At 38.6% G+C, this 72,089-nt stretch overlaps 1 protein-coding gene across 1 annotated transcript; it reads right to left on the reverse strand.

Annotated features, from left to right (window-relative positions):
* Positions 1 to 25,535: 25,535 nt before the first annotated feature.
* Positions 25,536 to 26,445, reverse strand: LOC145162880 (hydrophobic protein RCI2B-like). The gene is made up of 2 exons (XM_079081873.1): positions 26,240 to 26,445; positions 25,536 to 25,916 (listed from the first exon to the last, which is right to left on the reverse strand). The coding sequence occupies exons 1-2, from the start codon at positions 26,318 to 26,320 to the stop codon at positions 25,833 to 25,835; spliced, it is 165 nt and encodes a 54-aa protein (XP_078937999.1). The 5' UTR covers positions 26,321 to 26,445; the 3' UTR covers positions 25,536 to 25,832.
* Positions 26,446 to 72,089: the final 45,644 nt, after the last annotated feature.

Here is a 72,089-nt window from a genome sequence, read left to right on the forward strand (position 1 = left end):
TCAATATTTGCTGGATCAACCATTATCCCTTCTTGGTTGACCACGTGACCCAAGAATTGGACTTCTCGAATCCAGAAATCACATTTGGAGAACTTAGCATACAGCTTCTGCTTCTTCAAGACTTCTAACACTTCTCGCAAGTGTCTTCCATGCTCCTCTTGGCTTTTCGAGTAAATCAGAATGTCGTCTATGAACACTATCACAGATTTATCGAGGAACGGATTACAAACCCTGTTCATTAAATCCATGAATGCTGCGGGAGCATTGGTTAGTCCAAACGACATAACCAAAAACTCGTAGTGTCCATATCGCGTTCTGAATGCAGTCTTCTCTATATCCTGCTCTCTTACTTTCAGCTGATGATATCCCGACCTCAGGTCGACCTTTGAAAAGTAACTTGAACTTTGTAGTTGATCGAACAGGTCATCAATCCTCGGCAATGGATATCTATTCTTTATCGTTGCCTTATTCAGCTCTCTGTAATCGATGCACATTCTCACACTTCCATCTTTCTTCTTCACGAATAACACTGGAGCTCCCCAGGGCGATGAACTAGGTCTTATGAAATCTTTGTCCAATAACTCCTGAAGTTGCATCATTAGCTCCTTAATCTCCGTCGGTGCTAGCCGGTAAGGTGCTTTTGCTGTTGGCGTGGTTCCTGGTAACAAGTCAATATGTAATTCTACTTGTCGCTCAGGCGGTAATCCGGGAAGATCTTCGGGAAATACTTCCGGATAATCACACACCACCAGAATGCTCTGCACCTCCTTTTTCTCCTTCTTAGCATCGATCACGAATGCCAAATATGATGTACATCCTTTGGCCAAACACTTTCTGGCTTTCATTAGCGAAATGATTCCAGAATTTACTCTGTGTTTGTCCCCATACACCATAAATGACTCTTTCCCTGGCGGGTTTACTTTTACTATCTTCTTCTTGCATAAAACCTCGGCGTCATTGGCGCTAAGCCAATCCATTCCAAGCACGACGTCGAAACCGTTAAGTTCGATAGGCAATAATTCCTCGTGGAACTTATTCCCATTCAGGTCGATTAAGATGTTTTTCATACGATGGCTAACAGGGATAAACTTGCCACTAGCAACTTCGACTAATAAAGCATTATCTAGTCTATCAACAGGCAAAGCTAGTTTTCTACCAAATTCATGTGATATAAAGGAGTAGTTGGCTCCTGAATCAAATAAAATTTGGGCAGGCAAATTGTTACCGAGAAAGGTACCTGAAGCGACATCAGCTTCTTCCTTGGCAGCTTCTAGTGTCATCTGGAAGTCTCTCGCCTTCGGCTTTGGTGGAATGTTGGGCTTTATTGCCTCCTTCTTTTTCGGACAATCCCTCGAGATGTGCCCCTCCTCACCACACCCATAACAGACCTTCTTGGTAAGGGTGCATTCGTTGGCATAGTGCCCTGGCTTTCAACATTTGAAGCATGTGGTTTCCCCGCCACATTTCCCTTGATACTTCTTCTTGCATTTGTCGCACCATTTCGCTTCGCCTCCTCCACCTCCTCTCGAACTAGACTTCGAGAATTTACCCTTTTTATTGGACCCCGAGGGACCGTCAAACTTCCTCTTCTCACCAACCTCTGACCTTTCCAGACCCTTCTCCCTGATCTGGGTCTCAACATTTCTAGCAGCCCAGATGGCGGCTTTCAATGTGGCCGCTTGCTTAACCATTGGACCATAGTCCGCTGGTAGTCCGAGGGCAAACTTGTTGACCTTAGAAAGTTCTGTTGGTACTAGGTATGGGATAAGCTTCATCTTCTCCGTGAAACTTGCAGCGTATTTAGTAACGCTCAATTTTCCCTTCTTCAAATTCTGAAACTCATTATTGATTTCCAGAAGGTCCTGCTCGGAGCAGTATTGCAGTTTCAGTTGTTCCACAAAGTCTTCCCAAGACATTTTGCTCGCTTCTCCCTTGGGCATAGAGTCAGCTAACAGCTTCCACCAACTCAATACGCCAGATTTTAACAAAGAGATCGTAAGAGCGGTCTTCTGCTTGTTGCTGCATTCGCAACTTTCAAACATTGTCTCCATTTCGGAGATCCAGTCCATAACTTGCACCGGCGTCGGGCTTCCAGATAGACATGGTGGTTTAGATGCAATAAAATCCTTGTATTTACATCCTCTTCCATTATTTCCTTCATCACGATTGTTTTGCCTAACAATCGGTGGGTTGGCTTGACCAACAGTCTCATTGAAGTTTCCTCCTTCCGACGGACCTCCATACACTTTGGGCTCTTCAACTTGAATTGAAAGTTCTTCATGATTTTGTTGAAGCAGGCGTCTAGTTTCTTCCATCTGACGATCCAACATCGTCTGAATCATCAATTGTACACCAGCCATTGTCACCGGCTCAGGTGCAGCAGCTACAACAGGTATTTGCTCGATTACAGATGGTCGATTCCTGTTTTCGTTCGCGTTTCCAACTCCGCTTCTTGTTCTTGCCATTCTTGATCTATACACCGAATAAGGTGAATTTAGATCCTCAATCACGATAGAAATCAAATCGTCCTTATCACTCCGAAACGTTTATATGCTAGTTCTAATACCGTCGTTATACGCTTAGAATCCTAAACACATAAGGTTTCCAGATCTGGTTGGCAACAAACCATAGATCCGAACAATTAATATCACATATGGCAAACATATAACATTTAGCACATAAAAGCATTTTAGGCAACTCTCCTAAAATAAACTAGTGCTCGTGTCTAAAATATGACATACACACACCTCACGATCATCACTTAGCATTCTAAATTTAAGTCAAGAGACCCTAAAAATTCCTAGTTCGCTTAAACTAATGCTCTGATACCAACTGTGACATCCCCAAAATCACGGCCAGAAAAGACCGGTTTCATTTATGCTTTTAAAATAATTTCAGAGTAAATCCATTGATTTAAAAGAGTTGCGGAAATTTGTCCCCAAAACAAAACATGATACAATAAAGTTTATCAAAACATTTCTTAAAGAAATGTATTTTCATTATATATCAAAACTCGGGATGTCATGTTCCGATACCGACCAAAAGCATAAACAATACAATATAGACCTTACAACAGTTACATATAACTACTGGTCTATAATACAAAAATATCTTGACAATGTCATCCAACTTATGCTCTCGCGCCACTACCTGTAATACAAAGAAACTGAGTGGGTCAGGCTTGGGAGCCTGGTGAGCATATAGGGTTTTCAACCCACAATAAATAAATATATTTAGTTCATCAACCAACAATAACCCGATTACCAATTCCCGTTATCCTCACTTTATGTCCTTAAAACAATAACTATTACAAGGGACCTAATCTAGGATTTTCATATGGACGGATATTACTGCAAAGGGGTTTCCTTAACAATAGATGTCCTAAAGGCAACCATGAGGGGGATAGAGTACACCGGTGAACACATCGTTCACAACACCTACAGGTTATGAGCATGCTAGCGTTCCACTGAACTGTCTAGAAAGAGTCCGTGGTCGTCATCCATACTCCGCTAGATGACTAGATCAACAACAAAATCGAGGCCTCTCATCATTTTATTTTATCACACACCAACTGTCTACCCATGTTCTACCCAACATATTAGTAGATAAAATATTTACATTTATATACAGCTTAAAACCTGTACAAAACATCCATTTAACTATTGTTTTAATTCAAGTGTGCATGCTTGGAGCATGGGACAACTATTGTTTTAATTCAAGTGTGCATGCTTGGACCATAGAAAACATAGTGTGCATGCTTGGAGCATGGGACAACTATTGTTTTAATTCAAGTGTTAAGTTGATAAATCGAAACATTATACAATAAATAATGTGTAATCAATATGGCGATTAAATAAAAGGTGTTTTATTTATATTCATAAGTTCTGAGACCATATTCGATTCAATTATTCTTGTGTTTCACTTTGCATGTTTTGACTTCCCGAATAACTAGGTTATTCAAACTATCCACAGTCGATCATACTTTGGAAGTAGGTATTGAAGCGAGACTGTGACATCCCCAAAATCACGGCCAGAAAAGACCGGTTTCATTTATGCTTTTAAAATAATTTCAGAGTAAATCCATTGATTTAAAAGAGTTGCGGAAATTTGTCCCCAAAACAAAACATGATAAAATAAAGTTTATCAAAACATTTCTTAAAGAAATGTATTTTCATTATATATCAAAACTCGGGATGTCACGTTCCGATATCGACCAAAAGCATAAACAATACAATATAGACCTTACAACAGTTACATATAACTATTGGTCTATAATACAAAAATATCTTGACAATGTCATCCAACTTATGCTCTCGCGCCACTACCTGTAATACAAAGAAACTGAGTGGGTCAGGCTTAGGAGCCTGGTGAGCATATAGGGTTTTCAACCCACAATAAATAAATATATTTAGTTCATCAACCAACAATAACCCGATTACCCATTCCCGTTATCCTCACTTTATGTCCCTAAAACAACAACTATTACAAGGGACCTAATCTTGGATTTTCATCGGGACGGACATTACTGCAAAGGGGTTTCCTTAACAATAGATGTCCTAAAGGCAACCATGAGGGGGATAGAGTACACAAGTGAACACATCGTTCACAACACCTACAGGTTATGAGCCTGCTAGCGTTCCACTGAACTGTCTAGAAAGAGTCTGTGGTCGTCATCCATACTCCGCTAGATGACTAGATCAACAACAACATCGATGCCTCTCATCATTTTATTTTATCATACACCAACTGTCTACCCATGTTCTACCCAACATATTAGTAGATAAAATATTTACATTTATATACAGCTTAAAACCTGTACAAAACATCCATTCAACAACTAGTTCAAATAAACAAATAATATACAAACACATAGCACGTATTTTACAAGAATACTTCATATCTATGTGTTAGAAGAAAACGAATATACACTCACTTGATCAGACGATAACCGGACAACACCTCGTCTCTTAAAATAATCTTTTCCGATAAAACCGGGATGTTTTTTTCTTGAAAACCGGGCTTCTCGCGGGCAGAGTTTCGGCTCGGAAACTTTACTTCTCGGGATCTTCGGGGCTTCAGAACTTGCCTCGGGTCTCGGGAATAATACCGGGGCTTCGGGATAGTTCTTGCACGAAAAACGATGCAAAACGGGAGAGAGAGAAGAGAAAAGGAGCAAAAAGGCCGGCTGCCCTCGCATGCCTTTTATAGAGGCTGAGTCCTCGCATTACGCTGGGCGTAATGCTTCGGTACGCGGGGCGTAGCTCGAATTCGTCATCGCTTGCGTCATCGGAGCACTCGAGTCTGAGGCGGTTCATGCACCGGGGTACGCTGGGCGTACTCAAAGCTTACGCGGGGCGTACCCTTCGGATAAGCTTTGGTATGCGTGCCACGAACTTCAAAAATTCATAACTTTCGCATACGAGGTCCGTTTTCGACGTTCTTTATATCCACGCGTAGGTGAGATTATGCTCTACAACTTTCACTTAGACTCCGTCGGCAAATTTTGAATTTATTTTTATTATATTATTTTTAGTAGGCCGGGACAGGAAAACTCCGATATAAAATCATAACTTCTTCATCCGACGTCCGTTTTCGTCTGTCTTTTTACCGTTGGAATACTAATGATGAGATCTTCAATTCTCATTTAGAAAGTTTCGGCTAGAAACCACTCGATCTCAAATTTGAGTATTCGGGTTGCATACTGCTAAGCTGAAACTTAAAAAAATCATAACTTCCTCATACGAAGTCAGATTTGGGCATTCTTTTTATGCACGCTCTCGGTTTAACGTATTCTACAACTGTCGTTTAGATTAATAAGGCTAGATATTGCACTATCTTAAATTCGTATTTTACGTCCTTCAGCGTCGTGCCGGTTCTGTCGTGAAACTTCGACAGGTCATAACTTCTTCGTTATAACTCGGATTTCGGCATTCTTTATATATTCGGAAACCTCGTCACGACTACTACAACATTATCCATAGATATTGGCTTTATCTAAAATTTCATTTTGACGCTTATTTTTATTCTTAATTTAATTAAGACACATAATTAAGCACAAAACATATAATACTCAATTAATACACTTATATTATTTCAAAATGAGTTACAAGGGTTAACGTAGAATTTTACAACAACATTAATGCCTAGCCCAGAAACACAGGCGTTACATAGACTGTCATGAATGAGTTTGTAGATTGCTTCAGTGTTCATGAGTACTCCTGGAATAAGATTCGCGTATTGGATTAAACCCACGCTCATCTGAATCACTTCATGGATTTTATCACGAGTGATTGTGAGATGATAATATCTTATATTCTTGAAACGGAGACATATGAGTTGTAGTTGCAAGTCGGTTGCACATTGACATATGTAAACACAACAGTAACTTGGGGTTATAAAACATATTATTGTGTGTAATTTGATGAGTAAGTACAAGAAAGCATTTGAGTCGAAGTTTATCCATTCCTTTTACCCTTAGAGGGATAAAAGCGATATATGTGGGTCCCTCGATGATTTAGTGATGACAACCCTAACCGCTTGGCCAAGCTTGGACTGATTTGATATGTTCAATTAGTCGGTCGTCATAAATCGGAAATCGGGAAACAACAGATGGATAGAGAGAATGATTATAATCCATGTCTCATGTCCATACAATATCTAGAATGGAGGAATATATGATCCCTTATCTAATGGACACGTCATTGACTAGGTCAGAGTTCGACAACGGCTTTTAAGAGCTACGATTGCTAGTCGGGTTATGGAGTCGTACTTGCAATAATAGTTTAGACTTATCCAAGTGGGAGACTGTTGGATTAGGTGTCTAAGCCCATACCTATAATTGGTATGTACTTGACCCGAGAGTAGCATGGTCCATTTGGGTTGCATATCACCAGAACAATTGATAGGTTGGACTTTTGAGAAGAGGTTATTTATGATTTATTAATATATTATAAGTTCTAATATATTAATATGAAATCATATTATTTAATTATTATTGATCAAGAATTAATTTGGAATTAATTTAGTGATCAAAAGAGACTAATTAAATATACGGGGACTGATTAAGTAAATCAATGATTCTTATAGTATGGGCCAATGGTTACTTAGGATGGGCTAAACCAATATGGAAGTCCATGGATAGTCCATGGAGGTTTAACCCATGGATCCTAAGTAATAGGAAAGGTCATAGGCATTAGGGTTTGCATGGATGTAACCCTAATCTTGCCACACTATATAAGAAGCCCCTTAGCATCCAAAATGGTACACTAGTGTTCTTAGAGATCATTGAGCCGATTTTGGTGTAAGAAGATTCTCTCATAAGTCATCCTTTGTCCAAGGTGTGTTGTGAACCATTTGAGGTGTCACACTTGGGGCACTGTAAGTCCCCAATATGCTTGTGTATCAATCAGAACCGTTTGATGGTGCGGAATCCCAATCAAACGGATGATGCCAGATCTAATGAAGAAGAAGGAGAAGAAGAAGATGATGAATCTTGTATGATTTGATTAGAATGTAGATCCAAATACAAGATTCACACACAACTTACACACACTTATGCTCCTTTCTCTCTCTCCTAGCCATATGCTCTCACATTCACACTCCTCACCCTTTACATCTATTTATATGATGGACATGGGCCGTGAACAGGTTCACGGTCGTGAACCAGTTCACGGCCGTAAACACCACCTGGGCCCTGAACAGTTTTCAATCCTAGACAGAAAATTACAATTTCCTAGAAAAGCAAAGTATAAACCATAATTTAGACCCAACACTCTCCCCCTTGATTTATAGCTTTCTTTTCTAATTGACCCAACAAACTCCCCCTAAAAAGTAGCTGGCTTTTCTTGTCAATCTTCATTGGGAGCTTGGCTTCAGCATTAATCTTCAAATTCTTCACAGCTTCAAGATGAACATGATGAATCTTCAATAAATGACTTCATCTTGAGCACTTGGGCTTTTCTTCAGAATTTGGCAGTGAACACACGTTGGGTGAGGAGGCTTCTTGAAAAGATTCTTGAAAGCTAGCGCTTTCAGCATGAGAATCTTCAGAGAGAATAGAGAACGAAACTTCTAGATCACTTCAGCAGGTACAAAATAGCAGCAAATTGATTGAGGAGGCTTCAATGCAATCTGTCACATAATCTTCAATTACAGCTTGACCTTGCTTCTGCGGTTGAAGGATTGAATGTTGAAAGAATAGTCTTCATTTCTTGCTCCTTCGAATGAGAATTCTTCGATGATCACGGACGAAGCCTTGGCTCAGAAAATCTCGATACAGTCTCCATGAGTCTCATCTACATCTGAATTCACTTTTCAAGACAAAGCAAAAACTAAAAGAAAACTTAGCACACAATATTTTTGGATTTTTCATATTTTCTGGAAAAATAAAAACAGAAATAAAAATATTTTTGGATTTTTTTTGATTTTTCTGAAAAAGAAAAAAAACAGAAATAACACTATTTTTGGATTTTTTTTTAATTTTTCTGATTTTTGTTTGATTTTTGATTTTTTTTAGTTCTCCCCTAACTTTGTGCATTGAGGAAAACTATGAACAAATTTAATAAAAACAAAAATATTTGGGATCAAAGTTGTGAGACAATCTTAACTTTGTTTATCAGTACCTTCACCTTCATGAATAAATCTGGTCAATTGCCGGTATTGTAGTCCACTTAAACACGAAGGATATCGACAAAATTTTCCAGATATACCATTTAGCTGACGACGACCATGGGTACTGTTTTCCACTTATGTTAAGCAGTGAGATCTACAGACAACCTCTTAAATGGTTCAATTTTAGTTGCACTAGAACGTGTTCCCCACTTCCCGATATACCCTGATTATCAAGAACTTCCAAAGAACTCTTTAGTTTAGGTGAATAGACAATTATTAAGGAGGAAGTCAGATTTAGAAATAGGTGCACATGTTGTGTCCCAGGTCGGATCTCTTTCAATCACACAGAGGGGACAACATATGACTAACAGAGATAGAGGAATTGAGACGTAGAATGTTGCATACGCTGTGTCCCAGGTCGGATCTTCCGATCACGCAGAGGGGATAACATGTGGCTAACAGATAGAAAGAATTTCATAGATAAGGAGGTGCGTAGAATTAGAGTTGCATATGTTGCATTCCAGGTCGGATCTCTTCCAATCACGCAGAGGAAGCAACATATGACTGACAGATAGAAAGCAAGAAAATAATTTCCTACAGACCTACTTTATCAGAAACCCCCAGTTGCCCTATCAGAACCAGAATTAAGGACATAAGTCCGTACATCAAGGAAAAGTTGAATTACAGTTCTAGATGCGTGTTAATTTGGTGTATCCCGTGGGTTCCGGTGTTTATCTCACTGCTCAATCTACCAAAGGCGTCGTATGGTCAGTCCAAACAATTCTATCTAAATCTACACTGTCAAATCCTTCGTGCCTACCAGCACATTGGACATAGAGTCTAGACAATTCAGATTCAGTCCCTTACACATATTTTAGACTGCCCGTTATCACTTTATCTTTATATCACTTCCCAAAACAACCTACTAAAGAAAAAACGATAAGAAAGAAAAAAAATTATCTTCAAAACGAATCAGTTTAAGATAAACTCAAGAGTATCGAGAAGAAAACTCAAACCGTAAGTCGTCGATTGAATTTGCATCCAGAAGGTCTGAGAACAGCACGCATAATCTCAGAATAGATCCGAAAATTCTTCACATCGTTAAGCACAAAACCCATGTGTGATCCTCTCATTTCTTCCTTTCCTGCAAAGGACACATACTCTCAAACAAAGTTCTGAGTGTTGTACAGTTGAGAGATGCATCCTATCATGTGCCTGGAACAGCCACTATCAACAAACCGAAGTCTGATGATATTCCTCCATAGCTGCTCCAGCACAAAGTGCAGGATTCGTTGGTCTGTGGAACCCAGTTTATTTTGAAACTGGGTTGACCTTTATCATCAACGCAAGGTACCCTCTCCCATGACATATCCTGTTTATCACAAACATAAGATGAAAAAAATATTAGACGCATTAGATGATTTGGGAGATTGAACCTTTTGTACCCATCTGTAGTCGGGTTTAACCCATTTCTTTTTCGAGCAGATGGGTGCCTCGGCACTTGGTTTTGAACTTGAGGTCTGCTGTCGAGATGACTTTGACCTAGCCGATTTTGGTTTCGTTGGAGCATTTTTTGAAGAGTAAATTACACGAATGGTCCCTATGGTTTGGGGTAATTTGCACGTTTGGTCCCTAACTTATTTTTTTTAACTCGGAAGGTCCCTATTGTTTGTTATTGCTACACGCTTGGTCCCTATTGTTTGTTTTTGTTACGCGTTTGGTCCTTATCTTACGTAAAAAGACAATTATTTAAATAGGGAAAAAAGGGTAGGGTAGGGTAGGTAAGGTGAGGGGGTGGGGTTGGGGGTGTGTTTATTTAAATAAATTAAAAAATCAAGGGAAAAATAGACTTTTTATGTAAGACAGGGAGCAAGCGTGTAACAAAAACAAACAGTAGGGACCTTCCGAGTTATAAAAATAAGTTAGGGATCAAACGCGCAAGTGACCTTAAACCATAGGGACCATTCGTGTAATTTACCCTTTCTTGAAATTGGCTTCTGGGCCGGCATTCCCTTCTTGCCCTTGGGATTAGATTTCGTGGCCTTGGGAGTTGAACTCTTGCCTTTCGTGGCATTCCAGTCGCCATTGTCTGAACGTGACCTTGAGGGGTTTCTTTTGGAAAATCTCCCTCTTGGCACGTTCTGCCACCCTTGTGCATAGTAGGGAACGTATGCGTGATTTGGACAATTTCTGGCAATGTGTCCAGGTGTTCCACAGTGAAAGCAAGTCTTTTTCTTCACTGGGAAGTTATTTCTTCCTACCCCTGGTGGCGTATCCTTGCCTTGTTCCTGGTTGTTCCCACATGCACACTTGCAGCAGGCTGGCTGTTTCACTTGATTTGGTGGCCTGTATTTCTCAACGGCAGGTTGATCAGAAGTAAATGAGTTAGAAGCAACAGATTCAGAGTTCAAGGAGTCTTTTGTTTGATAATCATCAGAATTTGCAGAACTAGAAATAGTTCTGTTCTCCTTGTCCTCATCCTCTACTACTTTACCTGCATAAGAAGTAGAAGCATTAGAATCATTAAGCTCAACACTTTCTGGCACAACCACGACAGAATTATCAAAGATATTATCAAATATATCGAACAAATTTGAGTCATCAGACTTTGATACAATTTTATTATCAGACACACTCTCTTCAACTGCTTGCTTGCAATGACTTAGCGGTTGATCTGCATAAGAAGTAGAAACATTAGTACTTGCAACCTGAGGACCACATCCCGACACAAATACAGCAGGTTTGCCATATTTGAGATGTGCCTCTCTGTCCATTTCCTCTTTTGTCAAAGGGTTATACTGATAGGTGTGATTAAAAGGAGGAGGCACTTTATCATACCCTAAACCCTTTTGTTGGTTATTTTTAAATCTCAAACTATTTTCCATCATTGACGCAACTACTTCACTTGACACATCAAATTTTCTGAAATTAAAATCTGCATTTTCAAACTTATTTTTCAATATGTCAAGTTCAGCAGTTAACTTAGCAAGTTGTTATGTCACAAATCTATAGTTTGCACATTTATTGCTATACTCTTCCTGAAGTTTCCTAAAATCTTTTGTTTTGGCTTCTAGTTGTGCTTTTAGAGGTTTCTGTCATTTCCTGAGTTGATATCCTTCGTATTTTAGGCCCTCGTTCTCTCTACGTAATAATTCGATATGCTCAAGTAAATTTGTAACATTATCAATGCATGTTTGAGAACAAGAAATTTCATTGACTTTGGTGTTTGAAGAACTCATTGTTTTAAAAATATACCCTTTGACTATAAACCGAGAAAGTCAACCTTAAAAGTCAAATTAAAAAAAATCAAACTTAAAAGTCAAACCGAAAAACTAAATTTAAAAATTTGAAGGTTAAACGAGAAAGTCAAAGGTCAAACTTGAAAGTCAAAGTTAAATTTTTTTTTTATGGTCAAAGGTCAAAAATAAAATTCAAAAATTAAAAATCAAAACTTTTGATTGAAAATGAAATTTGAAAGTTTGAAAAATTGATTTTTGGGCAAAAAGTGCTAAAAATGCGAAATTGGGAAGAAATAGCGAAACCTTAAGATTTTAAAAGGTGAAGTTGATTAACGAGTTCCTTTCTAGATCAAATGGAAGAGGCGTTGGTTGATGACACAAGGGACCCGGGTTCGATACCTGGCAACCCCTAAAATGTTTACTCTTTTTTTAAGTAAACAAGCTGCTGCGAAGACTATATGATTTAAATTTCGAAGGCTTGTAACGTGTTCCTTGCTAGATCAAGAGGTAAGGCGGCGAAGCAATGGGGCAAGAGACCTTCGAAGGCTTGTAACGAGTTCCTTTCCTTTTTTAAGTGTACACTGTTGATGATCAAAGACTCGTTGGGCCGTGAACTTCGAGCCGTAAAATGATTACGGCCGTATACGGGCAAAAATCGCTATTTTTTTCGTACACGGGTCTATGGCCGTACACCCTTCAAAGGCCGCAAACCAGCTTCAGATACGAAAAAAATAGCGATTTTTGCTCCTTTTTGCTCCAAAACTCGTTTTTATCAAAAAAATGCAAAGAACAAACCCCCCTATTTTTCAGAGATCTATCCAAAAACGCAGAAATCCTTTAAAAATAAGATCAAATAAGCTCCAGATCTGCAAAAACTGATTGATACAATCCAAGCTCTGATACCACTTGTAAGTCCCCAATCTGCTTGTGTATCAATCAGATCCGTTTGATGGTGCGAAATCTCAATCAAATGGATGATGCCAGATCTAATGAAGAAGAAGGAGAAGAAGAAGATGATGAATCTTGTATGATTTGATTAGAATGTAGATCCAAATACAAGATTCACACACAACTTACACACACTTAAGCTCATCTCTTCTCCCTAACTTTCTCTCTCTACCATATGCTCTCACACTCACACTCCTCACCTTTACATCTATTTATATGATGGACATGGGCCGTGAACAGGTTCACGGTCGTGAACTAGTTCACGGCCGTAAACACCACCTGGGCCGTGAACAGTTTTCAGTCCTAGACAGAAAATTACAATTTCCTAGAAAAGCAAAGTATAAACCATAATTTAGACCCAACAATCTCCCCCTTGGTTTATAGCTTTCTTTTCTAATTGACCCAACAAACTTCCCCTAAAAAGTAGTTAGCTTTTCTTGTCAATCTTCATTGGGAGCTTGGCTTCAGCATTAATCTTCAAATTCTTCACAACTTCAAGATGAACTTGATGAATCTTCAATGAATGACTTCATCTTGAGCAGTTGGGCTTTTCTTCAGAATTTGACATTGAACGCACATTGAGTGAGGAGGCTTCTTGATAAGATTCTTGAAAGATAGCGCTTTCAGCTCGAGAATCTTCTGAGAGAACAACAGAGAGATCTAATTTTCTGGATCACTTCAGCCGGTTCATGAATAGCAGCAAATTGATTGAGGAGGCTTCAATGCAATCTATCACATGATCTTCAAGTGCAGCTTCAACTTGCTTCTGGGGTTGAAGGATTGAATGTTTAAAGAATAATCTTCATTTCTTGCTCTTTCGAATGAGAATTCTTCGATGATCACGGACGAAGCCTTGGCTCAGAAATTCTCAATACAGAAATAAAACGGAAATAACACTATTTTTTGGATTTTTTTAATTTTCTGATTTTTTTTTTGGTTTTTTAAAAATTTTAATTCTCCCCCTACAATCCAAGCTCTGATACCACTTGTAAGTCCCCAATCTGCATGTGTATCAATCAGATCCGTTTGATGGTGCGGAATCCCAATCAAACGGATGATGGCAGATCTAATGAAGAAGAAGGAGAAGAAGAAGATGATGAATCTTGTATGATTTGATTAGAATGTAGATCCAAATACAAGATTCACACACAACTTACACACACTTATGCTCATTTCTCTCTCTCCTAGCCTTATGCTCTCACCTTCACACTCCTCACCTTTTACATCTATTTATATGATGGACATGGGCCGTGAACAGGTTCACGGCCGTGAACCAGTTCACGGCTGTAAACACCACCTGGGCCGTGAATAGTTTTCAGTCCTAGACAGAAAATTACAATTTCCCAGAAAAGCTAAGTATAAACCATAATTTAGACTCAACAGGCACTAAGTTCTTAAAGGTCAAATCTACAAGCTACAACAAAGAGGTAATTCTATAACTCATTTCTATGTTGTTTATATCTATTGTATGCTAATTGTAGGCTTAAAGCTTTGGAAACAATATTGCATGTATAATTAGAGAAAACATAGATCCAAAGCTTTTAGGGTTGTATGTGCACCATAGGATGTTGTAGTATACAAAACCCAACACATACCCCACCTTTTTTTCGAGATTTTCATGCTTTGGGGGGGGGGGGATACAAGCAAAAACTATATTATGGCAAAATGTTGTTATATTTGCTCATCTACATGTTGTGTATAAGGTTTTATGTGTATGTTATGTGATTTTACTAGTCATTTTAAAGCTTTCATGCACAATATGGTTAAGTTATGGTATATAACTATAAAAAAAAAACAAGTTTAAATATATTACATGAAGAAATGGGAAAATATATGACTTTTATGGTAAAGGAAAATTTTCTATCAAGATAAGTTATCATAACTTTTCTGAGACAATATTCTCTTAGGTTTTAACCAAATTATTAATATTCTAAACCTATTATTTTGCGTAATAAATTGTATAAATGGGTTTACATTTCACCAACTCTACAACTATTTCAGTTAAACTATATCAGGTATAGTTTGTGGTTCATTTAAACTAGTTATCAGTTTTTGGGTCTACTACAGATAATTATTTTAAACGATAATTATGTCGCTCTATAAAACTACTATGGAAAGGAAATGCTTCTACATACAAAAAGGATTTTTACTACACTACACGTAAACTGTTAGTACAGTTTGTGAGATACACTCTCTTCACGTACTTTACATAAAGTACACCTTAAGTCCTGTATTATAACCAGAGTCTCTTGGAGGGAGAGCGAGACCGTTGTGTATAGATCTATATAGGATTGACAACCCCGCACCTAAGCTGTTCGCTACAGTTAGACCGGAAGTCTAGGGTGACAAGTGTCTACCAGCTCCGACGCTTGAAGAACGTCGTACATGCCACTAGTCGTATTAAGTATGGTTATAATAACTCACATAGAGTATTAACAGTCATTTGGTTTACGGGGCTAATGCATTTTCATTCGTTTTTATAAAACATATAAAGCTATATAATACTACTTTACAATACAACACTACTTAGATTTTTGGTCTTAGGGTTTGAAGACTACAATTTATAATTAAGAAAATATTGGATTTTCTGGAAAGTTTCACGTTATCATTTACAAGGAAACGTTAAATATTTTATCCATACAAAAACACTTATGAACTCACCAACTTTAATGTTGACACTTTCAAAACTGCTTGTATTATCAGGAAACCCGTAAACAGGTATCCAAACCATATTGAGAACAGGAGTTGCTGAATCATGGATTTCTACCTTTCAGTTATTTGTTGTTTACTTTTGAACAAACACAATATGTAAACAATGTAAACTTGTATTCTCAATGTAAGAATGTTTGTGATGATATGTTTCATTCATATTCAACTGTTATGATACTATACAATGTCGTCATCCGCCCCCGAACGTTTCCGCCGTTCTGGTTCGGGGGTGTGACATCTGTTAAGTTGATGGATCTTTCAAACCTCTTTTATTACAACCAACTAGTAACTGAAACCACATGGAATTAATTTCATAATTAATCAGTTGACATTTTAATTAAATAAAACCTCTATACTTTATAACAAATAAAAGAGATTACATACTTGATACTTATGGTTTGTCCAAATTCAAACTAATGGTCCTAGTATTAATTTCGTAACATGGTTGGTCCATGTGGTTTGTTTTCCTTGCACTAGTGGTCCCGAATGTTGCAAAACTCGTTAGACGTTTTTAGTGCGGCCGACTAGCGCCTAGCGAGTATTCGGTCTAGGCAGGGAGTACTCGGATAGGATAAATTATATGAAATTAATTATAGGAAAATTATATATAACAAATATAACAAGTTTATTAAAAATTATAACAAAATAGATGAATATCAATAACAATCATAGATTTTTTCTAAAAAGGTCGAAATTTCCTAGTTTTTCCGATTTTTACCGATTCCTAATTTTTCCGATTTTGACCGAATTACAGCCGATTTTAATTGATTAGTGTCTGTTTTTAAATTCACTAATATTTCTGTTATGAGCTAAAAAGATCATGTATACTAAGTTGATGGATCTTTCAAGCCTCTTTTATTACAACCAGGTAGTAGTCGAAACCCGCTAAGAATTAATTTAATAATTAATCAATTGACATTTTAATTAAATAAAACCTCTTTATTTAGTTTATAACAAACAAAATAGTAAATTACATAATACTTATGGTTTGTCCAAATTCACACTATAGGTCCTAGTTTTAATTTCGTAACATGGTTAGTCCTTGTGGTTTTCTTTCCTTGCACTAGTGGTCCCCAATGTTGCAAAACTTGTTAGATGTTCCCAGAACAGTCGACTAGCGCCTAGCGAGTATTCGGTCTAGGTGGAGAGTATTCAGATTGGATAAATTATATGAAATTAATTATAAGAAAATTATATATATATATATATATATATATATATATATATATATATATATATATATATATATATATAACATAACAAGTTTATTAAAAATTATAACAAAATAGATATATATCAATAACAATCATAGATTTTATCTAAAAAAAGTTGAAATTTCGTAGGTTTTTCGATTTTTACTGATTCTTAATTTTTCCGATTTTACCGAATTAGAGCCGATGTTGACCGATTAGAGACTGTTTTTATATTCACTAATATTTCTGTTATGACTTAAAAAGATGATGTATACTAAGTTGATGGATCTTTGAAGCCTCTTTTATTACGACTAGATATTAATCGAAACCGCTAAGAATTAATTTAATAATTAGTCAATTGACGTTTTAATTAAATAAAACCTCTTTGTTTACTTAATAACAAATAAAAGAGTAAATTACATACGTATACTTATGGGTTGTTCAAATTCACACTATTGGTCCTAGTATTAATTTCGTAACATGGTTGGTCCATGTGGTTTTCTTTCTTCGCACTAGTGGTCCCTAATGTTGCAAAACTCGTTAGATGTTTCCAGGGCGGCCGACTATCGCCTAGCGAGTATTCGGTCTAGGCGGGGAGTATTTGGATTGGATAAATTATATGAAGTTAATTATAGAAAAATTATATATATAACAAATATAACAAGTTTATTAAAAATTATAACAAAATAGATGAATATCAATAACAATCATAGTTTTTTTCTAAAAAGGTCGAAATTTCCGAGTTTTTCCGATTTTTACCGATTCCTAATTTTTCCAATTTTTACCGAATTATAGTCGATTTTAACCGATTAGAGTTTGTTTTTATATTCACTAATATCTTTGTTATGACCTAAAAAGATCATGTATACTAAGTTTATGGATCTTTCAAGCCTCTTTTATTACAACCATGTATTAACCGAACCCCGTTAAGAATTAATTTAATAATTAATCGATTGACATTTTAATTAAATAAAACCTTTTTATTTACTTTATAACAAATAAAAGAGTAAATTACATACTTGATACTTATGGTTTGTCCAAATTCACACTATTGGTCCTAGTATTAATTTCGTAACATGGTTGGTCCATGTGGTTTTCTTTCCTTGCACTAGTGGTCCCCAATGTTGCAAAACTCGTTAGACGTTCCCACGGCAGCCGACTAGTGACTAGTAAGTATTCGGTCAAGGCGGAGACTACTCAGATTGGGTAAATTATATGAAATTAATTATAGGAAAATTATATATAACAAATATAACAAGTTTATTAAAAATTATAACAAAAATAGATGAATATCAATAACAATCATAGATTTTTTCTAAAAAAAGTCGAAATTTCCTAGTTTTTCTGATTTTTACCGATTCCTAATTCTTCTGATTTTGACCGAATTAGAGGAGTCTGTTTTTATATTCACTAATATTTCTGTTATGACTTAAAAAGATCATGTATACTAAGTTTATGGATCTTTCAAGCCTCTTTTATTACAACCATGTATTAACCGAACCCGTTAAGAATTAATTTAATAATTAATCGATTGACATTTTAATTAAATAAAACTTTTTTATTTACTTTATAACAAACAAAAGAGTAAATTACATACTTGATACTTATGGTTTGTCCAAATTCACACTATTGATCCTAGTATTAATTTCGTAACATGGTTGGTCCATGTGGTTTGCTTTCCTTGCACTAGTGGTCCCCAATGTTGCAAAACTCGTTAGACGTTCCCACGGCAGCCGACTAGTGACTAGTGAGTATTCGGTCAAGGCGGAGACTATTCGGATTGGGTAAATTATATGAAATTAATTATAGGAAAAATATATATAACAAATATAACAATTTTATTAAAAATTATAACAAAAATAGATGAATATCAATAACAATCATAGATTTTTTCTAAAAAAAGTCGAAATTTCCTAGTTTTTCTGATTTTTACCGATTCCTAATTCTTCTGATTTTGACCGAATTAGAGCCGATTTTGACCGAATAGAGTCTGTTTTTATATTCACTAATATTTCTGTTATGACTTAAAAAGATCATGTATACTAAGTTGATGGATCTTTCAAGCCTCTTTTATTACAACCAAGTAGTAGCCAAAACCCGCTAAGAATTAATTTAATAATTAATCAATTGACATTTTAATTAAATAAAACATCTTTATTTACTTTATAACAAATAAAAGAGTAAATTACATACCTGATACTTATGGTTTGTCCAAGTTCACACTATTGGTCCTAGTATTAATTTCGTAACATGGTTGATCTATGTGGATTTCTTTCCTTGCACTACGTCCCTAATGTTGCAAAACTTGTTTGATGTTCCCAGGATGGCCGACTAGCGCCTAACGAGTATTCGGTCTAGTTGGGGAGTACTCGGATTAGATAAATTATATGAAATTAATTATAGGTAAATTATATATATAACAAATATAACAAGTTTATTAAAAATTATAACAAAATAGATAGAATATCAATAATAATCATAGATTTTTTCTAAAAAAATCCAAAATTTCCTAGCTTTTCGATTTTTACCGATTCCTAATTTTTTTGATTTTGACCGAATTAGAGCCGATTTTGACCGATTCCGAGTTTTTTTGGGCCGATTTCTAATTAGGCATCTCTCCCCTACTCGATTCAAATTAATCGGCCACCTAGGCTGATTTTTGCAACACCGGTGGTCCGTGAATCTAACTCTCTCCATTAGTGCTGCTAGATCCATTTAAAAGGCCAATTTACTTTTGTTGTTACACAAAACCCAATGTATCAAATTTCCTACCCTTCACTTCGTCTTATCGTTGGTAACACACCATCGGCGTCTCCTCTTTTTTTAACCGGCCATACCCTTTTCATGATTGAAATCGAATTGGTGCTGTCAGAATCAAATTATGCTTTTAATAGACACGATATAGTTGAAGTATCCAACACTGAAATAGGCTATGAAGAATTTCACTACTTTGTCAATGCCATCGTTGTTTTACCCGATAGGTTATCGTTCCGTATCGAACAAAATGCATATGATAATCTTAGATTTGCGGAAGTAATGTGTCATACTTGGGCTTTGTGAATCAATATTCTCAATTAAGATAATTTCGAAAAACTCGACCATGACATAACCATTATGGTATCTTAATCACCTTTTTTAGTTGGAATCATTTGGAAAGATACATCACTAGATTATATAAGGAAAAATATCAAAGATTGATATTTAAGTAAATTTACTGTATCTTAACATAATTCCATCAAGACTGCTTACATCATTATGTATTAGTTTCAGTGGAATCCTTAGCATTTCTTTCAACTACTGGAAGAATGCATGAATTATCCTTTCATGAAGAATACAAATCAAGTACGACTTAGAGTTGAATGATGTCAAGTTGCATTCCTATTGGAAATCTTGTTAACATTTTCACGCGTTAAGGTGATTATGTCTCAGATGAACAAGTCTTAAAGTCCTAATTGATTCATATTACACGTAAAATTGATTTGAAACATTGTCATACACATACACTTCACAAATATCATTATAAAGGGGACAAGATAGGAGAATTCAATGAAAAAAGGACAAGTCAAAGATTTATAATTCATGTAAAAATGTGCATAAAAATAGAAAGTTACGGTTTCATAGCCAATTATTTTTTCAAAATAATCATAAAATGAAAAATTAATTCTAATTAAAAGTTGATAAACTTGATTATCTAACCTGTACCCCAATCATCATTAACATCTATTAATTAACTTTTCTCCATTATTGCACATAACAACATATTTTTTATATATATTATACCCAAGAATTTTGAAATATGAAAAAGCATATCATATAAATATATTTGACTTGTTGGTTTCACCATATTTTCTATTTCATCTCCTGCTTATATAGACAGGAAAGTTCCTCTTCCAATACCCTTTCTTACCATAATGGTAACAATCAACATTTCTTGCAGGGTGTTCTTTCTTTATAGGGAAAGTTACCAAATTTTGGCAGCTCCTTTATATTTTCCCTTTCTCATGTCATACAGTTCTTTGTACCACTTACCGTTTGATGAATGAATAGAGTTTTTCATTTGGAATTAAGCATATTTGACATTTCAATTGCATTTGGAGATCTTATCCTTTTCACTCAATCAACTTTTCCCTTCAGTTCATAAATAAAGGTGTCAAACAACTGAAGTTCCTTTGGTGTGGATACAATGTTGGATTTGATAATACCAAGTTGATCTTGTTTAACTTCATGCTAAAACATGTTCTTCAGGTTATTAATTATTTCATATGCCTCAATGTTCTCATGATCCTCTTAAAGGCCAGAAGTCATACTTGACAATATGAATCATGCTACCTCATACTGTTCATTAAATTTGGTTGACAATATATTTCGATTAGAAACATACGATCATCATCAGAAGGTGCATTATGCAAATTCGTTTCGTTTTCAAGGACGATCCAAAAATTCAATATTAATCAGTAAAGTTCACAATATTTAACTTATTATTCTCTAATAGATAGTGGAAGTAAAATTTGTGTTGCGGATGAGGTGGTCATCTACAAAAAAAAAATTAAAGTTCACTTGTAGTATTTTTGATATTTAAACCATTTATAAGTTGATAACTCATATATTTGTTATCAAACTCAATTTAATACAGGCTAAGATCCATGTTGAATGAATATTTCTATGTTCTGGTAAGGTAACGGTTAATAATTGTATCTCTATAAAACTCTTAGATCCTTATTCTTTACAAACAACGAGTAATCTATCTAACATTTTTAGTTACATATTTTTTTGGTGCTTAGGTTTGACTAGGGCCTAGTTAAATTGTACAAATTAGAACATTCGAATTTCTAGCTTAGGTAACCAAGGCCTAGTTAATTTGTCCAAATTAGAACATGTAAATTTATAGCTTAGGTCCGATCAAAGCCTATAATTTTACCTTGGGAATTCATATACTTAGCTCATATACTTAGGTTTGACCATGTCCTATAGGTTGTTCCAACTCTCGGATGGATGGAATATTTATTAATGTTTGTATAATCTCAATTTTACAAAGTTAAATTTTTTTTAGAACGGCAAATCTATTCTACTCCTAAACTACTCCTAATTTCACCTATGCCTCCAATGAGACTTGAACCCTCAACCTCAAGAAGGGAGGGCAACACCCGGTACCGCTGAGCTAGAAGCCCTTTTACAAAGTTAATTTGTGTTACAAATATAATGTTATGAATATATTTTATGCATACAAATTTATTCAACAAAGTTTAAAATAATTTTAAAAGATTTTGTTAAACCCCTATAATTAATTCACGAGTCGTCATAAATTAATTAGGTCCAACTTAAGGGAAAAATAAAATTTCCAGAATCAAGATTTTTGTACAAAATTCAGTTAGTTTTTTCGAGTTTCCTAAGAAAAAATCCACCACTGATCATCACTGTTACTAAGGGAGGAGGGTGTCATTCCCTCCCAACACATTCAACCCACTATCACATCAGTTTTTCTTTATTTTTTTCTTTATCTTTCCCAACTCACAACACACGAAAACCCTATCTTTTTCAACCCATTCAACCCACTCAATTAAAAAAATACAAAAAAAAAAAAAAAACTAAGGTACAAGTCTTAATTAGCAATAGAGCTACCGCTGGTACCTCCAAGATACCACTTCCTCTTCAGTGGGTTGGAAGGGTTGGGAGTGGTGAGTTGTTTAATTGGTTTCACTAACCCGCTTCATCCTCTCTCTACTCTCTCTCTCTCTCTCTCTCTCTCTCTCTCTCTCTTATTTTCTCTTGTACCATGTGTTTTAAGACTTATACCTTACTTGTTTAGTATTTTTTTTAATTGAGTGGGTTGAAAAACATAGGATTTTCATGTGTTGTGGGTTGAGAAAGATAAAGACAAAAGAAAGAAAAAAACTGATGTGAAAATGGGTTGAGTGGGTTGGGAGGGAATGACTCCCTCCTCCCTAATGTTATGTCTTTATATGCTGCCCATCACTCGACAACGCCAGCGCTACCGCTAAGTGTGAAACATCGCTATTTGGTAGGTTGAGAGAGGGAAGAGGGGCATGGTAACTATTTAAACAAGTTCGGTTCACTACCTAGCCAAGCAAAACCGGTTCAAGCATAAGCCGGTTCGGTTCAAAACGGTTCACTCAAAAAATTAGTCGAACCTATCTAAATTGGTTACATCGGTTCTAAACTGGTTCGGATCGGTTCTATACCGGTTCCAAACCGATTCACACGATACTAAACCGGTTTTAAACCGGTTTCAATTACTAAAATCTCGAACGGGTATAAACCGGTGGTTCGGTTCTTGAACCGGTTCACTTCATCGTGGACCTGTAGACCGGTTCTTGAACCGGTTTTTTTGTGCACCTCTTTAACTATTCTCCAGCACCAAAGGATACCAACATTTGGGCCTGACATCTTAGGCCAATGAAGCTGCCAACTCATTTTGTTCTTCGGTATATACGCCACTAGGGTTTATGTCAGTTATATTTTTCTTATTTTGTAGATTTTACATTTATAATATAAACGGAAAATAACACTTATCTATTACAATAAATGTAAACCAGCCACAATAGTTGAGGTCTATTATTTGATTATAACATAACAAATAAATTACAAATAACTGCAGGGGGGTGGAATAAGCCACTTCAAATGTTGGTATCCTTTGGTACCGGAGAATAGTTACCAAGAACATGTTACCTCTATAGATATCCACATAAAACATAGAACAAGAAACAATAGTAGTTAGTTCTACTAATCAAGTTGATCTCTTTTTACTCTTTCTTGAGTTCGACAAACATAAAGGAGAGAGAAAGACAGGTGGTGCACCAATAACATGGAATTTAGGGATAATTTTTTTTCCCTGTATTAGTTTCTGATATAACCTACCATGAGTGCTCTATTAAATACTAAGTTGGTCAGATTTTAAGTCTCTTTTATTCCAACCAATTTAGGCTACTATGTATACACACCATACACATGATGCAATGATAAGTGGACAAGTCCCCACAACGTTCACAGCGTCCTCACTGGCATGATGTGATGTTGGTGTGTAGGGGTGTGTCTGAGGTCACATAGTATCACATGGGAATTCTCTATTGTTTGGCACCTGTACACGGCGTGAGGGGAGAGAACAACGCACCCCAGACAAAAGTGGAGTGAAGGTAAATGCAATGCTATGTCGTTGTATGAGGTGTTTATACCTCACAACCTTAGTAGCCAAACCCATTAATAATTATTTTCATAATTAACTCATTTGGTATTTTAATTAAATGCCCATTTATTTAATTTATAATAAATACATTTTTTTAACAACAACAATTCTCATTACCAACCAAAATCCAGCAAGAAACTGAAACAAACACAAGAAAACAATTAAATATTGAAAGAAGCAATACGTGGGTATTCAACCACCTAGTCCACGACAAATTAGTAGACTTCTTCCTATTGACAATAGAGAAAAATGAAAAGTGCACCACCAGTCAAAGATTACACTTTGCTTAGGCTTAACGTGATAAAAACAAGCTTATTCCTGGAGTTCCAAATCGCCCCATAACAAGCCCCTACTACTGCATCAAAGACTTTGATAGCCTTCAAATTTCTTTAAAAGTTTTCCACCATATTTTGTAACCCTCGATCTGTTACAAACCATAATGCCCCACCAAAGACAAACTTTACGCGTCAGTTGGACGGCTACATCACAATCATGAAACAAGTGATGGACAGATTCCAAAACTTCATTGCAAACGGGACAAAGGGAAGACATAAATATTCACTCCTCTTCGGATCAATTCTTGTCTAGTAGACATCCCGTTGTTAATCACTCTTATATCCCTTGTTTAACCAGTTAATTGTAAATAACTATTATTTACATATTTTTTAAGTTGGAATAAAGTTTACACTATAAATATTATTATTTTTTCCTTTATAATGCTTTTTAGTATGTGAACACATATGTTCATAGTCAAAATACAATTTATTATTATTTTTTTTGCACATTATTCAACAATCCTTGCACATTATTCAACAATCCTTCAGGAAATTGATCAATGTATCCACAGACATCAAAATCGCTTTTCCAAACCCTTAACACCTACATACAATTCCACATAGCTTCTAATGTAAGAACCAAGTTGATTAGAAGACTAGAAGAGTCTGGAGATTTAACCTCATTGGTCAACACAAGTCAACGTGTGAAAAGGCGGTTAGAGCCTAGAGGGGTAGCATGGAGTACCACACAATAGTCAACGTCACATCTAACACTGTGTTTCTCCTCATTGGGAAGTGATTCGTACACAAAAAAATTTCTCCATACACAACAATTTGTGCTTTAAAATGTTGTATTGTATAACTCTATTAAGCATAAAATGTTATGTACGGATAAAAACTGTTGTATACGAATCACTTCCCTATAACACACAAGACCTCCACATGTGACATGCATGTGGTGCCCTTACGTCACATTCTCTCTTACACCAGACATTCGGACGCCCAATATGATGTGCACATCACGTACAACATCACACTGCGTAACTTAGAGGTTGTGATTTCTTGCAAAATGACCTTATAATGATTTTAACATGTCATAAAGTGTCACAAGGTTTACAACATATTTATATTCCGGGAAATACCATTCTTTCCATGCACAACCATGCAACCTCTTGCGAAAGTTGTCAATTCCATATGTTTCTAAAAGACTTGTCGCCTTTCTTCCATTATCACAAGCACAGAACGGTGATACATTTCATAAAAAGATATATAAAATTAAAGCAATAGACCAACACGACAAATACTTGTATATTCGGGTTTTTACTCTAACTGAACAATATTTATTCCATATGAGGGGTACAAAATATGGTAATAGGGCATAACCCGTTTAGTACAAAATTTAGGATCTTACATTTCCCCCAACACTTTTGGCCAAACCAGTATCTTCTACACGATATTGACATCACTCACAAGTCACAAGGATAGCATTAGTAAATTGATTATGAGATATTCCATTCAATGAGACAATAAGTGATCACTCCATGATTAGTATTATTAACCCATTGCTATCTTCTCCTATTTCATTTTGAACAATAACCAAAGCAATTAATAACAAAGATAATGAAATATTACCAAATGTACAACAGTTGTGGTTGAGTCACTTGACGATTACATAGACAGCATAAATAATTCCAGGGATCCACCCAAAAAAGGTTAGAAGCAAACATATCCAGAATTCCACCTGCACTTGGTATATAAATAAAAGAAACAATTGATCTCTGTCATATATGTCACTGATGCATGTGTGATGTTTGCACGAGAAACAAATAGAATAACTGGATGTGTCTTCAAACAATCATATATTTTATCCCAAGTGAAGTTATGGAAGTCAAGGAACACATGTATGCCTATGTCATGTGATTTTATGAATATCGTTGATCATAAGGGCAAGATACTCACAATCAGATCACACATTATCCTAATTGATGTCGAGCTCGAAAGTTATTAATTAGACATGGCGTTATTATGTAAGAAAGATGACACTGGGACATACCGCATACGTACCTTGATGCCAAACTTGAGAATAACACCAAGAGGAGGGAATAAAATGGCTAATAGGATTTGTACAAAAGTGTGTGTCGACATCTTGCGATGCGGATATCTTTGATGACAATGGATTTAATATATGGTGGAAATCAGGTGGTGATAGGCGGAGATAGAGAGATGAGGAGGGTGATCGGTAGGGTTGGCTGCCCTAAAAGAAAAGTAGAAAGTGGTTATTTTGTGGATATTCCAAATTTCATCTTGTAAGGAATTTAATAAATGAAGACATTAAATCAAAATTGAGTCTAATTTCTAAATACACATTTCATAAAACTTAAAAATATCATATTTGCTCAGTTATTTTTATTATTCTTAAATATTTTATAACACTTTATATTCTTATTTTTATCAGTTAATATAAATTTCATAAACTTTCTAAATATCATATTTCACCAAATATGATATTTATATATACCTTTCTTTTTTTCATCTCCAAAATCGCATTGGACCATCTCCTCGTTGCAAATTAGCCTTGATAATATCTTTCTTTTCCTTTGTTTTCTTCTTACTCATCTGTATGTGTAGACTTTCCTTCTTGTATTCTTGAATTTACCTGCAAAAGAATCGATTAGCTGCTTCTAAAAGTGTACCTTAAAATATTTGGAAGGTGTTTTGTTTATGTTAATTAGGGAATGCCTAAATAGATAGCCAATTTTATTAAAAAGACACTCTAATTCAAACTTAAATATTTTTAGTGTTATTATTACATTGTTTTCTGAAATATATATATATATATATATATATATATATATATATATATATATATATATATATATATATATATATATATATCAGTGTTGTAAATATCGGCCTAGGCGTTTAGCGGTCTGCAACTGATTACGATTAGGGGTGCTTGGTGGAAATTGGTCAATATCGGTCAAACTCGGACTAGGCGGTCCTCGACGGTCCTTGGCGATCCTCGGCAGTCCTCGACGGTCCTTGGCGGTCCTCGGCAGTCCTCGACGGTCCTTGGCGGGAAGATTTTAAAAAATTCAAAAATTCAAAATTTCAAATATTACACCAAAATTTACTAAACTTCAAAATTTAAAATTTTTAAATATTCAAATTTTCAAATATTATACCAAATATTTCAAAACTTCAAAATTTAAAAATTTTAAATTTTCAAATACTGTTTTTTCTTAGGATATATTAAGTTTTAAAATAGTTTTATTAGTAATTTATGGTCCCCGATTAATCCTCCGATTAATCCCCGCCAAACCGATTAATCGCTTGAGCCCAGTCGACCGCCGAGCTACCGCCGAACGATTTTTACAACCTTGATATATATATATATATATATATATATATATATATATATATATATATATATATATATATATATATATATATATATATATATATGGGATGGTTCACTTTAGATAAAAAAAATTAGAGATTTTGAAATTCAACCCCAGCCACATATTTCTCATTTGCCGCTCTAACGCTCCAGCGTACTGACAGCTGTAAGATCCCAAAATTCAAGACCAAAAATTTTGTTTTTAAATAAGTTATTATGAAACCAATTAGTATAGTAACCTCCATAACAGCATCCCATGTCAAAACCAAAGTGTAAATAATCAAAACATATTAACATAAAATAATATCAGAGTGTAATCCCAAAGATCTCATGTGCGGAAAACATAGTGTGATGCGCTGCGATCAAGCCAACTCCTTTCCTTTGAAAATGAGTATCTGAAACCAAAACTGTAAACCGTAAGCACGAAGCTTAGTGAGTTTCCCCATCATACCACATACCACATAATGCCTATCCCTCGGTATTTTTCAACCGGTATCTGTCTGGCATAACTGGGAGCTGGGCTCCCCTTCGGTATCTTTCAACCGGTAACCGGGAGCTAACCTCCCCTTCGGTATCTTTCAACCTGTAACCGGAAGCTAACCTCCCTTCGGTATCTTTCAACCGGTAACCGGGAGCTAACCTCCCCTTCGGTATCTTTCAACCGGTAATCGGGGACTATTTCACCCCTACCACTATCACATAATAACATATCATAAGCATACTGATCACATTATAACATATCATGCATGAGTTCTGTCTACCCCTTCAGTATCTTTCAACCGGTAACTGCCTTCGGCATCTTTCAACCGGTAACCGGGAACTATTTCACCCCTACCACTATCACATAATAACATAACATAACGTACTGCTAGGCATGCATGGGTTCTGAAGACCCCTTCGGTATCTTTCAACCGGTATCCGGGAACTATTTCACCCCTACTACTACTAACATGTATTACAGAGCATCCTAGCACACAAACATAACAGATATTGGCATACCAGAAAATTATCACAAAGACAATCATCTAACAAACAACTCCTACTATTGGGTCGGCATTGTGGCCTTAGACCCACTTCTACTGGAAGGTAACTCACCTCACACTGCTGAAGTCCCGCAGACACAACCCCAGCTGCTGGATGACAGATTCCCGAACTGTCAATATCAAAACATCACCCAATTAATAATTGGGTTCCAACACAAAAATCATAAGTCCAAGCTTGGGGTAAAAGACTGCTTTACCCCTATCTTAGCTTGATTCAACTCAAGGCCCAATCCAAAGGCCCAAAAGTTAAACTATGAATCAAAGCCCAACATATGGGCTAATTTTCCAAATTGGGCCCAAACCTTTACATGTCTTATTCAAAGGCCCAACCATTTAGTCCAGTCCAAACATTGGACATTTCTAATGGCCCAATACCTCACAATCATAAAGGCCCAAACTATGGCCCATCTACGACCTAATTTTCCAAATTGGGCCTAAACCCTCATATGGGCCTTACCCTAAAGCCCATCAACATATTCTAGTCCATATGATTATTCTCGGATGGCCCATTAATAATCCAATTACCAAAGCCCAATAGAAAGGCCCAACTCAAGGCCCAAGTGAAATTAGGGTTTCACATAAAATGACAATTAGGGTTAAGTGTTTCTCACTAACCCATTAAGGGCTTAATCCATTAAGTCCATCACTCTACTAGATAAGTCATATGGTGTTTTTGGGTGTAATTCACAACTCCATTCCAATGGCCCAAAAGTGGATCCCAATAAGTCCAAGGCCCATAAATCCAATATTAGGGTTTTCTAAACCCTAATTAGGGTTTCCAATCTCATCTTAGCCCAATAGCTAGGTCTTTTGATCAATTAGGGTTCATTAGGCCCATTAGGGTTTATTAGGCCCATTAGGGTTTTAGTCCCTTTGTCCAAACATCCCAACGTATCAAACAGAACAAGCACACCGCCACCCAACACGGCAGCTGGTGGCGGCAGGAGGCGGCAGCCACCACCTCACGGTGGCGGTTAGGGTTTCTTTTTCATTATTCCACTTTCTAATACATTTTACAAAGCTTTAATCCCAAAATAAACACACACTAAAAATAAACACACACACACACAGCCACCTTATGGTGGCCGGCGGCGGTAGATGGTGGCAGAAATGGGAAGGCGGCGATAACAGCCACCACCTCACGGTGGTGGCGACGTTTTCTCTTGGTCTTCTGCCCCGGAACAGGTCAACACACACGAGTGCCTGCTGGAAATGCATCTAACCACCGCCACCCTTGCGGTGGCGCATGACAATCGGAGAGAAGGGTGATGGAACGACAACCCACAATTGAAACAAAAGGCGCTTCAAAGGCAAGGCAGCAGCCGACAAGCTCCAACGTCATGGGCAGTGGAGTGGTAGTCGCACAACATATCGGTGGCAGTGGTGTTATCGGCAGCGCTACAGCGGCGCTGGAGGCTCCTTAGTGGTCTTAAGGCTCCTACAGCGACAGCAGCTCCGGTTTGCGAAGTGGCGAGTGGATGAAGCCTCACATGACGACGACTGAAGAAGGAGAATGAGAAGAAGGACGGGCGTCCGGTGGTTGTTGTGTTCGTTGGCTGATCGGAAACGGGGTGGTGGCGGCGCCGGTGAGGGGGTATAAGGGTGGAGGGATGCGGCTGCAAATGGTTGATTAGGGTTAGGGTTTGCGGAACCTTTAAATACCCGACACCATTCTAAAAGTTTTCCATAATGACAACAACAGTCCCTCCCTTCCCTTTTTCTTTCAATCTTAGACCAAAATTTACCATTTAATCCCTCAGCATTAAAATCCATTACAACTTAGGTACAAAATTTACCAAACAACCCTCCTATCCTCCAAAATTTCTTTAAATGAAGTCCCATAAATGCCCATTTAGTCCCTGCCTTCAATAATACTTACAAATTAATTCTGGATTTTACACTTTAATCCCTGCCTTCTAAAATTATGACAGTTAACTCCTCGAGACCAGCACCTTGCTATATAATTATTAATTTTTGGGCTACTATTCATTCATTAATTTGTTTATTTATTTATTAAATAAACAGGGTGTTACAACTCTTCCCCACTTAAATTAGATTTCGTCCTCGAAATCATTCCTTACCATTCCTTACACACCAAACCACTCAAGTAACATGACCACAACCCTGGGCATACCCTAGCCTCCCCAGGGTAACCGTGACCAACCTTCGCCAAGCCCTAAAATCCGCAGATGAGCGAATTCTTTGCAACCAGATCACCCGTACTCCGTTTGAAATCTGCAGTCTTGAGGTGGTCTGACTCCCTGACGGACCACTCATACTGAATCATTATCGTTGAATCCATTCCGTTTATCCCTCAACTAACTACTCAACTTCTAATAGATCGAGGTTCCCACTATAAAACAGAATCACAGACCTAATTATCCATGCAGATCACTTATACTTGGCCAAGGCTCAGCTAAGCCCGCTGTGAGTGACTTGTCACTTCCCAATCAACCAGCTATTCCGTCCGTACTTGCAACCTAAAACACAAATACTAACACTGCCCAAACGATGAAACAACCCTAACACTGAACTTCCTGAAGCAGTATGTTGCCACATGGCTGCTTTCCAAAATCTACCGAGACCTGCCTGGTCTCAATTTGTTCGCCAACCATCTGAAATATCGGGTTTCAACCCGGTCGCTGAGCTATAGAGGTTCCCACATGAACTTCGAACGTAATTCTCTTATGTCAATAGTTTCCATTAGTTATCTTACCACTATGGCTCTAACAACCTCCTGATCCAACCGATCGGGTCCATACATCGAACCCTGACGTCTCCAAACCCAAGGCTAAGAGTGATGGCTACATGACCAATGGTAGCTTTATATCATACACGAACCTAAGCAATCCATTGCTTCCCTAATCTCATAACTGTAGTGGCGTCCCTACAGTCTTATCACTAGCTCCACCTGTTGGATAAGGTGTCTAAGTCCATAACTATATTTGGTATGTACTTGACCCGACCCGGCATGGTCCATTTGGGTTGCACTTCACCGGAACAATTTGTATGGATAGTCTTTTGAGAATAGTATATTTGTGACTTATTAATATATTATATGTTATAATATATTAATATGAAATCACATTATTTAACTAGTATTGATCAAGAATTAATTTTGAATTAATTTAGTGATCAAAAGAGACTAGTTAAATAGGGATTCTAATAGTATGGGCCAATGGATTATTTAGAATGGGCTAAGCTTGCATGGAAGTCCATGGAGATTTTAACCCATGGATCAAATGGAAATGAAAGGACATGGGTATTAGGGTTTACATGGATGTAACCCTAATCCTCCATACTATATAATGAAGTCCAAGGCTCTAGAAATCGACACTAGTGTGTGAGATAAGAAAGCATAGCCGATTTCTAAGAGTGATCATATTGTCGCAAGTCTTCCAAGTTGTTGTGGTCATTTGTGATTCCACTTGAGGCATTCATATTATTGGTTCTAGGCTCTTAAAGCTCCAAGCAATCAACTACAAGAAAATGTATTTATTTCTATCTAGTTTTTATTGTATAAGAACCTACATTTGCATGCTAGATAAGACAATGCTTTGGAAATCAATTTTGCATGTATAATAGAGAAAACATAGTTCTAAAGAATCTAGGGTTGTATATGCACCTTAAGGTTGTTAGTGATGGGTTTTGAGCATTCTAACACTTCCTAAGTGTACATGCAACCCTAATAACCTTGGATCTATGTTTGTGTAATAATCATGCAAAGTTGAATTCCAAGGTTATATTCCTATCTAGCATACATGGGGAACATTTTTAACTTGAATGAAAGATAGAATAACTTACCTTGTTGTTGATTATGATCCTTGAAACCTTGTGAGCCTAGCACCCCAAGTGTGATGCCTCAAATGCTTCACACAACACCAAATGCAAAGGAGTAAACTTTGAGAGAATCTTACACTTGCAAAATCGGCTCTAGCCCTCTTGTTTCTTAGTGTAGCCTATTTTGGTGGAGAATGGGTTTCTTATATAGTGTTGACACATCTAGGGTTACACCATGTAAACCCTAATGTGTCATGACTCTTCATTTCCATGACCCATGGGTTCGTAACTCCCATGGAGCATCCTATGGGTGGAACCCAACTTGATAATCCATGGAGCCTCTTAGCCCACTATATAAGATATGGAAGATTTACATAATCTACCCATATATTTAATTAGTTATCTTTTGATCACTTAATTAATTCTAAATTAATTCTTGATCAAACTAATTAAATAATATTATTAATATATTAGAACTTATAATATATTAATAAACCATAAGTGTTATTTCTCTCATTTTAGTTTATCCAATTGCGTGGTGCCATGCAACCCAAATGGACCATGCCGGGTCGGGTCAAGTACATACAAGAAATAGTCATGGACTTAGACACCTTATCCAACAGTCTCCCACTTGGATAAGTCTAATAACTATAACTGCAAGTATGACTTCAGGAACCGATCAGCAATCGTAGCTCTTTTCAAGGTTTCTCGGAACTGAGAAGATGATGATGCGCCATTTCAGATAAGTGATCATATAATCCTCTGTTCTAGATATTAGCCGGACAAATACATGGAACAATGTCTTGCTTATTGTCCAGCAGTTTGTTTCCCGATTTCCGATTTGTTTGACAAAGAACTTAATTGAACACATCAACTTAGTTCTGACCGGGCCCGGTACATAGGTCAAAACAAAATCATCGAGGGGCCCATATATCAGCTTCTAATCCAAGAAGGAACAGATAAACTTCGACTCATATGTTTGTTCTACCACTCATTGAATTATACACAAAAGCACGTTTTATAACATCGAGTTACCAATGCGTTAACGTACAATCAATGCATAACCAACTCATAAGTAACAAATCATATCTCTAGGTTTGAAGACTTATATGATATTACCGTCTCACGATCACTCGAGATAAATTCCATGAAGTGATTCCAGTGAGCGTGGGTTGAGTCCAATGCTCAGAACTTATGAGCACTCATGAGTGTTGTAGCCATGTCCAACAACTTAGACCTCTGCAACCAATCATGACAGTCTTGATTCATACCTACTTCCGACATATGACCGACTGTGGAGGTTTGAATAATATGATATACCAAACATAATTATTCTGGAAGTCAAAACATGCAAAAGAAATATAGTAAACGATCGACAAGAGATAGCAACACTTTACTCATAAATAAAACACCTTTTATTCATCATCTAATGTCAATTACACTTTACAAATTTCAAGGTTATCTAACTACTAAATCTAATATCATCCTTCAGCCCTATGCTCCGAGCATGCTGGAGATGCTTAACCCGAGTCAGTCCCTTCGTGAGGGGATCTGCTGGATTCTCATCCGATGATACCCTCTTTGCCACGAGGAGTCCTTCTTCAATTCGATGTCTGATGAAATGGTATTTTCTGTCGATGTGTCTGGATCTCCCGTGATCCCTTGGTTCCTTGGCTAAGGCAACTGCACTTTCACTATCACAGAAAATTTCCATTGGCTCTTTAATAGCTGGTACAACTCCAAGGTCTCCAATGAAGTTCTTCAGCCATATCGCCTCCTTTGCTGCCTCGCTAGCTGCTATATACTCTGATTCGCAAGTTGAATCAGCCACTGTCTCTTGCTTGGAACTCTTCCAAGAAATTGCTCCTCCATTTAAGGTAAAGACCCAGCCTGACTGAGAGCGGAAATTATCCCTATCAGTCTAAAAGCTAGCATCACTATACCCTACAACTCTCAAGTCTTCACTCCCACCGAGGGTAAAGACCCAGTCCTTAGTCCTCCGTAGGTACTTGAGGATATTCTTTACCGCAGTCCAGTGTGCCTTGCCAGGGTTCCCCTGATACCTGCTAACCATGCTCAAAGAAAAGGCTACATCAGGTCGAGTACACGTCATAGCATACATGATCGATCCTACAGCCGAAGCATAAGGTATTCGACTCATTTCTGCTATCTCAGCCTCAGTACTAGGGCTTTGTGTCTTACTCAATCTGGCGTTACTCTGGATGGGTAACTCTCCTTTCTTGGAGTCCTGCATGTCGAATCTCTTCAACACCTCATCCAAGTAAGTACTCTGACTAAGTCCAATTAGTCTTTTACTCCGGTCTCTCAAGATCCTTATCCCTAGAATATAGGCAGCTTCTCCTAGGTCCTTCATAGAGAAACACTTTCCAAGCCAGGACTTAACTTCCTGTAGAGTTGGGATGTCATTTCCTATGAGTAGTATGTCATCCACATACAATACCAAAAAGCTAACTATACTCCCACTAGCCTTGACATATACACAAGATTCATCTTCACTCCTAGAAAAGCCAAATTCCTTGAATTTCTCATCAAAGCAAAGATTCCATCTGCGAGGTGCTTGGTTTAACCCATAAATGGATTTCTCAAGCTTACACACTCTATTAGGGTACTCTGTGTTGATAAAACCCTCTGGCTTACTCATGTAAACATCCTCAGCCAACTTTCCATTAAGGAAAGCGGTTTTGACATCCATTTGCCATATTTCATAGTCATGAAATGCGGCTATGGCTAACAGAACCCTAATAGACTTAATCTTGGCCACTGGAGAAAAGGTCTCATCATAATCAACTCCCGGAGTTTGTGAGAAACCCTTTGCAACCAGTCATGCCTTATAAGTGTGTACATTACCATCCATGTCGGTCTTCTTCTTGAAGATCCATTTGCACCCTACAGTCTTTCGACCTGGTACATTCTCAACCAAGTTCCAAACTTGATTGTCATACATGGATTGTATCTCGCTGTCCATTGCCTCTTTCCACTTGGCTGACTCAGGGCCTGCCATGGCTTCCGCGTAACTGTTACGTTCATCCAGACCTATCAGTGTCTCATCACTGATAAGTGTATCACCTTCCGCAGTAATATGGAATCCATAGTAATGCTCAGGTGCATTCCTAACCCTTGTGGAACGCCTCAGAGGTACATACTTGTCAATTGGCTCAACAGAAGTTTCCTCCTCAAGTTGAGTGCTAGGGTTTGAAGTTCCTTCACCACTTGACTCTTGAATTTCTTCAAGGTCAACTTGCCTCCCACTGTCTCCTTGGCTTATGAACTCTCTCTCTCGAAAGAAAGCCCTCCTAGCTACAAAGACCACATTCTCACTAGGTCTGTAGAAGAGGTAACCAAAGGATTTCTGTGGGTAGCCGATGAAAATACACCTCTCACTTCGAGGTTCGAGCTTATCATGAGTCTCGCGTCTCACGAAAGCCTCGCAACCCCAAATCTTAATGTGGTCTAGTTTGGGTACTTTACCAGTCCACATCTCATGAGGAGTTTTGGCAACTTTCTTTGTGGGAACTAGATTAAGGATATGGGCGGCAGTCTCTAAGGCATACCCCCAAAATGAGATTGGTAGCGAAGCTCGACTCATCATGGAACGAACCATATCCAACAAGGTTCGATTACGCCTCTCAGCTACACCATTCAACTGCGGTGTCCTGGGAGGTGTCAATTGTGAGACAATCCCATATTCCCTAAGATAGTCGAGGAACTCTGAACTAAGATACTCACCACCTCGATCGGATCGAAGCATCTTAATGTTCCTGCCCAATTGATTCTCGACTTCCTGTTTAAACTCTTTAAACCTCTCAAAAGTCTCTGACTTATGCTTGATTAAGTAGACATATCCATATCTACTGTAATCATCAGTAAAAGTCAAATAATAACGATTAGCATCCCTTGTGGCATGTTTGAAGGGCCCACACACATCCGTGTGTATAAGATCCAACAAACCTTCACCCCTCTCACAAGAACCTATGAAGGGTGACTTTGTCATTTTTCCAAGTAAGCATGATTCGCAACTATCATCTGACTTTAGGTCAAATGACTCCAATACTCCATCCTTTTGGAGTTGGCCTATGCGTTTCTTGCTTATATGTACAAGACGACAATGCCATAATGATGCTTTATCCAAGTTATTATCATTAACAGAATCAATACACAATACATTATTTCCTAAGTTATCAACCACAGATACAGTTTCATACACACCATCACAAGGTAATGCTTTAAAATAAAGAACATTATTAAAGAAAGCATTAATCGAACCAACTTCATTATCAAATGAAAAGGTGAAACCTTGTTTATACAATGCATGAAAGGAAATAATATTTCTTGCCATTTCTGGCGAATAACAACATTAAACTAAACCCACTACTTAGCGATAAAGTATAAACTCCAATCTTGGTGACAGGTAAAGCTTTCCTATTCCCCATGATTAAGTTTATTCTTCCATGCTCCACATTCTCACTTCTTCTTAGTCCCTGCAAATCAGAACAGATATGAATACCACAACCGGTATCAAGGACCCAAGAGTTAGAATGGGGTGAGTTATTAGATAAGATAGTGTAAATACCTGCATGGTTGGGTTTAACTTTCCCATCCTTCACATCTTGCTGGTACTTTGGGCAGTTCCGCTTCCAATGTGACTTTTCATGGCAATAGAAGCATTCAGCCTCTTTAGGGTCAGAAGAAGGAGTGACAAAACCTTTCTTGGTTCCACTTGAAGAAGAGCCATCAAGGGTCCTAGCCTTGGTACCCTTCGAAGAGCTCTTCCTCTTCTTCCCTCTACCTTTCCCGATTGCCAAAACCGGGGCGGAGTTTGGAGTAGGAGTGTTAACAACCGACTTACCCTTAAGACCTGTTTTTGCAGTCTTGAGGAGTCCCTGAAGTTTGCTGAGTGTGACCTCTTCCTTATTCATGTGATATGTCATGCAGAATTGATCATAGCACGATGGTAAGGAGTGCAAAATGATATCTATTGCAAGCTCCTCAGGGAAGTTCACATTAAGCTTCAGCAACCGATCCACATACCTTTGCATTTTCTGCATGTGGCTCGTGACGGATTCCCCGTCCTTCATCATGGTTGTTATGATAGAGCATATGATTTCATACCTCTATTGTCGTGCACTTTGATGGTATCTTTCCATCAGATCTTGGTGCATTTCAAAAGGGTAGAAGTCCTCATAGGACTTTTGGAGTTCCGCTGTCATGGTGGCCAACATGATGCATGCCACTTTTGTAGCATCCCTTTCATGTGCCCGGAAGTCAGCGATCTCCTGGGGAGTTGCAGTGGTCTCATCAATCTCCTTAAGCTCCTTGTCAAGGACATATTCTTTGTCCTCGTAGCGGGTAATCATCCTGATGTTTCTGATCCATTCATTGAAGTTGGATCCATCAAAAGTGACTTTCCCACACAAGTTCATAAGGGTAAAGGAGCCATTAGGATTAGAGCCAGAAGCAGCATTGTTTGAAGACATCTGAAAGAAGAGAACAAGATTAGTTTAGATATTAAGAGAGTCCTTAATAAAACACCCAAATGTAATATTAAGGCTAGAATCCAATCACAATATATTATAACTTAGAAGAGGTATGCCGTAATCCAAGCTATAACATATTTGAAAGGTAGGTGAATGACGATTCACCAATTTCCACCATGAAAAACGAAATATAGATATTAGGTTTTTAATTGGTTCTTAGAAATTCCTAGATTCTTTTGAGATTCAATGAACTTTTCAAAGGCATGTTTCAATCTCGAGTGTGCCCTCCAAGTTTTGTGACTGGGATACCGAGGATCACAAAACGAGGTGTGAAGTAACCATGCAAATCACTTGGTACCCTCAAGGTTTATCACTCAATCGATGTGCCGGTAAACCACACACGCTCCACCGATGCTATGGTAAACCTTAAGTCACCCTTTACCTACCTTGTTAAGTCCAAGTTAGTGTGCCGGTTAACCACACACGCTCCACCAACGACTTAAACAAAGTGTAAAGTGTAATTTCATGGATTAGCACCTTATTCACATTTTCCTAAAGTAACTAAGATTGGGAATTTAATAAAAGCATTTAGTTACTTTATAATATTCATCATACTTTTAATGAGAATTTATAAGTCCTTGTCTTACCCGTTCGGCTAACGACCCTTCACCGATCAAGGAAGCGGTGGGTGAGAGTGGACACCCATTAAGTTGCCATTTTATAGGCAACAACGTTATACCCCCCTTATAGACTGGCTTTGTGAATGAGGCGTACTAGCGGTAAGACGACTTGACGTTATACATATATATATTAGTAACTTATAATATTATAAAGTATAAGGGTTGAATTTTAACTTTTAAAATTCTAAGGGTTGGAACTAAAGTTTTAATCAAGACTTTACATGTTCCAAAACTTGAGGGCAAGTTTTGTGAACTTCCAAAACTTTTCATTTCTTATAACTTATGAATTAATTGAGTAATAAAAATGAAGACTCTTCATTTTTATAACTCTTGTGTTCTTTTAATGGCTTTAATAAAAGTGAGATTTTTGGTTTTCCATAACTTATGGACTCCATTAAAACACATTATGATCATGAATTAAACTACCATGAAGGTTACAAACAATTCCTATGATCATCTAATCTTCATAAGTTCAAGAACATGAATATGAACACTTTCAAGAATAAAAAATTACACTTAAAAAAAAACTTGTAATTTTAATAATTGCCATTGTAAATGGATTAGCATAAACATTACACCATCTAAAACAAGCTTTAAAACATCAAAACAGTTTAGGGTAATGTTTCTAGTCCATTTCCAGCAACAAATGTGCAAACTTTCATACGAGCAGAAAACAGAAAAACGATTTTTTTTCAAGCTGTTTGCACACAAAAAAAAACAACAAACGAACCTGGCTCTGATACCACTGATGGGTTTTGAGCATTCTAACACTTCCTAAGTGTACATGCAACCCTAATAACCTTGGATCTATGTTTGTCTAATAATCATGAAAAGTTGAATTCCAAGGTTATATTCCTATCTAGCATACATGGGGAACATTTTTAACTTGAATGAAAGATAGAATAACTTACCTTGTTGTTGATTATGATCCTTGAAACCTTGTGAGCCTAGCACCCCAAGTGTGATGCCTCAAATGCTTCACACAACACCAAATGCAAATGAGTAAACTTTGAGAGAATCTTACACTTGCAAAATCGGCTCTAGCCCTCTTGTTTCTTAGTGTAGCCTATTTTGGTGGAGAATGGGTTTCTTATATAGTGTTGACACATCTAGGGTTACACCATGTAAACCCTAATGTGTCATGACTCTTCATTTCCATGACCCATGGGTTTGTAACTCCCATGGAGCATCCATGGAGCATCCTATGGGTGGAACCCAACTTGATAATCCATGGAGCCTCTTAGCCCACTATATAAGATAAGGAAGATTTACATAATCTACCCATATATTTAATTAGTTATCTTTTGATCACTTAATTAATTCTAAATTAATTCTTGATCAAACTAATTAAATAATATTATTAATATATTAGAGCTTATAATATATTAATAAACCATAAGTGTTATTTCTCTCATTTTAGTTTATCCAATTGCATGGTGCCATGCAACCCAAATGGACCATGCCGGGTCGGGTCAAGTACATACCAGAAATAGTTATGGACTTAGACACCTTATCCAACAGTTAGGATGCTCAAAACCCTTCAGTGGTATCAGAGCCTAGGCTTGTTTTCTATTATATTGTTGCTTGTTTGTGATTTTGCAAAGCTGTTTTTGCTGTCTGAGTGCTCAACTCGGCGAGTCCATGAATAGACTCGACGAGTTGATGCTTTTAGGCATGGACTCGACGAGTCTGTTCCTGCACTCGGCGAGTCTGATGCCCAGGCAGCAAACTGTTCGAGTTTTTTGGTCTAAATTGGGTTAGGATCATTACCTATAACTGTTTTTAATCATTTGAACTGTTTTTTATGATATGGTAATGTTTATCCTAATCTAATTACAAGGAAATTGTCATAATTTCAAGAATTAGTTAATATGATTATGCTTAATGTCTTAAAGATTGATGATATGCATTGCTTTGTTCTATGAGTTGCAATATGATCATGCATGCTTATTTGATTAATTGTATCCATGATGTATGTGTATTAATGGAGCCCATAATTTGTCCTCAAGTTATGGATTACCAAAAGTCCTTTTCTTTAAAAGAGTAATTAAGAACTCATAGGTTATAGAAATGAAGAGTCTTAATTTTTAATAGACCATTAAACTCACAAGTTATGAAGTTGAAAAGTTTTGAAGAGTTTCAAAACTTGCCCTCAAGTTTTGAAATTTCAAAAGTCTCACACATTAGTACTTTAATTCCAAACCCTAGAGTTTTAAAAGCTTAAAATTCAACCCTTATACTTTATAATATTATAAGTTAATAATATATATATATATATATATATATATATATATATATATATATATATATATATATATATATATATATATATATATATATATATATATATATATATATATATATATATATATATATATATAAGATAAAGTCAGTTTTACCGTTAGTAGGCCTCATTCACGAAGTCGGTCTATAAGGGGGTATGAGGTTGTTGTCTATAAAATGGAAGCTTAATGGGTGTCCACTCTCACCCACCGCTTCCTTGACTGGTGGAGGGTCGTTAGCTGAACGGGTAGGACAAGGACTATAATTCTCATTAAAAGTATAATGATAAATATAAAGTAACTAAACCTTTTATAGATTCCAATTCTTAGTTACTTAGGAAAATGTGAATTTGGTGCTAGCCCTTGAAATTACACTTTGTACCTTACCAAGTCGTTAGTGGAGCGTGTGTGGTTAACCGGCACACTAACATGGACTAGTAAGAGTGGCAAATGCTAACTTAATGTTTATCATAGATTGGTGGAGCGCGTGTGGTTAACCGATACATCGATTAGGTGATAAAATTAAGGGTACCAAGTTAATTTGCATGGTTATTCACACCTTGTTTGTGATCCTCGACATCCCAGTCACAAACTTGAGAGGGCACAATCGAGATTTAAACATGCCATTGAAAAGTTCAATGAATCTCAAAAGAATCTAGGAATTTCAATTCATTAAAACTTAATAATTTATTTCGGTTTTCATGGTGGAAATTGGTGAATCGTCATTCACCTACCTTCAAATATTTTGTAGCTTGGATTACGGCATCCCTCTTCTAAGTTATAAAATATTGTGTTGGGTCCTAGCCTTAATATTACATTTAGGTGCCTTATTAAGGATTCTTTATCTAATTTAAACTTTGTCTTTCTTCTTTTCAGATGTCTTCCAACAATGCTTCTGGCTCAAACCCTACCGACTCCTTCTCTCTCATGAATCTCTGTGGGAGAGTCATCTTTGATGGTTAAAATTTTAATGATTGGATCAGTAACATCAGGATGGTCACACGTTACGAGGACAAGGAATATGTCCTCGACAAGGAGCTGAAGGAACTTGATGAGTCGTCTGCTACTTCACAGGAGGTTGCTGATTTTAGGGCACATGAGAAAGATGCCACCAAGGTGGCTTGTATCATGCTTGCCACTATGGCAGCTGAACTCCAAAAGTCCTATGAGGACTTCTACCCTTTTGAGATGCACCAGGATCTTATGGAAAGGTACCATCAGAGTGCACGTCAATAGAGGTGTGAAAGAATCGCCTCCATGATAACAACTAAGATGAAGGATGGAGAGTCCATCACGGGCCACCTACAAAAAATGCAAAGATTTGTGGACCGTCTGCTCAAACTGAATGTGAACTTTGATGAGGAGCTAGCTATTGACATCATACTGCACTCCTTACCTCCCTGTTATGATCAGTTCCACATGACCTATCATATGAATAAGGAGGAGGTCACCTTGAGCAAGCTTCAGGGACTTTTGAGGACTGTTGAAAGAAACCTCAAAAAAGGAAAAATGTTGTTTCTACTCGTACCACTGCCCCTGTTCTAGCAATCGGTCAAGGAATAAGGAAAAAGAGGAAGACCCCTTCGAAGGGTACCAAGGGAAAGTCTCTTGAAGGCTCCTCTTCAAGTGGAACCAAAGGTGGTTCTGCTACTACCTCTTCCAACCCAAAAGAAGCACAGTGCTTCTATTGTCAGGAAAAGGGGCACTGGAAGTGAAGCTGCCCCAAGTACTTGCAGGATATAAAGGATGGGAAGATCAAGCCCTCATTTGCAGGTATTTACACTATATTGTCTAATAACTCACCACATACTAATTCTTGGGTCCTTGATACAAGGTGTGGAATTCACATTTGTTATGATTTGCAGGGACTAAGAAGAAGTGAGGAAGTGCAGCACGGGAAGATAAACTTAATCATGGGGAATAGGAAAGCATCACCTGTCACCAAGATTGTAGTTTACTCTTTATTGCTAAGTAGTGGTTTAACAGTAGATTTGAATAAATGCTGTTACTCGTCTGAAATGGCGAGAAATATTATTTCTTTTCATGGCTTGTACAAACAAGGTTATAGTTTTTCATTTGATAATGAATGTGGTGCTATTGATGTTTTTTATAATGATGTGTTTTATTTTATGGTAAAGCTATAAATCACTTCGTGATCACCGACGATGTTATTTCGGCCATTCGGGACTGTTTATGGGCTCAAAATGTCGTTTTTCGATTTGGGCTGGCGCCCGAACTTTTCTGGTGGAATGATGCAGTCTCCAAATTGGAGGAAATTTGCACATTGTATGTATATGGTAAAACTATACATCACTTCGTGATCATCGACGATGTTATTTTGGCCATTAGGGACAGTTTTGGGGCTTAAAATGTCGTTTTTTGGTTTTGGGCTGGCGCGCGAACTTTTCGGGTGAAATGATGTAGTCTCCAAATTTGATGAAATTCGCACATTGTATGTATATGGTAAAACTCTTAATCACTTCGTGATCACCAACGATGTTATTTCGGCCAATCGGGATTGTTTAGTGGCTCAAAATGTCGTTTTTCGGTTTTGGGTTGGCGCGCGAACTTTTCGGGTGGAATGATGCAGTCTCCGAATTTGATGAAATTTGCACATTGTATGTATATGGTAAAACTATAAGTCACTTTGTGATCATCGACGATGTTATTTCGACCATTCGGGACTGTTTAGGGGCTCAAAATGTCGTTTTTCGATTTCGGCTGTCGCACGAACTTTTCGGGTGGAATGATGCAATCTCCAAATTGGATGAAATTCGCACATTGTATGTACATGGTAAAACTATAAATCGCTTCGTGATCACCGACGATGTTATTTCGGCCATTTGGGACTGTTTAGGGGCTTAAAATATCGTTTTTCGGTTTGGGCTGGCGCGCGAAATTTTCGGGTGGAATGATGCAGTCTTCGAATTGGACAAAATTCGCACATTGTATGTATATGGTAAAACTATTAATCACTTTGTGATCACTGGCGATGTTATATCGGTCATTCGGGACTGTTTTGGGGCTCAAAATGTCATTTTTCGGTTTTGGGCTGGCGCGCGAACTTCTCGGGTGGAATTGTGTAGTCTCCGAATTAGATGAAATTCGCACATTGTATGTATATGGTAAAACTATAAATCACTTCGTGATCGCCGACGATGTTATTTCGAACATTCGGGACTGTTTAGAGGCATAAAATGTCGTTTTTCGGTTTGGGCTGGCGCGCGAACTTTTCAGGTGGAATGATGTAGTCTCCGAATTGGACGAAATTCGCACATTGTATATATATGGTAAAACTATAAATCACTTCGTGATCGCCGTCGATGTTATTTTGGCAATTCGGGACTGTTTAGGCGGTTAAAATGTCGTTTTTTGGTTTGGGGTGGCGCGCGAACATTTCGGGTGGAATGATGCAGTCTCCGAATTGGATGAAATTCGCACATTGTATGTATGTGGTAAAACTATAAATCACTTCGTGATCACCGACGATGTTATTTCGGCCATTCGTGACTGTTTAGGGGCTTAAAATGTCGTTTTTCGGTTTGGGCTGGCGTGCGAACTTTTCGGGGGGAATGATGCAGTCTCCGAATTGGACGAAATTCGAACATTGTATGTATATGGTAAAACTATCAATCACTTTGTGATCACCAGCGATCTTATTTCGGCCATTAGGGTCTGTTTTTTGGCTCAAAATGTCGTTTTTCGTTTTGGGCTGGCGCGCGAACTTTTCAGGTGGAATGATGTAGTCTCCAAATTGGATAAAATTCGCACATTGTATGTATATGGTAAAACTCTTAATTACTTCGTGATCACCGACGATGTTATTTCGGCCATTCGGGATTGTTTAGGGGATCAAAATGTCGTTTTTCGGTTTTGGGTTGGCGCCAGAACTTTTTGGGTGGATTGATGCAGTCTCCGAATTGGATGAAATTCGCACATTGTATGTAAATAGTAAAATTATAAATCAGTTTGTGATCACCGTCGATGTTATTTCGGCCATTCGGGACTGTTTTGGGGCTCAAAATATCGTTTTTCGGTTTTGGGCTGACAACTTTTCTGGTGGAATGATGTAGTCTCCAAATTGGATGAAATTCGCACATAGTATATATATGGTAAAACTCTTAATCTCTTTGTGATCACCGACGATGTTATTTCGGCCATTCAGGATTGTTTAGGGACTCAAAATGTCGTTTTTCGGTTTTGGGCTAGCGTGCGAACTTTTCGAGTGGAATGATGCAGTCTTCGAATTGGAGGAAATTCAAACATTGTAAGTATATCGTAAAGCTATAAATCACTTCGTGATCACCGACGATGTTAATTCAGCCATTCGGGACTGTTTATGGGCTTAAAATGTCGTTTTTCGATTTTGGGCTGGAACGCGAATTTTTCGGGTGGAATAATATAGTCTCCGAACTTTTATGTATATGGTAAAACTATATGTATATGGTAAAACTATAAATTACTTCGTGATCATCGACGATGTTATTTCGACCATTCGGGACTGTTTAGGGGCTCAAAATGTCGTTTTTCGGTTTTCGGCTGGCGCACGAACTTTTCGGGTGGAATGATGCAATCTCCAAATTGTATAAAATTCGCACATTGTATGTACTTAGTAAAACTAAAATCACTTCGTGACCACCGACGATGTTATTTCGGCCATTTGGGACTGTTTAGGGGCTTAAAATGTCGTTTTTCGGTAAGGGCTGGCGCGCGAAATTTTCGGGTGGAATGATGCAGTCTTCGATTTGGATGAAATTTTCACATTGTATGTATATGGTAAAATTATAAACCACTTTGTGATCACCGACGATGTTATTTCGGCCATTCGGGACTGTTTAGGGGCTTAAAATTCCATTTTTTTGTTTGGGCTGGCGCGCGAACATTTCGGGAGGAATAATGCAGTCTCCGAGTTGAATGAAATTCGCACATTGTGTGTAAATGGTAAAACTATAAATCACTTCGTGATCACCGACGATGTTATTTCGGCCATTCGGGAGTGTTTAGGGCTTAAAATGTCGTTTTTCGGTTTAGGCTGGCGCGCGAACTTTTCGGGTGGAATGATGCAGTCTCCGAATTGGACGAAATTCACACATTGTATGTACGTGGTAAAACTACTAATCACTTTGTGATCACCGGCGATGTTATTTCGATCATTCGGGACTGTTTTGGGGCTCAAAATGTCATTTTTCGGTTTTAGGGCTGGCGCACGAACTTTTCGGGTGGAATGATGTAGTCTCCAAATTGGATGAAATTAGCACATTGTATGTATATGGTAAAACTATAAATCACTTCGTGATCACCGTCGATGTTATTTCGGCCATTTGAGACTGTTTAGGGGCTTAAAATGTCGTTTTTCGGTTTGGGCTTGCGCGCGAACTTTTCGGGTGGAACGATGCAGTCTCCAAATTGGACGAAATTCGAACATTGTATATATATGGTAAAACTATTAATCACTTGGTGATAACCGGTGGTGTTATTTCGGCCATTCGGGACTGTTTTGGGGCTCAAAATGTCGTTTTTCGGTTTTGGGCTGGCGTGCGAACTTTTCAGGTGGAATGCTGCAGTCTCCGAATTGGACGAAATTCGCACATTGTATGTATATGGTAAAACAATAAATCACTTCATGATCACCGACGATGTGATTTCGGCCATTCGAGACTGTTTAGGGACTCAAAATGTTGTTTTTCGATTTTGGGCTGGCGCACGAACTTTTCGGGTGGAATGATGCAGTATCTGAATTGGACGGAATTTGCACGTTGTATGTATATGGTAAAACTATAAATCACTTTGTGATCACCGATGATGTATATGGTAAGACTACAAATCACATTGTGATCATCGACGATGTTATTTCGGCCATTCGGGACTGTTTATGGGCTCAAAATGTCGTTTTTCGGTTTTGGGCTGGCGGGCGAACTTTTCGGGTGGAATGATGCAGTCTCCGAATTGGACGAAATTTGCACATTGTACATAAATGGTAAACTATAAATCAGTCCGTGATCATCGATGATCTAATTTTGGCCATTCGGGAATATTCAGGGGCTCAAAACGTCGTTTTTCGATTTTGGGCTGGCACGCAAACTTTTCGGGTGGAATGATGCAGTCTCTGAATTGGATGATATTCGCACATTATATGGATATAGTAAAACTATAAATGACTTCGTGATCACCGACGATGTTATTTCGGCCATTCGGGACTGTTTAGGGGCTTAAAATGTCGTTTGTCGGTTTGCGCTGGCGCGAGAATTTTTCAGGTGGAACGATGCAGTCTCCGATTTGAACGAAATTTGCACATTGTATGTATATGGTAAAACTATTAAAAATCGTTATCACCGGCGATGTTACTTCGGCCATTCGGGACTGTATTGGGGCTCAAAATGTCATTTTTCGGTTTTGTGCTGGCGCGCGAGCTTTTTGGTAAAATTCGCACATTTTATGTATATGGTAAAATTATAAATCACTTCATGATCAGCAACGATGTTATTTCGGCCATTCGCGACTGTTTAGGGGCTTAAAATGTTGTTTTTCTATTTGGGCTAGCGCGCGAACGTTTTGGTGGAATGATGCAGTGTCCGAATTGGATGAAATTCACACATTGTATGTATATGGTAAAACTATAAATCACTTCGTGATCACCGACGATGTTATTTCGAACATTCGGGACTGTTATGGGACATAAAATGTCGTTTTTCTGTTTGCGCTGGCGCGCGAACTTTTCAGGTGGAATGATGCAGTCTCCGAATTGGACGAAATTCGCACATTGTATATATATGGTAAAACTATACATCACTTCATGATCACCAACAATGTTATTTCGGCCATTCGGGACTGTTTAGGGGCTTAAAATATCGATTTTCGGTTTGGGCTGGCGCGCCAACTTTTCGGGTGGAATGTTGTAGTCTCCGAGTTGAACGAAATTCGTACATTGTATGTATATGGTAAAACTATAAATCAATTTGTGATCACCGGCGATGTTATTTCGGCCATTCGAGACTGTTTTGGGACTCAAAATGTCGTTTTTTGTTTTTGGGCTGGCGCGCGAACTTTTCGCGTGGAATGATGCAGTATCCAAATTGGATGAAATTCGCACATTGTATGTAAATGGTGAAGCTATAAATCACTTCATGATCACCGACGATGTTATTTCGGCCATTCGGGACGATGTTATTTCGTCAATTCGGGATTGTTTAGGGGCTTAAAATGTATATGGTAAAACTATAAATCACTTTGTGATCATGGACGATGTTATTTCGTTAATTCGGGACTGTTTAGGGGCTTAAAATGTCGTTTTTCGGTGTTGGCATGTCGCACAAACTTTTCGGGTGGAATGATGCAGTCTCCGAATTGGACGAAATTTGCGCATTGTATGTATATGGTAAAACTATAAATCACTTCGTGATCATCGACGATGTTATTTCGGCCATTCGGGACTGTTTAGGGGCTCAAAATGTCGTTTTTCGGGTGTGGGCTGGCGCACGAACTTTTCGGGTGTAATGATGCAGTCTCCGAATTGGACGAAATTCGCGCATTGTATGTATATGGTATAACTATAAATCACTTCGTGATCACCGACGATGTTATTTCGAACATTCCGGACTGTTTAAGGGAATAAAATGTCGTTTTTTTGGTTTGGGCTGGCGAGCGAACTTTTCAGGTGGAATGATGCAGTCTCCGAATTGGACGAAATTCGCACATTGTATATATATATATATGGTAAAACTATAAATCAGTTCGTGATCACCGACGATGTTATTTTGGCCATTCAAGACTGTTTAGGGGCTTAAAATGTCGTTTTTCGGTTTGGGCTGGCGCGAGAACTTTTCAGGTGGAATGATGTAGTCTCCGAATTGGACGAAATTCGCACATTGTATGTATATGGTAAAACTATAAATCACTTTGTGATCACCGGCGATGTTATTTCAGCCATTCGGGACTGTTTTGGGGCTCAAAATGTCGTTTTTCGATTTTGGGCTGGCGCGCGAACCTTTTCGGGTGGAATGATGCAATCTCCGAATTGGACGAAATTCGCACATTATATGTATATGGTAAAAATATTAATCACTTCGTGATCACCGGTGATGTTATTTCGGCCATTCGGGACAGTTTTGAGGCTTAAAAAGTCGTTTTTCGGTTTTGAGCTGGCCCGCGAACTTTTCGGGTGGAATGATGTAGTCTCCAAATTTGATGAAATTCGCACATTGTATGTATATGGTAAAACTCTTAATCACATTGTGATCACCGACGACGTTATTTCTGCCATTCAGGACTGTTTTGGAGCTTAAAATGTCGTTTTTCGGTTTGGGCTGGCGTGGGAACTTTTCAGGTGGAATGATGCAGTCTCCAAATTTCACAAAATTCAGACATTATATGTATATGGTAAAACTATAAATCACTTTGTGATCACCGACGATGTTATTTAGGCCATTCGGGACTCTTTAGAGGCTCAAAATGTTGTTTTTCGATTTTGGGCTGGCGCACAAACTTTTTGGGTGGAATGATGCAGCCTCCGAATTGGACGAAATTCGCACATTGTATGCATATGGTAAATCTATCAATCACTTTGTGATCACCGGCGATGTTATTTCGGCCATTCGGGACTGTTTAGGGGCTTAAAATGTCGTTTTTCGGTTTGGGCTGGCGCTCAAACATTTCCGGTGGAATGAGGCAGTCTTCGAATTGGAGGAAATGCGCACATTGTATGTATATGGTAAAACTACAAATCACTTCGAGATCACTGACGATATTATTTCGACCATTCGGGATTGTTTTGGGACTCAAAATGTCGTTTTTTGGTTTTGGATTGGCGCGCGAACTTTTCGGGTGGAATGATGTAGTCTCCAAATTGGATGAAATTCACACATTGTATGTATATGGTAACGCTAAAAATCACTTCGTGATCACCGACGATGTTATTTCGGCCATTCGGGATTGTTTATAGGCTCTAAATTTCGTTTTTCGATTTTGGGCTGGCGCGCGAACTTTTCGGGACGAATGATGCAGTCTTCGAATTGGACGAAATTTGCACATTGTATGTATATAGTAAAACTATAAATCACTTTGTGATCATCGACGATGTTATTTCGGCCATTCGGGACTGTTTAGGGGCTCAAAATGTCGTTTTTCGGTGTTGAGCTCGCGCGCGAACTTTTCGGGTGGAATGATGCAGTCTCCGAATTGGATGAAATTCGTACATTGTATGTATATGGTTAAACTATAAATCACTTCGTGATCAGCGATGATGTTATTTCGGCCATTCGAGACTTTTTAGGGCTCAAAATGTTGTTTTTCGTTGTCGGCAGGCGAGCGAACTTTTCAGGTGGAATGATGCTATCTCCGAATTGGACGAAATTTGCACATTATATGTATATGGTAAAACTATAAATCACTTCGTGATCATCGACGATGTTATTTCTGCCATTCGGGATTGTTTAGGGGCTCAAAATATCGTTTTTCGGTTTTGGGCTGACGCACGAACTTTTCGGATAGAATGATGTAGTCTCCAAATTTGATGAAATTCGCACATTGTATGTATATGGTAAAACTGTAAATAACTTCGTGATCACCGACGATGTTATTTCGAACATTCCGGACTGTTTAAGGGCATAAAATATCGTTTTCGGTTTGGGCTGGCACACGAACGTTTCTGGTAAACCTATAAATCACTTCGTTATCGCCGGCGATGTTATTTCGGCCATTCGGGACTTTTTAGGGGCTTAAAATGTCGTTTTTCGGTTTGGGCTGGCGTGCGAACTTTTCAGGTGGAATGATGTAGTCTCCGAATTGGACGAAATTCGCACATTGTATGTACATGGTAAAACTATAAATCACTTTGTGATCACCGGCGATGTTATTTCGGCCATTCGAGATTGTTTTGGGGCTCAAAAGTTCGTTTTTCGGTTTTGGGCTGGCGCACGAACTTTTCGGGTGGAATGATACAGTCTCCGAATTGGACGAAATTTGCACATTATATGTATATGGAAAAAATATTAATCACTTCGTGATCACCGACGATGTTATTTCGGCCATTCGGAACAGTTTTGGGGATTAAAATGTCGTTTTTCGGTTTTGGGCTGGCGTTAGAACTTTTCGGGTGGAATGGTGTAGTCTCCAAATTGGATGAAATTCGCACAATGTATGTATATGGTAAAACTCTTAATCACTTTGTGATCACCGACGATGTTATTTTGGCCATTCGGGACTGTTTTGGGGCTTAAAATGTCGTTTTTCGGTTTGGGTTGGCGTGCGAACTTTTCAGGTGGAATGATGCAGTCTCCGAATTTTACAAAATTCACACATTCTATGTATATGGTAAAACTATAAATCACTTTGTGATCACCGACGATGTTATTTTGGCAATTCGGGACTGTTTAGGGGCTCAAAATGTTGTTTTTCGATTTTGGGCTGGCGCACGAACTTTTTGGGTGGAATGATGCAGTCTTCGAATTGGACGAAATTCGCACATTGTATGTATATGGTAAAACTATAAATCACTTTGTGATTACGGATGATGTTATTTCGGCCATTCGGGACTATTTAAGGGCTCAAAATGTGGTTTTTCGGTTTTGGGTTGGCGCGCGAACTTTTCGGGTGGAATGATGCAGTCTCCGAATTGGACGAAATTTGCACATTGTATGTATATGGTAAAACTATAAATCACTTTGTGATCATCGACGATGTTATTTCGGCAATTCGGGATTGTTTAGGGGCTCAAAATGTTGTTTTCGGTTTTGGGCTGACGAGCGAACTTTTCGGGTGGAATGATGCAGTCTCCGAATTAGATGAAATTGGCACATTGTATGTATATGGTAAAACTCTAAATCACTTCGTGATCACCGACGAGGTTATTTAGAACATTCGGGACTTTGTAGGGTCATAAAATGTCGTTTTTCGGTTTGGGCTGGCGCACGAACTTTTTAGGTGGAATGATGCAGTCTCAGAATTGGACGAAATTCGCACATTGTATATATATGGTATAACTATAAATCACTTCGTGATCACCGACGATGTTATTTCGGTCATTCGGAACTGTTTAAGGGCTTAAAATGTCGTTTTTCGGTTTGGGCTGGCGCGCGAACATTTCAGGTGGAATGATGCAGTCTCCGAATTGGAGGAAATTCGCACATTGTATGTTTATGGTAAAACTATAAATCACTTTGTGATCACCGACGATGTTATTTCGGCCATTCGGGACTGTTTTGGGGCTTAAAATGTCGTTTTTCGGTTTAGGCTAGCGCACGAACTTTTCGGGTGGAATGATGCAGTCTCCGAATTGGACGAAATTCGCACATTGTATGTATATGGTAAAACTATAAATCACTTTGTGATCACCGGCGATGTTATTTCGGCCATTTGAGAATGTTTTGGGGCTCAAAATGTCATTTTTCGGTTTTGAGCTGGCGCGCGAACTTTTCGGGTGGAATGATGCAGTCTCCGAATTGGACGAAATTCGCACATTATATGTATATGGTAAAAATATTAATCACTTCGTGATCACCGACGATGTTATTTCGGCCATGCAGAACAGTTTTGGTGCTTAAAATGTCGTTTTTTGGTTTTGGGCTGGCGTGCGAACTTTTCGGGTGGAATGATGTAGTCTCCAAATTGGATGAAATTCCCCCATTGTATGTATATGGTAAAACTCTTAATCACTTTGTGATCACCGACGATGTTATTTTGGCCATTCGGGACTATTTAGAGGCTTAAAATGTCGTTTTTCGGTTTGGGTTAACGTGCGAACTTTTCAGGTGGAATAATGCAGTCTCCGAATTTTACAAAATTCACACATTCTATGTATATGGTAAAACTATAAATCACTTTGTGATCACCGACGATGTTATTTCGGCCATTCGGGACTGTTTAGGGGCTCAAAATGTTGTTTTTCGATTTTGGGCTGGCGCACGAACTTTTTGGGTGGACTGATGCAGTCTTCGAATTGGACGAAATTCTCACATTGTATGTATATGGTCAAACTATAAATCACTTCGTGATTACCGATGATGTTATTTCGGCCATTTGGGACTATTTAAGGGCTCAAAATGTCGGTTTTTCGGTTTTGGGTTGGCGCGTGAACTTTTCGGGTGGAATGATACAGTCTCCCAATTGGACGAAATTTGCACATTGTATGTATATGGTAAAACTATAAATCACTTAGAGATCATCGACGATGTTATTTTTGCAATTCGGGATTGTTTAGGGGCTCAAAATATTGTTTTTCGGTTTTGGGCTGGCGTGCGAACTTTTCGGGTGGAATTATGCAGTCTCCGAATTACATGAAATTAGCACATTGTATGTATATTGTAAAACTATAAATCACTTTGTGATCACCGACGATGTTATTTAGAACATTCGGGACTGTTTAGGGGCATAAAATTTCGTTTTTCGATTTGGGCTGGCGCGCGAACTTTTCAGGTGGAATGATGCAGTCTCCGAATTGGACGAAATTCGCACATTGTATATATATGGTAAAACTATAAATCACTTTGTGATCACCGACAATGTTATTTCGGCCATTTAGGACTGTTTAGGGGCTTAAAATGTCGTTTTTCGGTTTGGGCTGGCGCGCGAACATTTCAAGTGGAATGATGCAGTCTCCGAATTGGAGGAAATTCGCACATTGTAGGTATATGGTAAAACTATAAATCACTTTGTGATCACCGACGATGTTATTTCGGCCCTTCGGGACTGTTTAGTGGCTTAAAATGTCGTTTTTCGGTTAAGGCTGGCGCGCGAACTTTTCGGGTGGAATGATACAGTCTCCGAATTGGGCGAAATTCGCACATTGTATGTATATGGTAAAACTATTAATCACTTCGTGATCACCGGCAATGTTATTTCGGCCATTCGGGACTGTTTTGGTGCTTAAAATGTCGTTTTTCGGTTTTGGGCTGGCGCGCGAACTTTTCGGGTGGAATGATGCAGTCTCAAAATTGGATTTAAATCGCATATTCTATGTATATGGTAAAACTCTTAATCACTTCTTGATCACCGACGATGTTATTTCGACCATTCGGGATTGTTTAGGGGCTCAAAATGTCGTTTTTCAATTTTGGGATGGCGCGCAAACTTTTCGGGTGGAATGATGCAGTCTCCGAATAGGACGAAATTTGCACATTGTATGTATATGGTAAAGCAATAAATCACTTTGTGATCATCGACAATCTTATTTCGGCAATTCGGGACTATTTAGGGGCTCAAAATGTAGTTTTTCGGTTTTGGGATGGCGCGCGAACTTTTCGGGTGGAATGATGCAGTCTCCGAATTAGATGAAATTCTCACATTGTATGTATATGGTAAAACTATAAAAAACTTCGTGATCACCGACGATGTTATTTCGAACATTCCGGACTGTTTAAGGGCATAAAATATCGTTTTTCGGTTTGGGCAGGCGCACGAACTTTTCAGGTGGAATGATGCAGTCTGCGAATCGGACGAAATTCGCACATTGTATATATATATATATATATATATATATATATATATATATATGGTAAGACTATAAATCACTTAGCGATCACCGACGATGTTATTTCGGCCATTCGGGACAGTTTACGAGCTTAAAATTTCGTTTTTCAGTTTGGGCTGGCATGCCAACTTTTCAGGTGGAATAATGTAGTCTCCGAATTGGACAGAAATTCGCACATTGTATTTATATGGTAAAACTATAAATCACTTTGTGATCACCGGCGATGTTATTTCGGCCATTCGAGACTGTTTTGGGACTCAAAATGTCGTTTTTCGATTTTGTGCTGGCGTGCGAACTTTTCGGGTGGAATGACGTAGTCTCCGAATTGGACGAACTTCGCACATTGTATGTATTTGGTAAAAGTATTAATCACTTCGTGATCACCGGCGATGTTATTTCGGCCATTCGGGACAATTTTGGGGCTTAAAATGTCGTTTTTCGGTTTTGGGCTGGCGCGCGAACTTTTCGGGTGGAATGATGTAGTCTCCAAATTGGATGAAATTCGCACATTGTATGTATATCGTAAAACTCTTAATCACTTTGTGATCACCGACAATGTTATTTCGGCCATTCGGGACTGTTTAGGGGCTTAAAATGTCGTTTTCGGTTTGGGTTGGCGTGCGGACTTTTCAGGTGGAATGATGCAGTCTCTAAATTTTACAAAATTCGCACATTGTATGTATATGGTAAAACTATAAATCAATTTGTAATCAACGACGATGTTATTTCGGCCATTCGGGACTGTTTAGGGGCTCAAAATGTTGTTTTTCGATTTTGGGCTGGCGCACGAACTTTTTCTGTGGAATGATGCAGTCTTCGAATTGGACAAAATTCACACATTGTATGTATATGGTAAAACTATAAATCACCTCGTGATTATCGATGATGTTATTTCGGCCATTCGGGACTGTTTAAGTGCACAAAATGTCGTTTTTCGGTTTTGGGTTGGCGCGCGAACTTTTCGGGTGGAATGATGCAGTGTCCGAGTTGGATGAAATTTGCACATTGTATGTATATGGCATAACTATAAATCACTTCGTGATCATCGACGATGTTATTTCGAACATTCCGAACTGTTTAAGGGCATAAAATATTGTTTTTCGGTTTGGGCTGGCGCACAAACTTTTCAGGTGGAATGATGCAGTCTCCGAATTGGACTAAATTCGCACATTGTATATATATGGTATAACTATAAATCACTTCGTAATCACCGACGATGTTATTTCGGCCATTCGGAACTGTTTAGGGGCTTAAAATGTCGTTTTTCGGTTTGGGCTGGCGTGCGAACTTTTCAGGTGGAATGATATAGTCTCCGAATTGGACGAAATTCGCACATTGTATGTATATGGTAAAACTGAAAATCACTTCGTGATCACCGACGATGTTATTTAGCACATTCGGGGTTGTTTAAGGGCATAAAATATCGTTTTTCGATTTGGGCGGCGCGCGAACTTTTTGGGTGGAATGATGCAGTCTTCGAATTGGACGAAATTCGCACATTGTATGTATATCGTAAAACTAGAAATCACTTTGTGATTACCGATGATGTTATTTCGGCCATTCGGGACTATTTAAGGGCTCAAAATGTCGTTTTTTGGTTTTGGGTTGGCGCGCGAACTTTTCGGGTGGAATGATGCAGTCTCCGAATTGGACGAAATTTGCACATTGTATGTATATGGTAAAACTATAAATCACTTCATGATCATCGACGATGTTATTTCGGCAATTCAGGATTGTTTAGGGGCTCAAAATGTTGTTTTCGGTTTTGGGCTGACGAGCGAACTTTTCGGGTGGAATGATGCAGTCTCCGAATTAGATGAAATTGGCACATTGTATGTATATGGTAAAACTCTAAATCACTTCGTGATCACCGACGAGGTTATTTAGAACATTCGGGACTTTGTAGGGTCATAAAATGTCGTTTTTCGGTTTGGGCTGGCGCACGAACTTTTTAGGTGGAATGATGCAGTCTCAGAATTGGACGAAATTCGCACATTGTATATATATGGTAAAACTATAAATCACTTCGTGATCACCGACGATGTTATTTCGGTCATTCGGAACTGTTTAGGGGCTTAAAATGTCGTTTTTCGGTTTGGGCTGGCGCGCGAACATTTCAGGTGGAATGATGCAGTCTCCGAATTGGACGAAATTCGCACATTGTATGTTTATGGTAAACTATAAATCACTTCGTGATCACCGACGATGTTATTTCGGCCATTCGGGACTGTTTTGGGGCTTAAAATGTCGTTTTTCGGTTTAGGCTAGCGCACGAACTTTTCGGGTGGAATGATGCAGTCTCCGAATTGGACGAAATTCGCACATTGTATGTATATGGTAAAACTATTAATCACTTTGTGATCACCGAAAATGTTATTTCGGCCATTCGAGACTGTTTTGGGGCTCAAAATGTCGTTTTTCGGTTTTGGGCGGGCGCGCGAACTTTTTCGGGTGGAATGATGCAGTCTCCGAATTGGACGAAATTCGCACATTGTATGTATATGGTAAAAATATTAATCAGTTCGTGATCACCGACGATGTTATTTCGGCCATTCAGGACAGTTTTGGGGCTTAAAATGTCGTTTTTCGGTTTTGGGCTGGCCCGCGAACTTTTCGGGTGGAATGATGAAGTCTCCAAATTGGATGAAATTCGCACATTGTATGTAAATGGTAAAACTCTTAATCACTTTGTGATCACCGACGACGTTATTTCGGCCATTCGGGACTGTTTAGGGGCTTAAAATGTCGTTTTTCGGTTTGGGCTGGCGTGGGAACTTTTTAGGTGGAATGATGCAGTCTCCGAATTTAACAAAATTCACACATTGTATTTATATGGTTAAACTATAAATCACTCTGTGATCACCGACGATGTTATTTCGGCCATTTGGGACTGTTTAGGGGCTCAAAATGTTGTTTTTCGATTTTGGGCTGGCGCATGAACTTTTTGGGTGGAATGATGCAGCCTCCGAAATGAATGGAATTCACACATTGTATGTATATGGTAAATCTATAAATCACTTCGTGATCACCAACGATGTTATTTCGGCCATTCGGGACTGTTTAGGGGCTTATAACGTCGTTTTACGGTTTGGGCTGGCGCGCGAACATCTCCGGTGGAATGATGCAGTCTCCGAATTGGAGGAAATTCGCACATTGTATGTATATGGTAAAATTATAAATCACTTCGTGATCACCGACGATATTATTTCGGCCATTCAGGACTATTTTGGGACTCAAAATGTCGTTTTTTGGTTTAAGCCTGGCGCGCGAACTTTTTGGGTGGAATGATGCAGTCTCCACATTGGATGGAATTCACACATTGTATGTATATGGTAAAGCTAAAAATCACTTCGTGATCACCGACGATGTCATTTCGGCCATTCGGGATTGTTTATAGGCTCTAAATTTCGTTTTTCGATTTTGGGCTGGCGCGCGAACTTTTCGGGTGGAATGATGCAGTCTCCAAATTTGACGAAATTTGCACATTGTATGTATATAATAAAACTATAAATCACTTCGTGATCATCGACGATGTTATTTCGGCCATTCGGGACTGTTTAGGGGCTCAAATTGTCGTTTTTCAATGTTGTGCTTGCGCGCGAACTTTTCGGGTGGAATGATGCAGTCTCCGAATTGGATGAAATTCGTCGAATTTATGTATATGGTTAAACTATAAATCACTACGTGATCAGCGATGATGTTATTTCGGCCATTCAGGACTTTTTAGGGGCTCAAAATGTCGTTTTTCGGTTGTCGGCTGGCGCACGAACTCTTTGGGTGGACTGATGCAGTCTTCGAATTGGTCGAAATTCTCACATTGTATGTATATGGTCAAACTATAAATCACTTCGTGATTACCGATGATGTTATTTCGGCCATTTGGGACTATTTAAGGGCTCAAAATGTCGGTTTTTCGGTTTTGGGTTGGCGGGTGAACTTTTCGGGTGGAATGATACAGTCTCCCAATTGGACGAAATTTGCACATTGTATGTATATGGTAAAACTATAAATCACTTAGAGATCATCGACGATGTTATTTTTGCAATTCGGGATTGTTTAGGGGCTCAAAATGTTGTTTTTCGGTTTTGGGCTGGCGTGTGAACTTTTCGGGTGGAATTATGCAGTCTCCGAATTACATGAAATTAGCACATTGTATGTATATTGTAAAACTATAAATAACTTTGTGATCACCGACGATGTTATTTAGAACATTCGGGACTGTTTAGGGGCATAAAATGTCGTTTTTCGATTTGGGCTGGCGCGCGAACTTTTCAGGTGGAATGATGCAGTCTCCGAATTGGACGAAATTCGCACATTGTATATATATGGTAAAACTATAAATCACTTCGTGATCACCGACAATGTTATTTCGGCCATTCAGGACTGTTTAGGGGCTTAAAATGTCGTTTTTCGGTTTGGGCTGGCGCGCGAACATTTCAAGTGGAATGATGCAGTCTCCGAATTGGAGGAAATTCGCACATTGTAGGTATATGGTAAAACTATACATCACTTTGTGATCACCGACGATGTTATTTCGGCCCTTCGGGACTGTTTAGTGGCTTAAAATGTCGTTTTTCGGTTTAGGCTGGCGCGAACTTTTCGGGTGGAATGATGCAGTCTCCGAATTGGGCGAAATTCGCACATTGTATGTATATGGTAAAACTATTAATCACTTCGTGATCACCGGCAATGTTATTTCGGCCATTCGGGACTGTTTTGGTGCTCAAAATGTCGTTTTTCGGTTTTGGGCTGGCGCGCGAACTTTTCGGGTGGAATGATGCAGTCTCAAAATTGGATTAAATTCGCATATTCTATGTATATGGTAAAACTCTTAATCAGTTCTTGATCACCGACGATGTTATTTCGACCATTCGGGATTGTTTAGGGGCTCAAAATGTCGTTTTTCAATTTTGGGATGGTGCGCAAACTTTTCGGGTGGAATGATGCAGTCTCCGAATTGGACGAAATTTGCACATTGTATGTATATGGTAAAGCAATAAATCACTTTGTGATCATCGACGATCTTATTTCGGCAATTCGGGACTATTTTGGGGCTTAAAATGTAGTTTTTCGGTTTTGGGATGGCGCGCGAACTTTTCGGGTGGAATGATGCAGTCTCCGAATTAGATGAAATTCTCACATTGTATGTATATGGTAAAACTATAAAAAACTTCATGATCACCGACGATGTTATTTCGAACATTCCGGACTGTTTAAGGGCATAAAATATCTTTTTTCGGTTTGGGCTGGCGCACGAACTTTTCAGGTGGAATGATGCAGTCTGCGAATCGGACGAAATTCGCACATTGTATATATATATATATATATATATATATATATATATATATATATATATATATATATATATATATATATGGTAAGACTATAAATCACTTAGCGATCACCGACGATGTTATTTCGGCCATTCGGGACAGTTTACGAGCTTAAAATTTCGTTTTTCAGTTTGGGCTGGCATGCCAACTTTTCAGGTGGAATAATGTAGTCTCCGAATTGGACAGAAATTCGCACATTGTATGTATATGGTAAAACTATAAATCACTTTGTGATCACCGTCGATGTTATTTTGGCCATTCGAGACTGTTTTGGGACTCAAAATGTCGTTTTTCGATTTTGGGCTGGCGTGCGAACTTTTCGGGTGGAATGATGTAGTCTCCGAATTGGACGAACTTCGCACATTGTATGTATTTGGTAAAAATATTAATCACTTCGTGATCACCGGCGATGTTATTTCGGCCATTCGGGACAATTTTGGTGCTTAAAATGTCGTTTTTCGGTTTTGGGCTGGCGCGCGAACTTTTCGGGTGGAATGATGCAGTCTCCGAATTGGACGAAATTCGCACATTGTATATATATGGTAAAACTATACATCACTTCATGATCACCGACAATGTTATTTCGGCCATTCGGGACTGTTTAGGGGCTTAAAATATCGATTTTCGGTTTGGGCTGGCGCGCCAACTTTTCGGGTGGAATGTCGTAGTCTCCGAGTTGGACGAAATTCGTACATTGTATGTATATGGTAAAACTATAAATCAATTTGTGATCACCGACGATGTTATTTCGGCCATTCGAGACTGTTTTGGGACTCAAAATGTCGTTTTTTGGTTTTGGGCTGGCGCGCGAACTTTTCGCGTGGAATGATGCAGTATCCAAATTGGATGAAATTCGCACATTGTATGTAAGTGGTGAAGCTATAAATCACTTCATGATCACCGACGATGTTATTTCGGCCATTCGGGACGATGTTATTTCGTCAATTCGGGATTGTTTAGGGGCTTAAAATGTATATGGTAAAACTATAAATCACTTTGTGATCATGGACAATGTTATTTCGTCAATTCGGGACTGTTTAGGGGCTTAAAATGTCGTTTTTCGGTGTTGGCATGTCGCACGAACTTTTCGGGTGGAATGATGCAGTCTCCGAATTGGACGAAATTTGCGCATTGTATGTATATGGTAAAACTATAAATCACTTCGTGATCATCGACGATGTTATTTCGGCCATTCGGGACTGTTTAGGGGCTCAAAATGTCGTTTTTCGGGTGTGGGCTGGCGCACGAACGTTTCGGGTGGAATGATGCAGTCTCCGAATTGGATGAAATTCGCACATTGTATGTATATGGTATAACTATAAATCACTTCGTGATCACCGACGATGTTATTTCGAACATTCCGGACTGTTTAAGGGAATAAAATGTCGTTTTTCGGTTTGGGCTGGCGAGCGAACTTTTCAGGTGGAATGATGCAGTCTCCGAATTGGACGAAATTCGCACATTGTATATATATATGGTAAAACTATAAATCAGTTCGTGATCACCGACGATGTTATTTTGGCCATTCAAGACTGTTTAGGGGCTTAAAATGTCGTTTTTCGGTTTGGGCTGGCGCGAGAACTTTTCAGGTGGAATGATGTAGTCTCCGAATTCGACGAAATTCGCACATTGTATGTATATGGTAAAACTATAAATCACTTTGTGATCACCGGCGATGTTATTTCAGCCATTCGGGACTGTTTTGGGCTCAAAATGTCGTTTTTTGATTTTGGGCTGGCGCGCGAACTTTTTCGGGTGGAATGATGCAGTCTTAGAATTGGACGAAATTCACACATTATATGTATATGGTAAAAATATTAATCACTTCGTGATCACCGGCGATGTTATTTCGGCCATTCGGGACAGTTTTGAGGCTTAAAATGTCGTTTTTCGGTTTTGAGCTGGCTCGCGAACTTTTCGGGTGGAATGATGAAGTCTCCAAATTTGATGAAATTCGCACATTGTATGTATATGGTAAAACTCTTAATCACATTTTGATCACCAACGACGTTATTTCTCCCATTCAGGACTGTTTAGGAGCTTAAAATGTCGTTTTTCGGTTTGGGCTGGCGTGGGAACTTTTCAGGTGGAATGATGCAGTCTCCAAATTTCACAAAATTCAGACATTATATGTATATGGTAAAACTATAAATCACTTTGTGATCACCGACGATGTTATTTAGGCAATTCGGGACGGTTTAGAGGCTCAAAATGTTGTTTTTCGATTTTGGGCTGGCGCACAAACTTTTTGGGTGGAATGATGCAGCCTCCGAATTGGACGAAATTCGCACATTGTATGTATATGGTAAATCTATCAATCACTTTGTGATCACCGGCGATGTTATTTCGGCCATTCGGGACTGTTTAGGGGCTTAAAATGTCGTTTTTCGGTTTGGGCTGGCGCTCAAACATTTCCGGTGGAATGAGGCAGTCTTCGAATTGGAGGAAATTCGCACATTGTATGTATATGGTAAAACTACAAATCACTTCGAGATCACTGACGATATTATTTCGACCATTCAGGATTGTTTTGGGACTCAAAATGTCGTTTTTTGGTTTTGGGTTGGCGCGCGAACTTTTCGGGTGGAATGATGTAGTCTCCAAATTGGATGAAATTCACACATTGTATGTATATGGTAACGCTAAAAATCACTTCGTGATCACCGACGATGTTATTTCGGCCATTCGGGATTGTTTATAGGCTCTAAATTTCGTTTTTCGATTTTGGGCTGGCGCGCGAACTTTTCGGGACGAATGATGCAGTCTCCGAATTGGACGAAATTTGCACATTGTATGTATATAGTAAAACTATAAATCACTTTGTGATCATCGACGATGTTATTTCGGCCATTCGGGACTGTTTACGGGCTCAAAATGTCGTTTTTCGGTGTTGAGCTCGCGCGCGAACTTTTCGGGTGGAATGATGCAGTCTCTGAATTGGATGAAATTCGTACATTGTATGTATATGGTTAAACTATAAATCACTTCGTGATCAGCGATGATGTTATTTCGGCCATTCGGGACTTTTTAGGGCTCAAAATGTTGTTTTTCGTTGTCGGCTGGCGAGCGAACTTTTCAGGTGGAATGATGCTGTCTCCGAATTGGACGCAATTTGCACATTATATGTATATGGTAAAACTATAAATCACTTCGTGATCATCGACGATGTTATTTCTGCCATTCGGGATTGTTTAGGGGCTCAAAATGTCGTTTTTCGGTTTTGGGCTGACGTACGAACTTTTCGGATGGAATGATGTAGTCTCCGAATTTGATGAAATTCGCACATTGTATGTATATGGTAAAACTGTAAATAACTTCGTGATCACCGACGATGTTATTTCGAACATTCCGGACTGTTTAAGGGCATAAAATATCGTTTTCGGTTTGGGCTGGCGCACGAACGTTTCTGGTAGAATGATGCAGTCTCCGAATTGGACGAAATTCGCACATTGTATATATATGGTAAACCTATAAATCACTTCGTTATCGCCGGCGATGTTATTTCGGCCATTCAGGACTTTTTAGGGGCTTAAAATGTCGTTTTTCGGTTTGGGCTGGCGTGCGAACTTTTCAGGTGGAATGATGTAGTCTCCGAATTGGACGAAATTCGCACATTGTATGTATATGGTAAAACTATAAATCACTTTGTGATCACCGGCGATGTTATTTCGGCCATTCGAGATTGTTTTGGGGCTCAAAATTTCGTTTTTCGGTTTTGGGCTGGCGCGCGAACTTTTCGGGTGGAATGATGCAGTCTCCGAATTGGACGAAATTTGCACATTATATGTATATGGTAAAAATATTAATCACTTCGTGATCACCGACGATGTTATTTCGGCCATTCGGAACAGTTTTGGGGCTTAAAATGTCGTTTTTCGGTTTTGGGCTGGCGTGTGAACTTTTGGGGTGGAATGATGTAGTCTCCAAATTGGATGAAATTCGCACAGTGTATGTATATGGTAAAACTCTTAACCACTTTGTGATCACCGACGATGTTATTTTGGCCATTCGGGACTGTTTTGGGGCTTAAAATGTCGTTTTTCGGTTTGGGTTGGCGTGCGAACTTTTCAGGTGGAATGATGCAGTCTCCGAATTTTACAAAATTCACACATTCTATGTATATGGTAAAACTATAAATCACTTTGTGATCACCGACGATGTTATTTTGGCCATTCAGGACTGTTTAGGGGCTCAAAATGTTGTTTTTCGATTTTGGGCTGGCGCACGAACTTTTTGGGTGGAATGATGCAGTCTTCGAATTGGACGAAATTCGCACATTGTATGTATATGGTAAAACTATAAATCACTTTGTGATTACCGATGATGTTATTTCGGCCATTCGGGACTATTTAAGGGCTCAAAATGTCGTTTTTCGGTTTTGGGTTGGCGCGCGAACTTTTCGGGTGGAATGATGCAGTCTCCGAATTGGACGAAATTTGCACATTGTATGTATATGGTAAAACTATAAATCACTTCGTGATCATCGACGATGTTATTTCGGCAATTCGGGATTGTTTAGGGGCTCAAAATGTTGTTTTCGGTTTTGGGCTGACGAGCGAACTTTTCGGGTGGAATGATGCAGTCTCCGAATTAGATGAAATTGGCACATTGTATGTATATGGTAAAACTCTAAATCACTTCGTGATCACCGACGAGGTTATTTAGAACATTTGGGACTTTGTAGGGGCATAAAATGTCGTTTTTGGGTTTAGGCTGGCGCGCGAACTTTTTAGGTGGAATGATGCAGTCTCCGAATTGGACGAAATTCGCACATTGTATATATATGGTAAAACTATAAATCACTTCGTGATCACCGACGATGTTATTTCGGTCATTCGGAACTGTTTAGGGGCTTAAAATGTCGTTTTTCGGTTTGGGCTGACGCGCGAACATTTCAGGTGGAATGATGCAGTCTCCGAATTGGAGGAAATTCGCACATTGTATGTTTATGGTAAAACTATAAATCACTTTGTGATCACCGACGATGTTATTTCGGCCATTCGGGACTGTTTTGGGGCTTAAAATGTCGTTTTTCGGTTTAGGCTGGCGCACGAACTTTTCGGGTGGAATGATGCAGTCTCCGAATTGGACGAAATTCGCACATTGTATGTATATGGTAAAACTATTAATCACTTTGTGATCACCGAAAATGTTATTTCGGCCATTCGAGACTGTTTTGGGGCTCAAAATGTCGTTTTTCGGTTTTGGGCGGGCGCGCGAACTTTTTCGGGTGGAATGATGCAGTCTCCGAATTGGACGAAATTCGCACATTGTATGTATATGGTAAAAATATTAATCAGTTCGTGATCACCGGCGATGTTATTTCGGCCATTCAAGACAGTTTTGGGGTTTAAAATGTCGTTTTTCGGTTTTGGGCTAGCCCGCGAAATTTTCGTGTGGAATGATGTAGTCTCCAAATTGGATGAAATTCGCACATTGTATGTGTATGGTAAAACTCTTAATCACTTTGTGATCACCGACGACGTTATTTCGGCCATTCGGGACTGTTTAGGGGCTTAAAATGTCGTTTTTCGGTTTGGGCTGGCGTGGGAACTTTTTAGGTGGAATGATGCAGTCTCCGAATTTAACAAAATTCACACATTGTATTTATATGGTAAAACTATAAATCACTTTGTGATCACCGACGATGTTATTTCGGCCATTTGGGACTGTTTAAGGGCTCAAAATGTTGTTTTTCGATTTTGGGCTGGCGCACGAACTTTTTGGGTGGAATGATGCAGCCTCCGAAATGAATGGAATTCACACATTGTATGTATATGGTAAATCTATAAATCACTTCGTGATCACCAACGATGTTATTTCGGCCATTCGGGACTGTTTAGGGGCTTATAACGTCGTTTTACGGTTTGGGCTGGCGCGCGAACATCTCCGGTGGAATGATGCAGTCTCCGAATTGGAGGAAATTCGCACATTGTATGTATATGGTAAAATTATAAATCACATCGTGATCACCGACGATATTATTTCGGCCATTCGGGACTGTTTTGGGACTCAAAATGTCGTTTTTTGGTTTAAGCCTGGCGCGCGAACTTTTTGGGTGGAATGATGCAGTCTCCACATTGGATGGAATTCACACATTGTATGTATATGGTAAAGCTAAAAATCACTTCGTGATCACCGACGATGTCATTTCGGCCATTCGGGATTGTTTATAGGCTCTAAATTTCGTTTTTCGATTTTAGGCTGGCGCGCGAACTTTTCGGGTGGAATGATGCAGTCTCCAAATTTGATGAAATTTGCACATTGTATGTATATAATAAAACTATAAATCACTTCGTGATCATCGACAATGTTATTTCGGCCATTCGGGACTGTTTAGGGGCTCAAATTGTCGTTTTTTGGTGTTGGGCTTGCGCGCGAACTTTTCGGGTGGAATGATGCAGTCTCCGAATTGGATGAAATTCGTCCAATTTATATATATGGTTAAACTATAAATCACTACGTGATCAGCGATGATGTTATTTCGGCCATTCGGGACTTTTTAGGGGCTCAAAATGTCGTTTTTCGGTTGTCCGCTGACGCGCGAACTTTTCGGGTGGAATGATGTTGTCTCCGAATTGGACGAAATTTGCACATTGTATGTATATATGGTAAAACTATAAATCACTTTGTGATCATCGACGATGTTATTTCTGCCATTCGGGATTGTTTAGGGGCTCAAAATGTTGTTTTTCGGTTTTGGACTAGCGCACGAACTTTTCGGATGGAATGATGTAGTCTCCGAATTAGATGAAATTCGTACATTGTATGTATATGGTAAAACTGTAAATAACTTCGTGATCACTGACGATGTTATTTCGAACATTCCGGACTGTTTAAGGGCATAAAATATCGTTTTTCGGTTTGGGCTGGCGCACGAACTTTTCAGGTAGAATGATGCAGTGTCCGAATTGGACGAAGTTCGCACATTGTATATATATGGTAAACTATTAATCACTTCGTGATCACCAACGATGTTATTTCGGCCATTCGGGACTGTTTAGTGGCTTAAAATGTTGTTTTTCGGTTTGGGCTGGCGTGCGAACTTTTCAGGTGGAATGATGTAGTCTTTGAATTGGACGAAATTCGCACATTGTATGTATATGGTAAAACTATAAATCACTTTGTGATCACCGTCGATGTTATTTCGGCCATTTGAGAATGTTTTGGGGCTCAAAATGTCATTTTTCGGTTTTGGGCTGGCGCGCGAACTTTTCGGGTGGAATGATGCAGTCTCCGAATTGGACGAAATTCGCACATTACATGTATATGGTAAAAATATTAATCACGTCGTGATCACCGACGATGTTATTTCGGCCATTCGGAACAGTTTTGGTGCTTAAAATGTCGTTTTTTGGTTTTCGGCTGGCGTGCGAACTTTTCGGGTGGAATGATGTAGTATCCAAATTGGATGAAATTCCCACATTGTATGTATATGGTAAAACTCTTAATCACTTTGTGATCACCGACGATGTTATTTGGGCCATTCGGGACTATTTAGAGGCTTAAAATGTCGTTTTTCGGTTTGGGTTAGCGTGCGAACTTTTCAGGTGGAATAATGCAGTCTCCGAATTTTACAAAATTCACACATTCTATGTATATGGTAAAACTATAAATCACTTTGTGATCACCGACGATGTTATTTCGGCCATTCGGGACTGTTTAGGGCTCAAAATGTTGTTTTTCGATTTTAGGCTGGCGCACGAACTTTTTGGGTGGACTGATGCAGTCTTCGAATTGGACGAAATTCTCACATTGTATGTATATGGTCAAACTATAAATCACTTCGTGATTACCGATGATGTTATTTCGGCCATTTGGGACTATTTAAGGGCTCAAAATGTCGGTTTTTCGGTTTTGGGTTGGCGCGTGAACTTTTCGGGTGGAATGATACAGTCTCCCAATTAGACGAAATTTGCACATTGTATGTATATGGTAAAACTATAAATCACTTAGAGATCATCGACGATGTTATTTTTGCAATTCGGGATTGTTTAGGGGCTCAAAATGTTGTTTTTCGGTTTTGGGCTGGCGTGCGAACTTTTCGGGTGGAATTATGCAGTCTCCGAATTACATGAAATTAGCACATTGTATGTATATTGTAAAACTATAAATCACTTTGTGATCACCGACGATGTTATTTAGAACATTCGGGACTGTTTAGGGGCATAAAATGTCGTTTTTCGATTTGGGCTGGCGCGCGAACTTTTCAGGTGGAATGATGCAGTCTCCGAATTGGACGAAATTCGCACATTTTATATATATGGTAAAACTATAAATCACTTCGTGATCACCGACAATGTTATTTCGGCCATTCGGGACTGTTTAGGGGCTTAAAATGTCGTTTTTCGGTTTGGGCTGGCGCGCGAACATTTCAAGTGGAATGATGCAGTCTCCGAATTGGAGGAAATTCGCACATTGTAGGTATATGGTAAAACTATAAATCACTTTGTGATCACCGACGATGTTATTTCGGCCCTTCGGGACTGTTTAGTGGCTTAAAATGTCGTTTTTCGGTTAAGGCTGGCGCGCGAACTTTTCGGGTGGAATGATGCAGTCTCCGAATTGGGCGAAATTCGCACATTGTATGTATATGGTAAAACTATTAATCACTTCGTGATCACCGGCAATGTTATTTCGGCCATTCGGGATTGTTTTGGTGCTCAAAATGTCGTTTTTTGGTTTTGGGCTGGCGCGCGAACTTTTCGGTTGGAATGATGCAGTCTCAAAATTGGATTAAATTCGCATATTCTATGTATATGGTAAAACTCTTAATCACTTCTTGATCACCGACGATGTTATTTCGACCATTCGGGATTGTTTAGGGGCTCAAAATATCGTTTTTCAATTTTGGGATGGCGCGCAAACTTTTCGGGTGGAATGATGCAGTCTCCGAATTGGACGAAATTTGCACATTGTATGTATATGGTAAAGCAATAAATCACTTTGTGATCATCGACAATCTTATTTCGGCAATTCGGGACTATTTAGGGGCTCAAAATGTAGTTTTTCGGTTTTGGGATGGCGCGCGAACTTTTCGGGTGGAATGATGCAGTCTCCGAATTAGATGAAATTCTCACATTGTATGTATATGGTAAAACTATAAAAAACTTCGTGATCACCGACGATGTTATTTCGAACATTCCGGACTGTTTAAGGGCATAAAATATCGTTTTTCGGTTTGGGCTGGCGCACGAACTTTTCAGGTGGAATGATGCAGTGTGCGAATCGGACGAAATTCGCACATTGTATATATATATATATATATATATATATATATATATATATATATATATATATATATATATATATATATATGGTAAGACTATAAATCACTTAGCGATCACCGACGATGTTATTTCGGCCATTCGGGACTGTTTACGAGCTTAAAATTTCGTTTTTCAGTTTGGGCTGGCATGCCAACTTTTCAGGTGGAATGATGTAGTCTCCGAATTGGACAGAAATTCGCACATTGTATGTATATGGTAAAATTATAAATCACTTTGTGATCACCGGCGATGTTATTTCGGCCATTCGAGACTGTTTTGGGACTCAAAATGTTGTTTTTCGATTTTGGGCTGGCGTGCGAACTTTTCGGGTGGAATGATGTAGTCTCCGAATTGGACGAACTTCGCACATTGTATGTATTTGGTAAAAATATTAATCACTTCGTGATCACCGGCGATGTTATTTCGGCCATTCGGGACAATTTTGGGGCTTAAAATATCGTTTTACGGTTTTGGGCTGGCGCGCGAACTTTTCGGGTGGAATGATGTAGTCTCCAAATTGGATGAAATTCGCACATTGTATGTATATCGTAAAACTCTTAATCACTTTGTGATCACCGACAATGTTATTTCGGCCATTCGGGACTGTTTAGGGGCTTAAAATGTCGTTTTTCGGTTTGGGTTGGCGTGCGGACTTTTCAGGTGGAATGATGCAGTGTCCGAATTTTAAAAAAATTCGCACATTGTATAAATATGGTAAAACTATAAATCACTTTGTAATCAACGACGATGTTATTTCGGCCATTCGGGACTGTTTAGAAGCTCAAAATGTTGTTTTTCGATTTTGGGCTGGCGCACGAACTTTTTCTGTGGAATGATGCAGTCTTCGAATTGGACGAAATTCGCACATTGTATGTATATGGTAAAACTATAAATCACCTCGTGATTATCGATGATGTTATTTCGGCCATTCGGGACTGTTTAAGTGCACAAAATGTCGTTTTTCGGTTTTGGGTTGGCGCGCGAACTTTTCGGGTGGAATGATGCAGTGTCCGAGTTGGATGAAATTTGCACATTGTATGTATATGGCATAACTATAAATCACTTCGTGATCATCGACGATGTTATTTCGAACATTCCGAACTGTTTAAGGGCATAAAATATTGTTTTTCGGTTTGGGCTGGCGCACGAACTTTTCAGGTGGAATGATGCAGTCTCCGAATTGGACTAAATTCGCACATTGTATATATATGGTATAACTATAAATCACTTCGTAATCACCGACGATGTTATTTCGACCATTCGGAACTGTTTAGGGGCTTAAAATGTCGTTTTTCGGTTTGGGCTGGCGTGCGAACTTTTCAGGTGGAATGATATAGTCTCCGAATTGGACGAAATTCGCACATTGTATGTATATGGTAAAACTGAAAATCACTTCGTGATCACCGACGATGTTATTTAGCACATTCGGGGCTGTTTAGGGGCATAAAATATCGTTTTTCGATTTGGGCTGGCGCGCGAACTTTTTAGGTGGAATGATGCAGTCCCCAAATTGGACGAAATTCGCACATTATATGTATATGGTCAAAATATTAATCACTTCGTGATCACCGACGATATTATTTCGGCCATTCGGAACAGTTTTGGGGCCTAAAATGTCGTTTTTTGGTTTTGGGCTGGCGTGCGAACTTTTCGGGTGGAATGATGTAGTCTCCAAATTGGATGAAATTCCCACATTGTATGTATATGGTAAAACTCTTAATCACTTTGTGATCACCGACGATGTTATTTAGGGGCTTAAAATGTCGTTTTTCGGTTTGGGTTGGCGTGCGAACTTTTCAGGTGGAATCATGCAGTCTCCGAATTTTACAAAATTCAGACATTCTATGTATATGGTAAAACTATAAATCACTTTGTGATCACCGACGATGTTATTTCGGCCATTCGGGACTGTTTAGGGGCTCAAAATGTTGTTTTTCGATTTTGTGCTGGCGCACGAACTTTTTGGGTGGACTGATGCAGTCTTCGAAATGGACGAAATTCTCACATTGTATGTATATGGTAAAACTATAAATAACTTCGTGATTACCGATGATGTTATTTCCGCCATTTGGGACTATTTAAGGGCTCAAAATGTCGGTTTTTCGGTTTTGGGTTGGCGCGTGAACGTTCCGGGTGGAATGATACAGTCTCCCAATTGGACGAAAGTTGCACATTGTATGTATATGGTAAGACTATACATCACTTTGAGATCATCGACGATGTTATTTTGGCAATTCGGGATTGTTTAGGGGCTCAAAATGTTGTTTTTCGGTTTTGGGCTGGGGTGCGAACTTTTCGGGTGGAATGATGCAGTCTCTGAATTAGATGAAATTAGCACATTGTATGTATATTGTAAAACTATAAATCACTTCGTGATCACCGACGATTTTATTTAGAACATTCGGGACTGTTTAGGGGCATAAAATGTCGTTTTTCGATTTGGGCTGGCGCGCGAACTTTTCAGGTGGAATGATGCAGTCTCCGAATTGGACGAAATTCGCACATTTTATATATATGGTAAAACTATAAATCACTTCGTGATCACCGACAATGTTATTTCGGCCATTCGGGACTGTTTAGGGGCTTAAAATGTCGTTTTTCGGTTTTGGCTGGCGCGAACATTTCAAGTGGAATGATGCAGTCTCCGAATTGGAAGAAATTCGCACATTGTAGGTATATGGTAAAACTATAAATCACTTCGTGATCACCGACGATGTTATTTCGGCCCTTCGGGACTGTTTTGTGGCTTAAAATGTCGTTTTTCGGTTAAGGCTGGCGCGCGAACTTTTCAGGTGGAATGATGCAGTCTCCGAATTGGGCGAAATTCGAACATTGTATGTATATGGTAAAACTATTAATCACTTCGTGATCACCGACAATGTTATTTCGGCCATTCGGGACTGTTTTGGTGCTCAAAATGTCGTTTTTCGGTTTTGGGCTGGCGCGCGAACTTTTCGGGTGGAATGATGCAGTCTCAAAATTGGATTAAATTCGCATATTCTATGTATATGGTAAAACTCTTAATCACTTCTTGATCACCGACAATGTTATTTCGACCATTCGGGATTGTTTAGGGGCTCAAAATGTCGTTTTTCAATTTTGGGATGGCGCACAAACTTTTCGGGTGGAATGATGCAGTCTCCGAATTGGATGAAATTTGCACATTGTAT

The sequence above is a fragment of the Lactuca virosa genome, chromosome 3 (assembly GCF_052849685.1).
Source record: "Lactuca virosa cultivar CGN04683 chromosome 3, Lactuca_virosa_CGN04683_v6, whole genome shotgun sequence".
Classification (NCBI taxonomy): domain Eukaryota; kingdom Viridiplantae; phylum Streptophyta; class Magnoliopsida; order Asterales; family Asteraceae; genus Lactuca; species Lactuca virosa.

Bases quoted from the DNA above. Each gene is read 5' to 3' on its own strand.
- LOC145162880 (XM_079081873.1), bottom strand. From the start codon at position 26,320: ATGTCGACACACACTTTTGTACAAATCCTATTAGCCATTTTATTCCCT. The intron at 25,917-26,239 runs GTACGTATGCGG...TACCAAGTGCAG, and splicing joins TTCTCAAGTTTGGCATCAAG to GTGGAATTCTGGATATGTTT.